The 72,089-nt window shown below is 38.9% G+C and overlaps 2 protein-coding genes across 3 annotated transcripts; both read left to right on the forward strand.

The window, feature by feature from the left end:
* The first annotated feature begins 3,342 nt into the window (after nucleotides 1-3,342).
* On the forward strand, nucleotides 3,343-47,040 carry POC1B (POC1 centriolar protein B). 2 transcript variants are annotated; one of them, XM_064655491.1, is made up of 12 exons: nucleotides 3,343-3,493; nucleotides 3,715-3,799; nucleotides 12,355-12,526; nucleotides 13,311-13,490; nucleotides 14,606-14,713; nucleotides 15,609-15,724; nucleotides 16,105-16,238; nucleotides 16,992-17,060; nucleotides 19,737-19,889; nucleotides 26,254-26,340; nucleotides 29,515-29,715; nucleotides 45,514-45,624. In XM_064655491.1, exons 1-11 carry the CDS (start codon nucleotides 3,479-3,481, stop codon nucleotides 29,674-29,676), a joined length of 1,281 nt encoding a protein of 426 aa, XP_064511561.1. In that variant the 5' UTR covers nucleotides 3,343-3,478; the 3' UTR covers nucleotides 29,677-29,715; nucleotides 45,514-45,624. The 2 variants fall into 2 exon arrangements, with proteins under 2 accessions (XP_064511561.1, XP_064511558.1); XM_064655488.1 differs by lacking the exon at nucleotides 29,515-29,715 and adding an exon at nucleotides 46,920-47,040 and having other exon boundaries at nucleotides 3,345-3,493; nucleotides 45,514-45,696.
* Nucleotides 3,827-7,230, forward strand: GALNT4 (polypeptide N-acetylgalactosaminyltransferase 4). The gene has a single exon (XM_064655487.1). It carries the CDS (start codon nucleotides 4,303-4,305, stop codon nucleotides 6,052-6,054), a length of 1,752 nt encoding a protein of 583 aa, XP_064511557.1. The 5' UTR covers nucleotides 3,827-4,302; the 3' UTR covers nucleotides 6,055-7,230.
* Nucleotides 47,041-72,089: the final 25,049 nt, after the last annotated feature.

Raw genomic sequence — 72,089 nt, forward strand, 5'->3', positions numbered from 1 at the left:
CTGATAATACTGGTATTCACACTGTGAATGGTAGTCACAGCTTGACTATCATGACTTTTCAAATATGGTGGAGGATGGTTTAGCAGCTATACCTGCCAATTCCCTCAGAACCCTGGGATGTTTCTTAGACAAAAAGTAACATCATATATATTCCAAATCATCCTTGCATGTCAAATCTTTATGCTTGATACTCATTTCTTTTCCATTTTCTTGCTGCTGTTGGTAAAGAGCCTTTAATGGGATTTTGATAAGAAAATTTAAAAAGAACAAAAAACCCAACACTACTCCACAAGTTATTTGTGGTTTAATATTTGTTTTATTTTCATAACCATTTTGATGGAGAAGGAAAAAAAATGTAGGATCAGAGGTTGGAAAGATCCAGAGGGCATATGGTATAATGGTTCTACAACAGTAAGACAGCCTGTAAATCTTTGTGCCCTGAGACTATATTCTTTTCCTGCCTGTAGGTGGACGAATAATCAACACAGTGCTGGCAAAGCATATCTCACACTCCCCTCTAGTGCCCATGGAGCACCACCACCTGCCAACAGCCCAAGGGCCAAAGGCCTCTTGGCGATCTGGACAGCTCTGTTGCTAACACAGCTGTTCCCAGTGTGATCCCACATAATTAAAGCTGAGGTTCTTAGTTTTATTGTAAAGTAGGATTAACATTAAGTTAAAAGCCCTCATTTTAGACAGGAGAGAATTTTTGAAGGACTAGTTTATTATTTTCCCCTTGTGCATATGCACTGTATTACATCACATATTTAATTATGAAATCATATGTGATCAGTGTTACTAATATGTGCATTGCAACATACATGCACCAAGGTTAACAAATTTGTCCATGTGTCCTTGAATTCTAAACATCCTTTTACTAGGTCCTTTCCTACAGTGGCCATGCAGCCTGCGTGAACTTGGAATTACAATCTTAAAGTGTTCTTCTGTAGACATAATTTCTGTCTGGACATGTACTACCTTAACACAGAGCCTGAGAGAAAAAACTCCATAGCTGCTGAAACAGCAGCCTAGTGAGACACAACACTTGAAACGTATTTTCTGAGGCACCATTTATCATTGTCATCACAGTGCCCAAAAACTTATTACAATAAACTGCACTTGCATATCACAGAAGAGTTATTCTCAACCTTAAAATAACAATACCAACTCATAATTGTATTAAGAGTCGCAATAATCTTAAAATAATTCTAAAAATAAAACCTATACATGCTAATGAGGAAACATAACCAGCATAAAAACTATTACCTGCCAGCTTTATAACTACAGTCATTATAGATAATTAAATGGCTGCAGCAAGGGAATACTTTGCTTTCTACAAGCATTTGGGAGTCTTCAAAGCACTCTCGGGTGAAGAGAAACAGCAAGGAAGAGACTAACTTTGTAAGTCCTACAATCTGAGAAACACTCTTCCATCAATTTGTAGAAAGAGGGATGCCGCACTCTCTCTTTCTGTAATTGCAGCCCTTCCTTTGCTTTATGTCTATCACCTGATATTTTATAACTCAGGACTTTCATGGGCAGGTAGAAACTCCAGTTTATTACTAGTACATCAAAATTAGTAAAATATACTGAGCTGCTGCAAGCATAGCAAATGTGAAGAAGGCAAAAGGAAAAGTATTCAGTGTGGCTGTGAATTGTCATTTAGTTCAATGTCTAAATAAAATAACATGTCGACTGGGTTTTAAGCAGCTTCCAGAACAGATCTGAACCTGAAAACATAAGGTACCAGAAATACTGAAATACCACAACACACAACTAAAGCAGCACAGAATGTAGTTTCTCTCATTCAGGAGACGACAAAGAGACAAGAAGACACAGAATAACTTAAGAGCACATGAAGTTTGGTATTAAACCTGTTTCCCTGGGTGACAAGATGTAAATGTAGCTTGGCTGTCTCCCTGACAAGATACATCATTCACAGCTGATAAAACCTGGGAGAAAGAGGATAGTTGGAAAAATGTTGAGAAAGGCTGGAAGACTTCAACAGTGGTGAAGAGGTCAAGTGAATCTATCTAGTTAACTTACTGTTCCTGCAATGGGGTAGACAGTGAAACATTTTAAGTCTTATCATTACCAACGTTTAAAATGCTATATCTTACTTTGTGATAACTAAAACAAAAGGATGGGAGGATGAGCTGTGTAGGAAAAAAAAAAAACCAAACCAACCAAACCTCTACCAACAAGCCAAACCAAGAACAAGTAATGGCATAAAACTGTAGCTTTTGCTTGTTCCAAGTTAAAGTCAATGTGTCCTGTCCCACACTTATGTTTTTAAAAAAACTTTCATGTTGAGAAGCTATAATGGCAAATTATCAGCCTGTATAATGTCAGTGTAAGGAGCGGCTAGTAGATTTTCACGGAAACCTCCTTATATACTGGTAGTGATAACCCTGCTCTTTTCACCACTTTTAAAATTATTATTTTAAATGTCCATTTCATGGTTAAACAAAATTGATTTGGAACTGTCCTATAAGTGACAATTCTTATACGTTGGCCTAATTACTGACCTGATTCTGTAGATGTAAGAGTTTAATGTCAGAAGAAACTATGAAATGCAGACTGGATTTAGAAAAGAAAACAGGGTAATTGCAGTATGAGTTACTTCTTCAGGAACACTTGTGTATCCAATGACAGCTTTGCTATCACAGTCCTCCGTTTTGCTAATTTACGTCATCCCTCTTTTTACTAGCATAGCTATTGGAGCAGTACTTTTCCAGTGAGGTTAGTTCCCTTATCTAGCTTACCATGAGGCTGCATAAAAAATCACAGCACTACTAACACCAACCAGACCTTTCGCTACTCTTGAAGATTTTGCTTCTTCAGGTTTGCTGGCAGCTGCCCCGACAGTCCCAGGGAGCGGCAGGTGGGAGCGGTTCCGCCCGGCACCCGGCCGGGACAGCGCCCCGCGCCCCGGGCTCAACACCGACGGCCACCACCTGGCTGGGGAACCACCAGCACTGGGGGTTCCCTCACAGGCTGGGAGGAAAAACCGTGGTTTAGGCAGACTTTTTTTGTTGTTGGTTGGTTGGTTGGTTGGTTTGGTTTTGGTTTGGTTGGGTAGCGCCCCAGGTAGAGTGCCCCACCCTATGGCTGCCGGCTCCAACAACCCGCCGAACCGCGCCCTTGGGCGAAAGCTCAGCCTCCCGCAACCACAAGCCGCTCTGTCCAGACCACCGGACAAACTTGGACTCTCTAATTCGCCCGGCCTGACCAGCGGAGCCGCTCCGCTCGTCGCCCGGGCCCCGCGGCCCGGCCGGGCGCGCGGGGGCGCTGCGGCTTTACGAGGGACCCGCGCACCGGCACCGCGCTGCGGCCCCGCCCCGCCCGCGCAGCGCAGCGCGGGGCGGCCGCGCAGGGGCGGGTCGGGAGCCGCGCTGGTGGCGCGGCGGATGAACCGGGGGCCCGGCCGCGCCCGGAGCGCGGGCGCTCTGACGGGCCGCAGGGCGCCGCTCCGCCCATGGCCTCCCTGCTGGTAAGGGCTCGGCCCCGGGCTCCGATCGCCGGCGAGGGCAGCCGAGCCGCGGCCGGCGGGTGTCGCCCGGCGCCGAGGGCTGCACGGCCGCGACCGCCGCCCCCGCCGGTGGGAGCGCTCAAGGCGCCGGGACCGCCGGGATCCCGCCGCGCGCGGGGCGTTAGCGGCCCCTTGGGGGACCGCCCCCGCCCGCAGCCTGACGGTGCGCACCCTCTCCCCAGGAGGACCCCGTCCTGATCCGGCCTTTCCGAGGCCACACGGCGGCGGTGACAGGCGTCGCCTTCAACGCGGACGGAGCAGGGCTGGGTGAGTGCGGGGCCGGGCGCCGTTTGCTTTCCGGGCGGGGCAGCCCGCTCCTTCCTCCCTCCCTCCCTCCCTCCCCGGCAGCTGGCGGAGCCGCCCGGCTGTTCCGGGCGCAGGTCCGGCCGCGGAGGCGGGGCGGGCTCCCGCGCCGGCCAGGCGGGCCGAAGAGTCTCTGCCCCTTCCTTAAGCGACAACTTTTTGAGCAAACCACAGGGCGGGAGGAGGGGTTTGTCCCGCGGAGAGAGAGGAGGAGGAGGAGGAGGAAGTAAGGGGAGCGCCGAGGCCGGAGGGGCAGGGGGCTGCTCCGTGCCTCCGCTGCTGCCCCGCTCCCCCCGCGGTCCCTGTGGAATCTGCTGGGCCCGCCGCGGCCGGACTGCTGCAAACTGCCGGCGGCCCGAGCCCACAGCTGGGAGTGCCTGCGGTCCCCTCCGCCCCGGGGGCGCGGAGGGAGCCGACAGGACTTCACGGAGCCCCTCTCTGTTACTAGCTGCTTTTAACCACCTACGATGAGGATCCGTCTGGCGAGAAGATGGACGTGGGTCCGTAAAAGCTGCATGTTCCTCGGCTTCTTGACGATCGCTTACTTTGTGGTCGAGCTGTCGGTTTCTTCCTTCGGTGCCTCCCTCGCCGGAGAGAGCATCACTAAAGGGAAATGGGAGAGGCGCTTTTCTGACAGAGCAGAAGAAGCTGTAGATTTGGCTCGTCCAGTTTATGACAAACCCCCGCCTGATCCTCATGCCCCAGGAGAATGGGGTAAACCCTCTCGCCCGCAGCTGAGTCCTGAGGAAAAGAAACAGGAAGAAGAGCTGATCGAGAAGTATGCAATTAATATTTATTTGAGTGATAAAATCTCTCTCCACCGGCACATTGAAGATAATCGACTGAGTGGTTGTAAGACTAAATCTTATGACTACAGAAGACTGCCCACTACATCTGTTGTAATTGCTTTTTACAATGAAGCCTGGTCAACATTGCTGCGGACGATACATAGTGTTCTTGAAACATCACCTTCAGTGCTTCTGAAAGAAATTATACTGGTGGATGACCTGAGCGATAAAACGTATTTGAAGGCTGAACTTGAAAAATACATAAGCGGTCTGAAAAGAGTTCGCTTGATAAGAACCAACAAACGAGAAGGATTAGTTCGTGCACGTTTAATTGGCGCTACCTTTGCTACTGGTGATGTCCTCACATTCCTAGATTGTCACTGTGAATGTGTCTCTGGCTGGCTGGAACCATTGCTCGAGAGGATTGCTGAGAATGAGACTGTTATTGTTTGTCCTGTCATTGACACCATTGACTGGAAAACATTTGAATACTACATGCAAACAGCAGAGCCCATGATTGGGGGCTTTGACTGGCGTCTGACATTCCAGTGGCACTCGGTGCCTAAACATGAACGTCTCAGGCGCAAATATGAAACCGACCCAATCAGATCCCCAACTATGGCTGGTGGCTTGTTTGCTGTCAGCAAGAAATATTTTGAATACCTGGGTACCTATGATACAGGAATGGATGTTTGGGGAGGGGAGAACTTAGAATTATCATTTAGGGTTTGGCAGTGTGGAGGCATGTTGGAAATTCATCCATGCTCCCATGTGGGTCATGTGTTTCCAAAGCGTGCACCCTATGCTAGACCAAATTTCCTTCAGAACACGGCACGTGCTGCTGAGGTGTGGATGGATGAGTTCAAAGATCACTTTTACAACAGAAATCCATCAGCAAGAAAAGAAAACTATGGAGATATTTCTGAGAGAAAGATACTTAGAGAACGTTTGAAATGCAAGAGTTTTAACTGGTATTTAAAAAATGTATTTGCTGAGTTGCATGTACCAGAAGATCGTCCTGGCTGGCATGGTGCTATCCGCAGCACAGGAATATCTTCAGAGTGCCTTGACTATGTCTTACAAGAACATAATCCTACTGGGTCTCACCTTTCTCTCTTTGGCTGTCATGGTCAGGGAGGCAACCAGTTTTTTGAATATACATCAAATCAGGAGATTAGATTTAACTCTGTAACTGAGCTGTGTGCTGAAGTTCCTGAACATGAAGACTTCATTGGTATGAGGAGCTGCCCAAAAGATGGTTCTCCTGTGCCAGAAATTATTATCTGGCATTTCAAAGAAGATGGGACTATTTATCATCCTCATTCAGGGAAGTGCCTTACTGCTTATCGTACAACTGGGGGGCGTGCAGATGTGCAGATGAGAACTTGTAATGCTGCAGATAAAAACCAGATGTGGAAATTTGAGAAATAATCACTGCTGGTAGTATGAATTGAATGGACTCTCCAGGGTTTTTGGAGTAATCTCCAAAGTTTTTACGTTCATGAACAGATAGCAACATTTGATTGAATACTTTGGAATGTTTTCAGATGTGTCTGTAGTGGTGTAGAAACTATCTCTTGTGATCAATTGTATAGAAAGCAAAAGTAAATCCTGGAGTTTGGTTTCTAAAACATGGAATACAGATCTAACTCCTTTTATTTTTGTAAAATTTTGATTCATTATTTTCTTACTTTGGCCTGTCTTGCCTATGGTAAAACAAAGCTTTTGAGTGGACTAAGACGGGGTTTTTTGGCTTAATAAAAAAGCCAATTATGCAATAATCCTGCAAGATCACGTTACATGAAAGTAACGAATCTTTACTTACAGAAGCAAAAGTTAGGGTTCTTGCAGTGGTATTAGCTGACCTGTGTTGCAGATATGTTGCAGACACATATGTGTCTAACACCATAAGTAAGGCATGTGATTGAATGGACATTGATGTGGAAAACTGAATCTAAGCCTTGTAATATTCTGCATTTTTCTAGGAATGTACATGCTGTTAAGGATAACAACTAGCTTATTACACAGAAGAACAGGAAGTTTATTTAGTAGATGGGCTTTGGCACTGCTTTGCGATGTCGTACCTGTTGTAAAAATCTTACCTCATGGGTGTTAGTCAGGAGCCCTCATGCATTTAGAGAAGAGCGTGGTGGCAGAGGAACCAAGAACATGCTAATGGTACCACAAATGGGAAAAAATAGGGATGGCAACAACTAAGAATTCTGTTTAAAGGTAGTGGAGAAGGAAAGAAAGCACAGAATTGCATTAGGTACTATGTTTTCTTAGCTGTACATTTAATATTTACATTGCCTCTGTGTAAGCTTTTCCATGTTCAGCCTCACATCCTAGGAACACAAAACTTGTGTTCTAGACCGTGTATCCCTTTTTTTTTTTTAATTTGATCTGTCAGTGGAGGAGAGGAAGGTAACAGAGGAAAACTCGGACTGTTTTGTGTTATTGCAACAGCTGGAATGGATCAGTCCTAGACAGAGTTTTGAAATAATGCAGCATAAGCTGCCTCTTTCTAGTTACAACAGTAGCACAGGAGACCTTGGATGAGGTTAAGAAGCTGGCATTGCTGACATGAGGGGAGTTGAAAAGGCAAAAGACAGCTTGGAGGAAAACAAGATTTGTGGGGAAGCTGTTTAAGCCACAGAATGGCTTATTCAGAATGTTTTGTCTATCCTGTTATGCTGAGTTCTGAAGAATACTGATTCTTGAATCGTGTCATTAATCTGTTTTGAACGTGATTATAGATGGTAGATGTGATAGACATATTGTGTGTTTGAAGAAAAATCTTGTGTTAGTATGTGTTTTTTAGATTTATGTGATTTATAGATTTAAGTTGAACACTTTTCTTAATATTTTGGGCATTCCAACTTTTTTGATTGCTTTCACTGAAGTGATAAATATTCTTCAGTAGCCACAGTGTAGTAATTCTTGACATGGGGCTGGTAGGTAGGAACTCAAGCTAGTGAGAAAGTAGGTGTGCATTTGCTGCAGGTGTTAGTAGGTAGAAAGGTTAAAAAGGGGTGAGACCTGATGTAGTTGAAGTTTTGCCAAGAATAAAGCAAGAGTAAATTAAGACGTATTTTTAAATCTTAGTGGTTTGAAAGCATTGAGAGGTTTGGGTGGAAGCAGGCGGAACGGAAGAAGAAAATGTGGAGCTTGGGATGTAGAATTGAATCATGCTAAAAATGCTTGCCACTGTGTGGCAGGGGTTCTTTTAAGTCCTTAACTTATTTTTAGGCAGTTACTTGCAGTTTAATATTTTTTTCTTTTTTTTCACTAAACTTTTTTTCTGTTTTTGTTTTTTTTTTTTTTTTTAAAGGAACTTTTTGCTACATAAGGGAAACATTCCTGAAAAATTCCATTCCACTCTGCAGTAAGGAATTCTTTTGTGAACCTGCAAGTTATGAATCATTTATCAAATTTTAAAAGGCAGCCAGTCATTATGTACTGGAGCAGTTAATTAAATAAAGTATGTGCTTTTCTGAAAAGCTTGCTGTAGATTGTTATAGTCAATAGAAATGACAGGAAAAAGGCCTAGGTTCTCCTGTATGGCAGGTCATGAGTTGTATATGCAATGCATGTTTCCTCAGATGAAAGCAATTAAATGGTGTGAATGTAGACTATGCAACTTTTATACAGTTAACTTTTTTAGCACTTGGCAAAAACTGCATTTCCTATGAACAACTACCTTCATGTTAAAACTGACATTCAAAGTGTTCCTTATCTATTTAAGCAATAATTTTAAGTGAATCTGCCTCTTAGTTTGAAAGTTATTCTCTCTGTATATATCTAACCCCTCCTTCCTCCCCATGACCTCCCATTCTATTTTTGGAGTTATTTATAAACTAATTGGAAAAAAAAAAGTGGAAGCCCTGAGAAAAAAAAAATCTTCCTGATGGGAGTAAAAAATATGGGAATAAAAGGAGGAGGGACTAGAGAAGGAGAGAAAAAAAAAGAAGAGAAAGAAAACCTACCTTGCCATTTCAAGTTCAACTAGTTTTGAATTGAGTTGCGGCAACTCTACAGAAATACTCCAGTTATATTTCAATATGTATAGATTTCTGGAAAATCTGAAACTCTGAATGGTTTTCTATTCTTTTAGACTTTGAAAATTTGGGAAACGCTTGTACATATTTTAAACTACTGATTCTAAGTGACTTAAATTGAATGTAAACTTAACACTGAATAAATGTGGAGGGCTTTGGGTTTCTATTAAAAAATAAAATCCAGAATGACAATTAAATGTTTACTAGTGTGCTGACTCTTCAGTTCTCTTTCTCTTGTGTAATGTATACAGTGTGTGATAAAAACTGTCATGAACTTGAACTTATGTGAGTTATTAGAAGTTCCTTGTGTTTTATCCACTGTGCTTAGAATTCCAGATTGGCTTTCTTGACTGAAGTTCAATTAATAATTGTTTTTTGCCAAGTAGGAAATCTTGCAATTCACAAACATGTTTGTATTGTGATGTTACACCTTATGACATTGAGAGTTGCAAAGTTTCTGTAAAGTGTGGGGGTTTGTTGGTAGTGGTGATATTTGAATGTTTGCACACCCATCATGTGCACAGCCCTGTATTCCATCTGCCCTGTAACTCTTGCATTGAGCAATTAATTATATTAGAGATGCTTACTTTGAGAGAGGTACATCTAGGTGTTAAAACCTGCTGAATTTGTCTCTTCTGATCTTTGCACAATTTTCTTTGTCACCACTGTGGTACTGTGTGAGTGAAATGGTAATTCTGTATTACAGTAACTTGTGTCTTCATATATATGTGGGTATATATGAAAATGTATACCATAGTATACAGTCACAATTTATAAATTGAACTTTGTTTCATTGCAAATACCACACAGTTTTTTTCGTGGCATACCTGAAGCTCAGATATCTGTTTAGAGATCTGCACCAAAGTGGTGTGTAAACTTGGCCTTTGCCTAAGGCCAAGTCATTTGTTCTTAGGTGTTCAATTCTGTTATGACTCATCAGCAGAAAATCAAATTACCCAGTGATTTATCAGCTATACTTGCATATGTACAGAAGCACTGATGTTTAAAAAAAAAAGGCACTCGGGCTAGAAACTGGACTAAGTTGCATATTGGATTCAGCTCAGTGTGAATGTTCAGCTTTCTACTTTTTAGTTGTATTTTGCAACTGATCAAATATTTTCATAGCAAGGACATGTCTCTAAACATGGTTCTGGTTGTGTCATGTGTTCTCTGAGGAGCAATAGACCTGTTTGTGCTATGGCACATCCTAAAAAATTCTTATGGACCTTCTGTATTTCTTTTGTTTCAGATCCAGTTCTTTAAATTAGCCTTTGAGATCTGTTCTGGACTATTTAGTGGTGATTTGGTGACTGAAAGTCACCAAAATAAAGGGTGCTGATATACTCAGTAAATGCTGTCAGAACGCATCATCTGTGCAGCCTTTAAGTACTGTGCTTGAGTAAATTGGAGAAGCAGCATTTTTATAAAGCAGGCGAAAGCCCTTAGAATGGAATAAAGAGAAATAGTGACGTTTACTTGATCAAAGTACATTTTCTTGGATAAAACTGGTTTTAAAATTAGTATTGCTGGCAGCATACTATGTACTCTTGTATTTTCTGCTTGTGGTTAGTTAAGGTAAAATGTTTACCATTACAGTGAAATGTTTCGGTGTTAGCCATATGCACCAAAATCTTTTTCAGCCCGCTTGAACAGGGAATAGTTTGGCTTGGCTGAGCCTCATTAATGTTAAAGGGACTGATTTCTGTGTCAGGATAGGGGCCAAAGTTCAATATAGGTGCAGAGTTTTGGTTTACAGTTTCTTTGTCTCTCCCATGGTGTTCAAATATAGAGTGACATCAACCCGTGTGCCTTAGGAAAATATTTCTGTAACGGGTCTGTCAGTTACTCACCCTTTTCTGTGCAAATCCTGAACCTTCTTCCCTCCATCACCTCTGGGGTGGTGTTGGCTGGGCTGGAACTGCTTATTAGAGATAGTAATAGTCTTTGTGTGTCATGGTAATGGGCAGGTGGTTTCAAGAGAGACATATACGTAAGGATGGAGAGAGGATGCTGTGCAAGCATAGGCAGCATAGTCCAGAGGGAAAACAAGGAAGATGATGGTGGATGTACCACGGAAAGAACTTCGGGTCACTGCTTTTGTCTCATTAACCTTGGGATAACCCATCTGTGAGCGAGCAAGCTACAAGAAACCAGGCTTTGAATGCATTGTACTGTCATCTTTCAAAGAATATTTTCTTCAGTTTTTAGAACTGAAAGCAGAAACAGCTGGTATTGCACAGCCTTCGTGCAGTTCATAAGGTACCATACGTATTTGGTAGTTCCTTAATTATTTGTTTTAGAAACCATCAGTCTTGTCTGTTTCACATTTCCAACTTGATGCCTTTGAATTCTATTTTAGCTTACATTTCACTTTTCCCTTTCAGATTTATGCCACTCTAGATTCCATTTTTCTGAATCAAAGTGCAAAAGAAATTCTTTCAATTAGAAAGAGCCTGCTGTAAAATAGAGTTCTGAAAAATTGAAGCAGGGGGAAAATATCCTGTATTTATTTGTCAAATATAGGCCTATTGATATGGGCATAGAGATAGTCTGGTCTCATGTCTTTTAGCAGAGGCTAGTCTTTGGGGAATAAAAATAATATTTCTGTATCAAATTCATAAAGAGAATTTAATATCTAATATTTTATATTTTAGCATTTTGTTTGAGGATTGCCTTGACACTCATGATAAGAAACTCAATTCCTTTGTGCTGCGTTGGTGCTTGAAAGAGGCTAGGAAGAGAAGAGCCATTCTCTTCATGTCCTCTTCAACTACTAGAAGGTCTTTCTTCCTCTCCCTCCTTTTCTCTACTAGGGGTAGGAATTTATAGATGAGGGATGGGTGTGTGAATACCTTGTTTATTTATGTCCTGCATACTAGCAGCAGAGATGAAGATAATAGGGACGTAAGAATATCACACATGCCAGTTTAATTCAGCTGCTTATTCCCTTTGCTGCATATAGTTTCCTGAAAATGATCAAACTCTGGTAGAAGTTATGCTTGCCTTTTCAAATGTAGATAGTATGATCCACCTGTAAAGTGACTGCAAAGAAAAAAAAGTTCTTTCTATTATCAGACTGACAACTTTACATTGTGTTTTGAACTAGGCAAATATTAGTATTATAAAATCAGTACTTAAATAGGATTATAGAATTATCATATATGGATATCTTTAGTGTAGATATCTGAAGTGTTAGAAATCATGTCTTGAGTTCAAGTTGGCTTGTTTTTTCAGAATTAAACACTTGATCCTTGAAACAAATTTCATCTCAGAGATCAAAATGACATTACTGAAGAGTTTGTCTATTCATCTTAGTATTTGGTAACACCAATCTGGATTCATACTTAATGATGTGCATGGTGTTTGGCTTTGGATTTTTTGTTCTGTATCTTCCAAGTACTTACTTGCAAGGTGGTTTGCTTAGTATGTGAGAGAGCTGCCTGTTAGGTATTATCCTTTACTCCTCCCAGTCTTGTGATAACCTTTGAAAAGTCTGATTTTGGCATTGTTTGCTGCCAGGCTTCTGCTCAGGTCAAGTATCCATTAAAACCCAACAACTCCTCCTTCCCCCTAAGACTCAGTAAATTCACTGTTGAATCCTAATCCATAGCCATTAGCTCTGATTTTTATAAGAACAGTGAAGAGACTCCTAATATCTTTTACTTCTTGCCAGCTACCTGCTCTTTGGATAGGTTTCTTATGGTGTGGAAGCTGAAGACACGATGCCGAGCTTACAGATTTGTAGGCCATGTGGAAGCAGTGACCAGTGTAGAGTTCTCACCAGATGGGCAGCTACTGGCTTCATCTTCTCAAGATCGTACTGTCAGACTATGGGTTCCTTGCATGTGAGTATAACCGGGCAATGTTGTGGTATGTGTTTCATTGAAGTGCAATGTGAATACTGGAGTCTGCTCAAGAGAAGTTTCTTTTTCCTTCCCACATGCCTGGGCTTTGACAGAAACAGAGATCAGGGAGCACAAATAGCACAGTTCTTTACTGTGTTACTTTGTTCTTTACTGAATATGCTGTAGTTTCAAAAGAAAAATGTAGCAATTCAAAGGTCACAATTTCATGTGTGTAGGACTATGCTTGGTAGTATTTGTCTGGATTAAAGATTATATTTTAGTAAGGATTGCATGGCTGCACTTCATTTTGGGGAGAGAAGTGATGAAGGAAGCAAAATGGCTTTTTGGAAAAAAACTGTTTTTAATCTACTTACCTTATTACACTGTTCTTAAATAGTAGTGATTATAAGCAATTCGAAATGATCTTAGAAAAACGGATGTTACTTTAACTTTTAAGCATTTTTTAGATTACTGTATAAAAAATTCTCTTTTAAATATTAATGCTAATGGTACTAAAGGTTAATGCTTCTAGTTATTTGCACAATTCTCTAAAATTGTGTCATATTAAATGCAATTTAAAGAATGTTATTCTAATAATTAATATTGGAATAAGTAAAAAAATAATGGTGATACTAAGATTTAGCCTCTATATGCTGCTTTTTCATTTGGGTGAGATTCTAAATATGTTAACATTGAGTTTTACGGGGTTTTAAACTCTTTAATATAATTGTGATTCATGACTTGGTGTTTGGGGTTTTGTTTCTTTTCCCCCCCACCCCCTTAGTCATGGAGAATCATCAGTATTGAAAGGTCATACAGCATCTGTTCGTAGTGTGAGTTTCTCCCATGATGGCTGCTCTCTAGTTTCAGCATCCAATGATAAATCAATAAAAATATGGAGTGTTTGCAGTCAGCGCCTTTTGTTTACCCTATTCCAACACACTCATTGGGTTCTCTGTGCCAAGTAAGTGTTATTTTTATTCTCTTGGTAAAGTAGAAGAACTCCTAACAAGGTGTTTTTATGTCCCAAGGTAGAACTAAGGGAAGAAAAATCTGTGAAAGACAAATGATTATCTATCAGTAATAATTAAATTTTAATCAAGCAATCTTATTTACACAAGTTTTGTATATATCTCCTAGTTGAAGTATGAAAGCTTGCTCTGTGTTAATGTGTACATATTAAATCTGTTGCTGTATATTAATTCTTTTACTTTAAAGGACCAACACGGTCTTCCATATCCCGTCTTTCCCCAGTCGTGTTTGTTTTCGTGCTGTATTAACTTATTTCACAGCATTCACTTGTTTTTAGATTTATTATGCATGGTAAGGGTTTTCTTAACTATTCTTGTTCTTTGCTGATTTTCCTTTTCCCTTTTGCCATATTGATGGGCAATTTGCAGCTAAGAGATGCCTGATTTAAACCTCTTGAGAAAAAAACTTAACCCTGGTGAAGTGCAGAGCCCTACAAAGTTTCAAAGTATCCGATTGTTGAAAAGAAAAGCTCTAGGAAATCGCATGTGGAAGTTCTTAAACAGTTTTCTAATGTCCTTGTGCAGTTGCTCAAGATGTGAAAAAATAATGCTTGAGGAAATTCTACACAAATCAGTTTTACTATTTAAAAACCTAGTCTACTAGTCTAGGATTAATTGTGAATGCTTTGCTAACAATTTGTAAGTCTAGGGGGAACTCAGAGGAGAACATATATGAAGGTTAAAATGGAACACAAGGTTCTACTGTGTCCTCTTTGTCTTTTACCTATAGTTTTCTATAGTAATATCCTCGGCATCTAAAGTGACATCCTTAGGCTGCTGCTACCTTCCTCCCCTACCCCTCTCTTTCTCTTGTTTATGGCTCTGTTTTTAATTGTAGTTGATTGTGAAATGAAGGGGGAAGAGTAAGGGGAGAAGCTTTTCAGTTTTATTACTCCCTGAGAAATATGAGACATTCAAATGTCCTTTAAATGTTACACATCTTTATTTCAAATGGGCTTTCTTGGCTCTGGTATTTTGCGACTTATGTCTCTAATGCTCATCTAGGTAGTATCAGCTGTTTAATAATGTATTCACTTGCATGTTCCAGATTTTCACCTGATGGAAGAATAATAGCATCTTGCAGTGAGGATAAATCTGTTAAGATCTGGGATACAAGAAATAAAACTTGTATTAATAGCTTCTCAGATTATGAAGGGTAAGTGTTACTAGAAAAAAAGGAGGAATGTAAATGTGTCATTTTAATGAGATTAAATGCATCTTCTGTGGTATTAACATCTGTATATGTTAAATCTGAAAATAGATCAAACTTCTACCATCCACGTGAAGTAAAATAATTCGTATAGAGTTCTTCTAAAGAGGTTAACTGGCTGCACTTATCCAGCTGTTTTCCAGCAATCAAGAAATAGTCCGGGCAGAAGTGGGGTTATTCTTGAATTTTTGGAATGTTTTCATGTTTTCCCTCCATTTTAATAATGCTATTTGATATTGGATGCTTCAACAAGAAGAAAAGTTGGAGAATTTTCCATTTGTTGATGAAAACAATATTCTATTAGCTTCAGTGATCTGCCTTCTTTAAATATAAAAAATACTTGCTTTTATTTATATGCAGTTTTCTTAAACATCTTAGAAACAGAGCTTTAATTAACAAGTCAGTGGAATATATATCTTGTATATGTACTTTGCTGGTTTCATGGCTGCCTTCATCCTTTTTACTAATTTAAAATATTGTTATAGCTAGATATTCAGTTTTTAGACATAATTATTTTACTTGTTGCTTACAAACTCTTTGCAGCACTATCTTCTAGGGACTTTAAACTCCAGCACAAACTCTGAAGATTTGAGTTGGGTCAATTATACTATATTTTCAACAAAAGCCACATTATACAGTCTGATTTATCAAGCACATCTTGTTTTCTTATGCTTATTTCAGTTAATTGAAATACCTTGAGTTTCCATACATGTGGATTTCACACAAGTTTTTGGCGACTTAATGTTAATATTGTGGGGTTTTTATATGTATATATATATATATATGCCTAAATATTTCTATGGAAACACATAATCAATCTGTTTTCATTAATTATATTTAGATTTGTAAATTTTGTGGATTTCAACCCAAGTGGAACATGTATAGTTTCTGCAGGTTCCAATCATACAGTGAAACTGTGGGATATTCGAATAAATAAGCTACTGCAGCATTTCAAAGGTAAAAGCAATGTAGTTAGTTTCATTTTCTTTACAAGGGAGCTCTTTGCAATGAAATGTGATTTATTAAGAGTATATTATTTCATTCCTTACTGGGGAAAGTGGACAAACAAGTCATATTGGCATATTGTAAGTATCTTCTTGTAGTCTCGCAACCCTAAAAATCCAATCTGAATCCTTTTTATTTCTTTGCATCTCTTAATTTTTCGAACAGAACTAAGCAAATACTTTGGAGAGTCTGCTATGCCCCAGCACTTTGGTTGTTTTTCCCTTAAATGAAGAGGGCTGTTCTTCGGGAAGTAGAAAAGAGCAAAGAAATAAAGTGTACATTTCTTCTTAGTAGATATCTACAGCCTTTGAATATTGTCTTCTGTAAATTAGTTCACAGAGCAGGGGTTAACTGTGTATCATTCCATCCTTCTGGTAACTACCTCATCACTGCTTCTACTGATGGTACCCTTAAGATTCTGGACCTCTTAGAAGAAAGACTTATTTACACTCTCCATGGACACAAGGTATACACAATAATCGCCTTTAAGTGGAGATCTTAACAGATTGTTCAGTATCTTTTCAAAGAGAAAGTAACGTTTATGCTGTTGTGTCTGGTATCTTACAACATGTGGATGAACTTTAGTGGACAGCAAGATGTTGTATTAATGCACCTTATTACAGGTGGTTAAGGATATGCATCGGTTTTACCTGTGGCCGTGCTTTTTATCTGTCAATGTTACATGCTTAATGTTAAGTAATAGTTCATGTTCTGAATTAATTAAAAATCCACTCTTGATTTTCATAATCATGTTATTTGGCACTTAGTCTTTTTGTCTGTTGAAAAACAGTGCTTTCTAAGGAGGGAGAAGCTTACAGAAGACAACTTTGGTGAAGAATGGCAGGCATTTCCTCCCTTTCCTCTTATGCAAAACAAACCGTATTTTTGATAATGAATCAAACACATAGCCTTGAGTAATATAATATATATTTTGTAATTTTTTGTTGCAGAGTTGAAGTATAAAATCTAATGAAAATGCCACTATTTTCCTAGTATTGATTATAGTAATTGTAATGCAGCATCTAACTAAAAAGTGCAATATTAACTCTTCAATGAAATTGTTTGGCAAAAATTTCACTTCAGTAAAATTGTTCCTTATTTTATTAAAATTGAAAAGTATGTTATAGTAGGTAATGGCATCAATGTTTTTCTCTTTGCATTAAAGTACCATGATTACAGTAATAATGTAATTTTACTGTATGCTTTTTTTTTTCCCCAGGGACCTGTACTTTCTGTGGCTTTTTCAAAAGGTGGTGAAAAATTTGCCTCAGGTGGAGCAGATGCTCAGGTTTGTGATATTGTCTCTTTAAATTGAATATCTTAATGTTTGTTGCAGTGGATGGGAGTTATATATAGTATGTCACAGTAACATGCTAATTACAGTGTGCTCACATGCATTCTGTCTACTAGTGTGTTATATAGACTTTCCACTGGATGTTATGATGAGGAGCAGACCACAATTTGGCCACTTCTATTTTGAATATTAAAATAAAGGAACGATTTTTAAATAAAAATACTTTAAGCGTTGCATTTCAGTGTCAACAAAGTAGTTGTGTTGCAGTTAGTATTAAGGCCTAGCTGCTACGTTAGGTTTTGGCTTCTTTTAAAGTCCGTACTCTGTAATTGTAAGAATTAAGTTGTATTACTGGGAAAACTTTGACTAGAATTGGGGAAAAATAGTCCTGTGTTAGCTTTGCTAATTTGCTTCAGTGAAACAGTGAAGTAATGGATTTTACATAGGGAAGAGTTGTTTGAGCATTTAAAATAAAAAAGATAAATTAAACAGCAAGTCAGATAATGAATCTTCATCTGCTGTGATGAATCTCACAATTAAAAAAATATTATCAAGCTTGGAATCATCTCTATCAGGTCTTTACATTTTCCAAATGAAAGAACTTTTGTAGCACTAGGCTTAAATTTTCAGTGTGAAATGTTCCCTAATATTAGTTGTCTTTTCCATTGTTTCCTGTTACAAAAAGCTAAAAGCTCAATGTAGATACAGAAAGCCATGATGTAGAAATTAAGAACTTTTGAATTTACCATGATTCATGCTTATATTCTGTTTCGTGGAGTTTGAAATAAATTTCAGCTATTGAAATAATAAATATTTTCAATTAAAAACTTCCGTAACATTAGAAAAAATGCAGTCTGTTTCTTGTTTTTACTTATTGCTTCCAGTAGCACACTTTTCTGGAATGACTTGAAAGTACTCAAAGAAAAAGAAAAAAAAATTTGCTTTCTGTCACAAGGTGTTTATTAAGAAGCACTGCCAAGATTTGCAGTTACTGGAAAAGTGAAAATGTTGTCAAACTTCTAACAGTAATTTTACAAGCGGAAAAAAAACCCAAACAAAACAGAAAATCCCAAACAGCTAAAAACTGCCCAAACAACCAAAAAAAAAAAACCAAAACACCAAGAACCAGGGAAAGAGATTTATTTCTTCACTCACTAATAGAATCTTTTCTTTTCCGTACTAAAGTTTTTAGTAAGATTTTTTTTTTAAATTACAAAATGCAACTTAGATTCCCAAGTAATTCCGAATTGTTGACCTTACCTTTCATGAGTTTTATGATGATTTGTATATTATACGTAACTTGAAAGGAAACAAAGTGCACGTATTAAACTCGGTCACATAACTGAAGAGTTATCTGGAAGCTCTGATGATGGAAAGGACCTATTGCTTTAAGCCTAGCACAGCCTCCCAGTTGAATGCCAGCATGCCCTGGGAATGCCTGTCTTATTTCAAACTTCCTTTGAATTTGGGGCACCCTGAATGAACAGGCATGTTCAGTGCAGTCATGTCATTGCCTTTCTCCTGCCCTGGTTCCATGCTGTAGATCTGGTGGTGCACGGAATCATGGAGAGAGTAGGTAAAAATTTGTAAGATGGCTCATGTTTCTCAGCAGTTTGATGTAGTGGTTTCATGCTGAATGCAAGAGAAGGAAGATCCAGTTTCATCAGGAAGCACTTTCTTAGTTAAATGTTGAATTAAAAAAGTAGTCTTAGTAGTCTGATAATGAATCCTGGGTTTAGTTACCTTAAAAAGAGGCGTTCCTGCATTTGTTGAAGTTTTTCCCTTTGTTTTATGCAAGGTTTGGTGGGAGAGGGCTACTTATTTTGGTGTAGTTTTTACTTTTCTAAGTTTAAAATCTTCATTGCTAACCACTGTTAGGTAACTACCAGTGCATATATCTTTATCTATAATAAACATAAGAACTTTATTCTATTGTGTTCATTTTCTGTTGGTGTATATGCACATGTATTCCACAAACATCCTATTTTACTGATCTGTCCACAACCCTTTTCCAGGTCTGCCAGGAGAATAGTTGTGGGACTTCTTGACTCACTCTGTTGGTTTACTGTAAATATAGGATGTGTTATGGTTTGGTTTCCTGGAATATCTATAAGACTGAATGGATAGAACATCTTTGGACTACCTCTCCATTCTGTGACCTCACTTCTGCATTCGGCCATTGTGTGACTGTTGTATATTGTTTCTACCTAGAGTATAATTGGACAAGGTTCAGAAAACAGATTCCTGATGCTAAAACACTGGAACCAGGTGTTTTAGTGTTCTGTGGAACTCTGTCATTTCTCTTATGCCGTCAAACTTTCTTTTTAGACCTGCAAGCCTTTATATGGGGCAGAAACTTAACGGTGTATGACCACTTGATTTGTCAGAAAAATAACTTGGTCCAGTGGGACAGAAGTTTCCTTTGTTTTATGATTATGGACGTATTTTAGAATTGTTTGGTTTTTTTTTTTAATAGACTGAACCACATCTTTTAGACTTGAAGTACAAGATACTCTGGGGAAGTGCCTGTGTTGTAGAGATCAGACTAAGTGATCACTGCAGGCTTATTCTGATGTAGTGCTCTATTAGTAATAACAGACTTCACTCAATAGTTATGTTTTGAGCACTGAATAGGCTTCTAGTAGTTACTGATATGATGGCTTCTTACAGGTATTACTATGGAAAACCAACTTTGATTCTTTTGATTATAAAGAAGTTCTTAAACACAATTTTAGAAGAACACATATTGATGAACCTCCTCATCTTCTTGATATTTACCCGAGATCACCTCATCTCCATGATGAAAAACTTCAGTCAGTTGAGGTGAGTGCAATAAGTTATCTAATATAGGAAGCCAGAAGCTTTTGTTCAGACTGTCTGGCATTTATAGTTAAATGTGTTCTATGTATACCAGAGAGCTTTTTATTGTTATGTATAATACTTTGGGAGCAACCATAATTTATGAATTCACATTAAGTTTACTAGATTAGCTGATGCTGTCAGATTTATGCTGAAATTCCTTTCATGCTTCTAATATAAGTCTGTACATCTGATTTAGAAAAAACATAGATGATGATCTGGTTTGTGAAGTAACTTGGCAAGTGGTGCAGAAGGTATCTAAATCTGCATTGAGCTTTAGAATACTAATCAAAATACATCATTATAAGCAGGACAAAGTGACATTATTACTGAAAGTCAAATATTTGATTGTAACAAGTTGTTCCTCTTTCCAAGACCATTAGGTATCATGAGAAGATCTTGATATCTATCTAAAAGTTTAGAAAGACTTTATAGGTTAGTAGTGTGTTTAATGTCACTATGTAGTCTGATTTCATGATAACTTCATTCTTGAACTACATTACTGTCAAAGCATCTACTGGCATCCCTTGGAAGTATTGGAAATTTGGGAACCAAAGTGAAATATCAAATATTCTGTTTCATTATCTGGAAAAATCCTGTTTGTCACATTGTCTAAAAGCAGATTGGTAAAAAGTACTATGCCTTCAATGAGGCCATTGTTTATGCTATACTTGTGACTGTCCTTGATAGAGCTGGCTAGCTTCTGCATGGTGATTACCTGTACTTTTATCTCTTTTTTGATTTTGTCCGGGTGCCTCTAGTGTGGAAGAAGTGTCTCACAGATAAATCTTGGGACTTTTTGGTTGCTGTCATATACTATCAAAGGACTATAGAAATTCACCATTACCTGGTTGTGTTCATATAAAATGTAGATACTGCTGCCATGGCATTTGTTTCTTGCTCAGAGTTTTAAAACATTGACATTTGGGGATACTGAGCTTTTTTTTTGGTGGGCGGGTACGTATGCAATATAAATATATGCAATATAAATAGTATAAAGATGGCAAACACTTTGGTGGAGGAGGGGAACTCTGATAGAATTCATCACTGAGATTTCTCATGTGCCTGGTTCTATTGTCATGTTGGATGTGGAGCTTTCTAATGCTTAGCATTTTGGTCAGAACAAGAACAGGATGACTGCATGTATGACAAGCTTCATAAACAAGCTTCTGTGCTGGACTTTGATATTCATTGAAAGGTCAGTGGATGAAGTTAAGTTTGCTGGTACCAGCCTTCAGTATAGTTGGTCAGTGCCAGAACAAACTCTATCACAGCATTTGCCAGCAGATTTAAGCCACTCTTGCTGTATCAACAGTTTGCTTCAAGACCCATTCAAATTGCACCCAGTTATAACATGTGCTAAGTAAACAGTAGCTTATAGCTGCAGGGTTCGGTTGCTTTCTGTTCAGGTCAATGTTTCCAGACCTCTGCTGCTCAGATACCTGGCAAAGATGTGAATGTACTCTAAAGCAATTTTTCAGGTTTTTTTTCCTATTCCTGATCCCAGGTAATTGAGAAGCTCTGAAAAAGCTTTTATGAGTTCAGACTAAAGTTAAACTAAGGCTAGGAAGCACCTCTTTGTCAATACTGAAAGGGCACATCGGGGAAATTTGATAGTTGAATGTCAAGAAATTATTTATCAGTTAGTTTTGACAGATTCACTTAACCTAATGTCTGCATTTATTCATAGGTGCTCCATAGTAGTGAAAGGGCTCTATGGCTTTGACATTTGTCATAGCAAAGTTTTGGGCTCTTTGTGGTTTATTTTCTGGCCTGATTTCAGGATTTTAGGAATAGGGTTGTTGTGTTTAGTTTTCTATTAACATCACTGTCAGTGATGTTAATAGAAAACATCACAGTCAGTAGAATATCTTTCTCTTAAATAAACATGAAGTATATTATATTCTTTGAGACAAAACAGTGTCTGATAGTTCCACAAAACTCATATTATTGTAATGTACTATATTTTTATATATGTAAATTAAATATTATAGTAGTAGTGATTAGGATCTCTCTTACAGCTAATTTTCAGAATTAATGTAATAATACAGTAATTTAGACAAAGTTAAGGTGAAGTTACTAAGTTCTGTTTCTCCGTATGTCTTTTCCTGTTTTTTTTAATTGCCTCTCCTGTCTACGAAGGGGATATTTGTTATGGTGAGGAAGAATAGACCTTACCAACTGGACAGAAACATAATTTATCTGGACAAAACTAGCATCAGGTTACTACCAGCAGTAATATGCTTTAGTGGCACTAACTGTGCTTGAAATTTTTCGGTGTTCCATCGTCTTAAATATTTCCTCTTGTAAATGAGAAAAAGCATCATGTCTAGCCCCACTGTGCTATGCTGTACTCTGGATAAGAAAAAAAAAAATTGTCCTTCTTTGGTTAAAACTTGTTAGTTTTTTAATACCTCAACCTCTTTCTAAGGTTGAGGCAATAGACAGAATTTTGACATTAGGCAGTTCCACCACAATATCACCCTCATCTTTGAGTGGCTCATCATGTTTCTCATATATAAGGGAAAGGAGGGATTGAATCACAGATGTGTCAGAGTGAGCTTTTGGAGGTCATCTGTTCTTCTTGTTAATGGTACATAAAGTCAGCTGTGTCTAGTTAGAAGGCCTTGAAGAAAGATGGAGATTCCCCAGTCTTTTTGGGTGATCTATTCCACTACAGTACAGCAATTGTAATGACACAGTTTTTCCTAGTATCTACACCTCAGATAATATGCAGAACTGTTTCCTTTCTCTTTATTTTCTTCCTTTCTCTTCATATTTCTGTGAATGGGGTAAGATAATCGATCTTAACTAAATGGAAGTAACAGTTTTCTAAGAGACTTGGTAACATATGCAAGAATTACAGGCAGGCAGAAGAGGCAGTTCAGATATGGGATATTTAAAAGCATAGATGACCATTTAAGGTTTGCTACAAGACACTATGATGTTATCTAGACATTTGAGATGTGTTATAATGCATTGCCCTGAGTTATGCTTTGATGGTTTCTTTGGCTGGCATCAGAGACACAGTGCAGTGTTTTCCCACATCACCTGTTGGAAATGCTGTTTTGAATAAAGCAGCTTGCACAAGGGCGTTAAGAATTACAGGTATCACCTGGTGTCTTGCCTTTCAGGATAGTGACAGAAACGTGGAGCTAGTGTGTACTTTCACCTTTTCTGAACTTTTATTCACTCTTCCAAGCTATACATGGAACCATTAGTATTTGAGTCACCTTCCCTAGTTTGTTTTTTTTTGTTTGTTTTTTTTTCTCTCTCTACATACCTGTTTTTTCTGACACATAATTAACTTTTACAAGAACTGCTCCTCCTCAGACCAGCAGTAGCCTGAATTTTAATGAAGTGTTGAATTTCCTGTTCTTGACTTATAAATCTTTACAACTCTTCTCCAACTGCACTGATCAATGTGATTTCTTGAATATTTGAGTAAGTAGAGATTTAATGCTTATAATCATTACAATTATTCAGACTATTTGGAAATGTAAGTAAATTACTTGTTCTCTGAAGGCACCTACTTTTTTTTTCTGTTGGCCTCAGAGGTAATCTTGGGTGACCAGCTCAAATATAGATGTCCAGCAGTATGTCTAAATTTAGCTGAGATAAATCCCAGTCATTGTGTCTCTTTGACATAAGGATTTTTTGGAGTTATTTGAAAACAGTATGTTTAAACAGTAATGCAGTTTTAGTGAAAAATACTAAAAAATGCATTCCACTAGGTGACAGTTCTATTTATGAATTTGTCATATTTGTACATAATTTACCTCTTATAATCTAGAAACCTCTTTAAAATAAATGGAAGGTAGAAAAAAAAAAGTTTCCTTTCAAAACTTTGAGATTTGAACAATAGCTTTGAGATTTGAACAATATTAAGGTACACGGAGTTTATATCTTGAGCATAAATAGCTTCTGTTGATATAGTTGTTTTTTTTTATCTTAAAATCTTCAGTTAGAGCCTTCCCAAATCTTCATTCGCGAAGCCTAGCCATGAAAAATCTTCAGTGTAATTTCAGTTGTAAATATTTTCCTAGATGAAGGAAATCCAAATATACACTAGGTGGCAGTAGAAAAAAGAATATGTGGCTCGCTTGGCTTGAGGGCTCCAGTCTAGAACAAAACCGGTGTTTAATGAAATTGAATGCTAATTTTCTCTTGGTATGTTTGGAGAGACTATTTCACATCACTTTCCTAGGAAATATTTTGTGTGAGAACTTCCTCTTTTAATTTTTTTGACTTCATTTTTCTAATGCATGGAAGGATTTATAGAAACCTTCCTTCAAATATATTTTCTTGTGCTATGGATCAAAATGTGATAATTGTATTATCATATTAAAAGATGATAATGAAAATACTTATATATCAGTCTACCAATGAATGTCAGAAGCAAATGACCCTAGGCACTGAATAAATGTAAGCTCTTTGGGACAGTTGCCTGTTTAATCTCAATAGGCATGTCACATATGGAGGGGAAAAAAGTAAAATTTGTGGTTCCTCTCTTCTTTGCTTTAGCACTGATAAAGTGGTAATCAATACCATATTCAGAGGAGACTATGTTTGATCATATTTCTGTTGAGAAGATGCTTTCATTCTCCTTTATCCCTTTATTTCTTCCAAATCTATTTGAGAAAATTGGAAGAAAGCAGGACTTGATCCTAATATCTGTATATGAGGGAGAAGATCCTAATATCTACAAATGAGGGAGAATTTTAAGTATGCAGCTTGTGATGGCCCTGTAGCAGTATGGGTTTTCTTGATTGTCCCTGAGTCCCTGCTCATTCTTGATTGATGCAAATATAATCTGAAGACAGAAAAAAAGAGTTCATGAATGAAGAATGGCTTGTTGAAACTGAATGAAAGAAAAAGCTAGTCAGAAAAGTGAACAAGCTTAAAAACAGAATTAAGATCTCCCCTTAAGGAAGGCTTGTCATCTCTGATTTGTAAGTGCTGCAAAGCGTGAGAATCTCTCTCACCTTGAATAATCTGATAATATCTGTATTTAAATATTTCTTTACCTTCTAGCTTGCTAGTAAACTTTGTTTGTCTTCTTCCTCCACTTACACTTACTGAGAAATATCTTGCTTCTATTAATTTTAAGCTAAATTTCTGCGTGTAACTTATGGAAATCCAAATGAACTGAATGAAAGGTCTTCAGGCACTACAAGATGTTATTGCCCTCCTTCCCTGGCTACTAATTCTGGATTTAAGATTGCATCCTTGCTACTTAACAAACATGTCTCTGACCTAAAGGTCTGTATGCCAACGTGTGGACCCTAGCATCAGGGATTCTAACTTGTGGAAATAGCGCTGAAGCAGTTACTGAGGGAGCAGCTCTGGCTGAGACAGAATTTTGACCATCTTCAGGTGAAATGGTAGGATCTCCCTCTTGAAAAGGCAAAATAAAATGACCCTTGTATCTAAGAAACTTTCAGTGACTAAAATACAACCCTGTCACTAGGCCAGTGTGAGTTTTGAGGGGTTTGTTTATTTTTTCCACTTTCAGTAGGTTGTTTGGAATTAATGCTCTTTCTGATAAGGCTGCTGTTGGATAGCTGATAAAAAGTTGAAAAGAAAAAAGTTCATTTCTCATTATTACATTAGGCTTCTTGACAATTTGAAAGTCATCTAGTCTTTCTGTGAAATTTGACAGTTTATAAAATAATGAGAATAGTACTTCTATAAGTCATACTGTGAAGGCAAACGTCTTAGGCTGTGACACACCTAGATAATATAATGGTAGGGAAAATATGCACAAATTTTTATAGGGAGGTTATTCTGATCCTTAGGTGAAACCGTAAGATAAATGAAAGCAGCAGCTTTCTCAAACTTTATATTATCTGATATTTTGTCAATGCTTCTCTTTCAGGAAAGGACATCAGTAAAATATTGCTAAAGCTACAGAGTAAGTTCTATAACCAACAATAAGCAAGTAGTCCAACTGTGATATTAAAAGCAAAATTGCAGATGTTGTGATGAGATGTCTGATCAATCAGCCTCTGACATTGTCTCAGTATAAAGCAGTTTTTCCTGTATTTTCAGTAAGAGTGTGATTTGTATTTGGGTAGTTAACTTATCAGAGATTTCAGTGTGATCTCCTACCTGGTTTCCACAACAGTGTTTTTCAAGTTATTTTGGCAATCAAAGTTGGGACACAACAAGTAAGCATGTCAACAGTCCGTTTGTTGCAGATGACTTGAGGAACCTGAATGTGAGAACTGACTGACCTGGATTGTTAACTGTGTGCTCACTTTTTATTTCATTCTTATTTCCCTTTCTCTGCTGATGCTGAAATAATAGCATAATTCATTTTCAACAGGTTGACCCTACATATGATGTAACTGATATGCAAACACCTGATCCACCTGTCATAGAGATTAGAACCTCTTCATCTTTCAGTACTCTGGTAAGTTGCTTTAAAAAAATTAAGATATGATACAACTGTTATCAGAAATGTGCTCTTTCTGTCCATATGAATAAAATATTTCTTTTAACAATTGTCGAGTGCTCAGAGCTCAGTATCCTAAAGTCTCAACTTAAGCTTTCTGTCACAGTTCCCAAGCCTAACCAGAAGATGGTGTAATAGCAAAGCTTTCATGTTATACTGTAATTTTACCCCATATAGACAGAAATTCTATTTATAAGCCCATGCTAATTACATCTAAATATTACTGTTAAAATTTGTGGTTTATTCTCAAACACTTTTTGTAACTCTGTTTTTATCTGCAAATAACGGGAAATCTAAAGAATAACTGTCTCACTGATACAATTCCAGAAGTGCTGCTTTAATTTTTTTCCTTTTAAGGCATTTAATAGTTCTCTAGGAGGAAAAAAAGTAAGACATTTTAAGACAGAATGATATGATTAGAGCCTTCTAGTGTTAGCTGTACGTATGACATTGGTATGGCACGTGGGAGGAAAGGAAGGCAATGTTTTAGCGGTGGTTTCGTAGGAGGACAAATATGCTCTCCTGGTATGAAATCTGAAAGACATGCTGTTCTAGAATTAGGTTAAAATGAGAATTTTTCTTTTAGCTCTGAATCTGGACCTGTGAAGGTATAAACTGTATCTTAAGCAATTTTAGTTACCATAAAAAGAGTTTGTGTGGTTGAAGGGTTAATACATATGAATAGGCAGCAGGTGTGGTTTCTGCTGTTCTGTTTTGTCATGAATGCTTTGTGAAAGGTATGTTGTGAAGGTACTATATAAAATTCTTTAAGTTCATGATACAGAGGTTGATGACAAACCTTTACTTCAAAACAACTAATCATATAATAATTTATATTTGAGAAGTGATAATGTATTTTAATTAGCATTTGTTTTGTTGTGTTTTCACAATGGACATGAGGTTCTTTAAGATAACGTATGTCAAAAGTAATTTGTAGACTTACAGACATCTAGTAGGCTTGACTGGTAGTGGATTGTGGTGCGTATAATTTATTGACTACCTATCACTTTTAAATACTCTGTTCATTACTTACTGCTCATCACAGAATTCATATGTATAGTTATACTGTAATTCTTTATTACATAAATATAAAATCTGTCAATTACTTAGTCTCCATCAATTCTTTTAATATGAAAGCAATTTACAAAACTTTGCCCAGAACTCATTGTAGGAATATGTTGACCAAATAGATACATTGTTTTGACTGCTGTCTATCTGGCTTTACAATCTTCATTATAAAAATGTTGCTTCTAAATGCTTTTGACTGTGTCAATAATCATTACCTTTTTTTTTTCCCAATATTGGGAAACAATGATGAATCTACTGTTCATCATTGATTCTCACCTTTCTTCATTTCAACATCACCGTCTGCATCTTTTTCCATCTAGAAATATTTCTGTATCTTTGTTACAGGGACTGCAGCCTTAAAGACAACTGTCCTGTTTCACACCACTATTGACACAAATTCAGGAATCATTTGCATGTTTTCCTTGCCACTAGTATCCTTCCTCTCCCATAGTCATTAACACTTTCTCCATCTTTGCCAACCTACCTGGTCCTCCCTGCTTTCTAATGCCAACTCATCTTTTAGTGTCATCTTTCTGTCCAATGTCTGTCTGCTGCATTACCAGTGTCTGCTGTTTGTGGAATAATCACCTGTTTCTTAATCAGACCAGCCATCTAGACCTCTGTGTCTTGTTTCTAAAGGGTTCCGGATCTCAGTGACTTGGACCTTTTCATCTGAAGCTGGTTCAATTTTCCTAATGTATGGAGGCCCCATCTATAGAGGCTTGATGTGTTCTTCATAAGAAACAAGGGGGAAGGACACATGCTGGATTTCGTCCAATCACACCTTCACTGCCAGATTTCCTCTTGATACAGTTTGTCCTCACTTGAATGATATTGCTTTTGTGCATTATTTGTGTATTTTTTTTAATCCTTCTCTAACTTGAGGTTGCCAGATGGTAGTCTAATTCACCATCTTCCCTAATTCATGCCTCTCTCTGATTCCAACCCCAGTGGGTTGCTCTTTTTCTACTGATTATCAAAGGCAATCATTCTGCAGGTTTTTTTTTTCCCAGCAAACATGCCAAGACCCATTTTAAAGCTGTTTATGGCTTTTTGGTCCTACTTCTACTGAAAGAACACTGTTCAAATGACTGAAAGCCTTTGATCAGGTTGACAGGTTAATTTATAAATGTTCTGTCTATACCTACTTATTCTTTTTGAAGTGTTTTGCTCTGGCTTAAGGAGTTCTTCTGCCCTTCTAATATTTGCAGTGAGAAAAATGCACTCTGCCCTTAGATATCTTTAGGAGTTCTTGTTCAATGTATTTATCATGCATGTAATGCAGCAGGGTCTTAAAAATACATTGGCAAGTCTCTAGACCACTGGAAATAGCTAATCAACATATTTAATTTTTCTACTGAAGAAGAGAGAGACAGCCTTTATTAGATCATAGTCTCAAAGTATTTAAAGACTCCCAGTTTCTCTGGAATAAGTAACAACACTGAAGCTTTTGTAGGTTCTTTGTTGAGCTCCCTGAGATGTCTTCAGGAAGATTGGAAGCCTATACAAAACCTTGCAATGTTTCATTGAATAGCTATCAAAATTTCTGCCAGTAAGCGGGCAAATGTCCATACGTCTCAATCTAGTCTCAATCCCGGAAATAAGAGAAAGTGCTCTTCTTATTGAGAATCTTTTCTTCAGCTGGAATTATGTTCTGTCCTACCGCTTTATGGGAAATATGCTGCTATTGCCCCTAAGATGACTTGTGACAGAGCAAAAAGGTATTACTTTTCTTCCCTTCAGTAAAGATTTGTTAATGAAAATGATAGAGTAGTATAGATTGAGAGGTATGCCTGGAGTCCTTTCATCTAACCTTTCCCTTGAAGCAAGGCCAACTTGGATCAGGTTCTTGAAAGCCTCGTCCAGTTCATATGTTAATAATGTGCAAGAATGGAGATTCCACCATCTTTCTGGGCAGCTTGCTCTAGTGTTTGATTGATGACAATATTTTTTTTTCATAATATGTAGATAGAATATCCTATTTTCCAACATGTCTGTTACCTGTAATTCACAGTGGTCCTCTAATAAGTACCTATATCTGTCTTCTTTCTATCCACCCATTAGATATTTGGGATGGCAGCAAGATCTCCATGTATCCTTTCTTCCTTGAGGCTGAACAAACCTGGTTATCTGCCTCTGCTTGTATATCATGTGTTCCAGCCCCTTCACCATCTTCTTCACCCTCCACTGGACTTGCTCCAGGATGACAATGTCTATCTGGGATGAAGAAGACCAAAACAGGACGCACAACTCCATACGTTTAAGGTGCAGTGAAGTATCACTGTCATCTATTCTTTACAATAGTCTGCCTGGAGAAGACTTGTAAAACAAGTATTTAAAAATTTAATACTCTTGATTCTTTATCATGAATTTAAAACATATGTTTAGATATTTTCTTAGCAGTCCATTTATATTTTTGAGCTGTAGCTGTATGAAAAAATTACTGGTATTATCTCTTCCTCCCACTCCTCCTCCTCTTTTTAAGGAATTTTAATTTCTTGCTTCATCAAAACCAACAATTCATCACAGCTTCCCCACTTGAAATGCCTGCTTACATGTTTTTTTAAATTTAGTTGTATTTTCTTGCTTCAAAGATTAAGCTAAGATATGCAGATACGAATGTTCTCATAGAGATTTTGCTAGAAAACAATTAAATTATTGAACTACCTGCATTGTAAACAGCTTATCTTTTCAGCTTGTGTTCTAGCTTAGTTCTAAGGCCAAATCTTTCTGAACATGATGAAAAAACCTTTTCACTTCTCCTGTGTATTCCTGAAACCAGTGTAAAAATGAGCCATGGATGCTTAGGTAACTAGTATTTGTGCAATGCCCTGACTTCTCCTGTGGTAAGACTCTTAATATGTTGCAGTTACTAGAAATCATGCGTATTCTAGCCTTTTGCACTCTGAAAATGTTCACTGAATTGGAGTCAAGGTTTGGGGTCTGGGGGTGGTGTTTCTTTCTCCTTTTTGTTTCATTGAAGACTGAAAGCATTACTGCCTCTCTCCCACCCCTTCTTCTTTGTGTTTCAAGCAACTTAAGCTTAATTTCGGAACTATTGAAAAGGAAAAATTGGAAGTTTTGTTTCCCTTTGGGACTGTTTCCTCCTGTTTCATCCTCCAATTTTGGTTTTAGTCTTGAGGGAGCTTGGGTTTTTTCAATTCTGTAAGGCAATACATTGGTAACCTCCAGTCCCTGATAAGCTGTTGGGAACAAGGGAAAGTTGATGATGTCTGTAGTTTTTACTGACAGCAGCAGGAAATCACTGTAGAGGCTCTTTAATGTTCCATCCCCTGACCTTGCTCATGTAAACAGGATTTGGAGGAAGCAAAGCAATGTACTGTAATCTGGAAGTCAGAATGTCTGTGCTGGCTGGGAGATGTTTGCTGTTCTTTCTCTTCCAGTGCTGTTTAACACTGAAAACATGACATGCTTATTTTTTGTTTACAGTACAACTTCTACAAAGTTAAGACTGGATTAATTACTGAGTGAAGAAAGATAAGGATTGTTTCTGTTTGGATCAAAAAGAACATACTAAATTTTAGAATAAAAGGTTTATCTGTACTGTATTTATAGTAGGTGTCTTGATGCAAAAAGTAGAAGTATCTGTACTCTCCATTTGTCCTATACATGTTGCTTTTGCAGTATGTATTTCAGGGTTTAGGGTTTTTTTGACACACTGTTCTCTGTGTTTATTTTAAATACAGAAAAACCCAAACCCCACAACCTAAAAGATACCCTCTATATTTGGAAAGACAGCAATTATTAATGCAAAATTTGCATCTATTCTTCCATGTATACAGTGAAGGCTTAGTTAACTGTTCTGCCTCATGGAAACTTACTTTGAAAAGATCTTGGAGTAATGTCTCTTCCTTGCATGGCTTATTACAACTCCAGAATCCTGTAGGAGAGGATGACAATAGAAATTATATCTTAAATGCTATTTTTAAAAGCTAAAAATGCTGAATATTCTCCTTATTATGCAATGTCAAATTTATTCTGATTTACATCCTTTCCTGGCTTCAGACTTACATGGAAATAAACACCAACTGTCTTCAGTGAGGTTAAGAGGAGGAGAAAAGGAAGAAAGGAAATAATAGCAATTTTATACGTAAATCATCTCCTCCCAAATCCAGTTCAGAAGGGAACAACCAGTAGAACAAAACCCATATGTCACTTCACAGTGCAGAGTAGATGCCTTTACTGCTTGTTATAGTTCATCCGAAAGCCCAACAACTTTCTGTAGTCCGTGGATATCAAGTTTTCTTGGGACCTCAGACATTTAGCCTTTCACTTAAACTCTGATCATTGCATGATATTCGTACATTTTTCTCTACATAAGAAAAATTCCAGCACTATTCCCTTTGAAAGGGTGACTGGAATCATTGCCATTGAAGAAAAAGAGAAATGTCCTGATTTTGTTCCTTATCCAGAACTCAATTGCCAATTAGAATGAGCTCTGCATTGAGGATTGATCCCAGCGGCAAAGGGGCTTTGATAAAAATTGACAGTTCCCAGCCTCTTCCATCACCTTACGTTCCTTGCTCCCAGAGAGAGAAATAAGAAAGGCCACTCCCTTAATAGCTGTGGATTTTTTCATATGCTGCCATTCTTCTGGTTACCGGTAAATCTATATTTGAACAAACTGTCAACTCCCTGAACTCCCAATTACAAACCAGAATGAAATTTGGAGAAACAGGATCTTTTCACACTGTTTCCTAAGTTTTGAAGTCAAGTAGTCTGCACCTTCTCCATAGATGAGCATACCAGAAAACTCTCAAACCAGCTCTGAATCTTTCATGTGAAGTCTTATACAAACATAGAATAAATACTGTAAATAGAGGAACTCAGAAGTGTTTGGTGCAGCAGAATAAAAATAAGAATTGTGCTTTTGTGTCTTTGCAAATGAATCTTTCTCTCTGTCCCATCTTGCTTTTAGACAGGCAATTTTTAGTGTTATCTTGGCTTACAGCACACTCTAGACAGACCTTTCTACTCTTTGCATGCTACACAGGTACAGTATGTGGGACTGGTGGGGGAGGATAGGCTGCCTGCTCCCCACAACTGTGCAGCTGAACATGTTCAGCTGCTCTCAGGGAAGTCTCCCAAAGGCTGCACCTAATCCATCTGGAACAACCATGAGGCAGTAGAGACAGCTCAGCTTTTTCTGTTGCCCAGCGAAGAGCCTTCCAAAGAAGGTATGGTGTATGTGAACAAAATGACTCATCTTCGGTCATAAGTGCCAAAAAGACAAAGTGTTTTGTATATTGAACAGTGAACTTCTAAACTTGCATTTTGAGCCGCTGTAGAGGCACAGGCATTTTTAAAAAGATTTGTTTACTTAATCTTAAAAGCAATCTTTGATACCACTAACATCAAATAAAGCTTAAAGATCAGATACTTGAAGGTGAACTCAACATACGTAATAAAAGAGGAGTATGATCCAAATGGTCCTTGCATTTTGCAGTGTTGCTATTCCAACACAGCATGTAATTGCTGGTTTACAAGGAGAGAGCAGGAAATATGTTGTGCCTCTGCATAATTAACTAATAATACATATCCTGATGTTCCTTAATAGGCTTCATTATATTCTCTGAGTGAACTGGAGCTTGAGAGAAAGTCAAGTTTTCGTTGGAGACTGAATTCTGAATTTGGGCACTAGAGAGTGCAAGAATATTTCCTATACTATTTTTAGCCTGCTTTCCTGAGGAAATGTACCTTATGAGATTGTACTGGTTTTTTGTATGTCACTGTTCCGTCTCCCTAATAATTTTAGAATCAAATAGTTGGTGGATTGGTTTTTTAATGAACTTTGGAAATAAGCAGTTAGAATAATATATTATCACTGTAACTTAAGAAAAAGCCAGTGGAATGTGACCCTGAATTCGGTGATACTGGAATAGGCATGGACTAGCTACTGGTGACCCGCCCTGTAAAAATGTCACAGCACATACGGAGACAGCTTAAGTTGCTATAGAACAGGAAGTGGAGGAGAGGGACCTAACAGGAAGATATTACACACACACACACACAGAGTTTTTGTGAGGTAACTGCCTTTTCAGAGCTTGCAAAATTTTACTTTGTATAGGATCTTACTCATGGCAACAGTGCAGTACTTCAGGAATGCTTTTCAGATTGATCCATGTCTGTATAATTGTTCTTTTAGTAAATTAGCACATTTCTGGGAACTAAAGAGATGGAAGTTTCAGATATTATTTCTCTTTCAGTTTCCTGAGATACATTATGTGTACATTCTGACCTTGTCTGCTCAAGCAGTGTTCTCCTCTGCTCTGACTGGAAATCTAAGCTGTATTCGTGGTTCTCACAGCTGATTCTGCAGCATGCAGAAAATGCCCGACAGCTATCAGCCCACACATCCAATAACAACTGGTTCCTTCCTCTTCCTGGGGAAGAGTAACATCCTCTGAGAAGAAGTGTCCCCTGAGGAATGCAGGAACAGCAACAAGCCTTTCACACAGGAAATTACTTGTAGCACTTGTAAAAAAGTGTTTCTGTCACTTGGATTGTCAGTCTGTAACAAGTTTCCTGCTGACCAAGATGATGATTTAGTACTGATCTAAATGCCATTTTTGAGTCATTTAGCATAATGGAAGTTAATGAAATCATTCAGTAGCTCTGTTACCCTGTAAGCACCTGTTTTAATTTTTTTTCATGCAGTAACACAAGTTAAGTTTTGAACTTCTTAGTGTTCATGGGACTTTAATAATTCCAAGATTGCACATTTTGTATTACTAAGAAACAAGGTAATGCTTAGTTTAGTTCATAATGCATGACTTTTTTTAGAGAAGGTTCAAGGTTTTATTTTTCTTTATAATAAAGAAATAAAGCATAATAAAGCTGAGCTACAGATGAAGTATGTCAGAAAACAAGATATTAAAGCTAAACTACTGCCCTTGAATTATCCTTTGTTCTTAAATGCTGCTGGAGTCTAAGTTCAGCGCAGCATGCTTACAACTGTGTGGTAGAAACTTGACTATAAAATGAAATTTATATATATATATAAAACCAATGTGTTATTCAAAATTGTTAATGCAAGTTTTTTACAAAAGCAAGCACTTTAATACTAGTTAAATATTTTCTTATTTTTTCCTAAATGACAATGCTTGAACAAGTGCTAGCAGATTCTGTTTATCACTTAGAGTACAGTAATATCTAAACCCAGAGGGTGCTTTCTGCCTAAAAGCTTGTTTGAGTGTTTTCCAAATATATCAGTTGTTCCAATACAACACATCTCTCTTTGAAGCCATGCTGCATTACTATCTAGTTTGCAGTAAGAAAGGTAGTTACTTGCTTGATGTGAGATAATGGAAACACTGAGTCAGATTCAAAAATTACATAGGACTGAGAGACTGAGACTTTTCAAATAAAATTCAGCAACAAGAGCAAAAATGTTCCTTCATCAGATAGGTGTTTGATATAGAAAAACTCTAGAAGTATCTTGGCTTGCATCTTCCATCAAAACACTTTTGGGGTCAGAAATTAAGTAGGACAATGCTAAAGTCATTTTAACTTAACAACTGTTTTTATTTGGTTAATTCCATCCAAGTCAATTCCCTGGTCTGCTCAGCTATCTGAACACAAATATTGCACACAAAGGAAATAATGAGAAAAAATTATTTAGAGATTAAGGAGAAGATTAGTGCTGGCTGTAACCCGACTGAATTGGATGATGTCCATGGAGCCACGTATCCAGCGTGGTTGTGCAGTAACACATACTGGTGTGTTACAGGCTTGACACAGCTGAACATCATCTTTCTTAAGATGCAATGGAAAAAATACGAATGGTATTTTTGAGGTGGTAGTAATGACTTCCTTTTGTTCAGGCAGTAGATGTGTTGTATTCAGTTCTGAGTTTTTTCAGCCTAAGAGGATTCAGCTTGCTTTCTTCTGTCTGCATGGCTGTAACCTTAACAGCAGGTATCAGAGGCAGAGGCTGAATGGAGGCAGCTCCATTCTTTTGCTTGAATTAGAAGCATTGTAAAGTAAAAATTGAAAGTATATGACATCAGAGGAAAGCAAATGAGAAACAGCCTATGGTTAGTGATTAGGGTCTTCTGGAAGAGACACTGGATTCTATTGCCCTTATGCATTTTGCAATAAATAGTATTTGGGGAAAAAGAAAGAAGAGGAGCTCTATGAGTGACACCACCAGTGAAGATACATGGCATTACTGTTCTGAAAAGCTGGTTGGTTGATTTGGATTTTGTTCTTTTTTTCTCTGTATACCCTCACAGTATGGTACTCTGGTTGTAGCAGTTTGGATTGGTGCAAAGAAGGGAGGTAGGGATAGAGAGATGCTATCTTCTGGCATGTTCTAGCTGCATGAAGATTGTACTTTCTGAGCGCCAAGATGCAAGTTCCACACTGCATGTCAGATACTTCACCCAAAGGCATAGCAGCACAACTCCAAGTTAACTATTGCGTATTATTTGTGAAGAAATACAAATCTTGCCATGGAGATTTAAAAGAATTACTTTATCCTTAACCAATTCTAAGATAAACCAATATCAAATGTTCCTCACTGAAAAGATTACTCTTCCAAGACATGTTTCATTCTTATAGGTGTTTCCTCATTTCTTACATAACTCATAGGACAGGAATTCGGTGTCCATACTTGCAATTTTTACTAGTGTAGTGGAACAGTTCAGTACTATTTGCTTGGTAGTTTCAGCTAGTTGCATGTAAGAAGATACTGTAATTCTTCACTCAATAACCTGATCACATCAAAGTTTTATCATTTTGCTCAGTTATATGTTATGTAATTGCAGATATTTTCAACACCTCTGCTTTTTATAGCGCATTACTCTGGAGTGTCTTCTTCTCTGATGTCTTGTATGAGTACATCAGGTTGCATTTTGACAGCTGAATGAAGTCAGATTGCCAAGTAACCCTGACTGTGTCGGTGGTTTCCAGGATGCCTTTTTGTGTTGCCTGTAAACTTGATTTTCCAGATTGCTGATATGTTTTCTATGGCACTAAAACAAGACGAGATATCAGTGGAATCACTAAAGCCAGCATAATTCTGCAGTTAGTTTCTGATTTAACTATTTTTAAAGAAACTAGCTAGATAATTGACTTCATACTACATTAAAACCTAAAATGTGTTAACAGAATTATAGTGTGCATATTATGGATTTAAAAAAAAAAAGGTACTTTTTCAGGAACAGTTTGACTAAATATTTCACTAGAGCGGTCTTCAGTTTGACAGACAATTTCTTTTTATTTTTTTTTCTTCGAACCATACTGACTTGTTTGACATTAGGCCTTAAATACTTGCTATATGTGTCCCAAATCAACTTTTCAGGTTTTTTTCCCTGACACAGTTCTCAAGGTGACTGTGACCTGTGACCACACAATTATCCTGTTTATCCTTTCTGATTACTGATGGAATTTCAGCTTTCCCACTCCCCTGGTATTTTCTCCATTTTTACAGGATATATTAAAAATCAGTATCATTACCTGACTTGTTATTTCAAAGCCATTGAGTTCAAACTGCATAATCCAGGATATAAAAGTATTTACCTACAGTGTAAATTGCTTAATAGTATTTTTTCTACAGTTGGAATAGAAAGTACTTTGCCAGAAATACAATTACAGCATTTATTATCTTCTGAAATGGAAGATAAAAATACTTCATTAACCACTGTAAAAAAATTATGCATATTTCTTCAATGCCTCTAGCTAATAAGTATGCCATTGTTGGGGCTTCTTTTGTTTCTGATATTTGTAAAGTACAAAAAATCCTTGAGTTATAGAAATTGTGTTTACCTTGCTTCCTATAAATCTGTTTCATAGCTGACTGTAAGGTTTTATTTGAAACTTTTCTCTGACTTTGAAGTAATTATAAGTTCTATTTCTCTCATGCCATCTCTGGTCTCCAATAGCGTGCAAACTGATGCCAGAGCCTTTCTCCCCATGGCATTACTTACTGATTTCTCTCCTTTAGCCAGCAGTCTGTTCTCGAGGACCTTATGTGAAATCAGCTCCCTCTAGGATTTCTCTTCCTCCACCAGACCCTCTTACATCTGCAACAAGTTCAAAACCTGTAAGTGAGGTCTGGGGACAAGCAGACAGAAATGATAGCCTCAACATTGTTTCCTTAGGAAAGCGAGCTAAAATGTCCTTTTTATTTCTCCTAATTCTAAGGACTGTAGAGTTTTTGCTAAGACCTTCAATTATCCAAACCAGCTGTGTTTCATCACTTCTAATTTATGGTCATTTGTATTATTCTGCCTTTTACAGTTGAAAAAGCAACAGTATATTTTATCTGTGAAGTCTCTAAATCCCCAACAGGAATTTGACATTTAGGACTGGAATGCCAGCTGTTGATCTGGGATTATAGTGCCAACTGCTTCCATTTTACTGTCATTTTCACGTCAAGTACGGAGTGCAGCACACCGTCAGGTTGTATATTCTTCCTTTTCCCACTGAGTGTGGCATCTCCACATCTTGACTAGACCACTGCCTCTCACGACTGATACTGTACAGTTGATCATTTGTCATTTAGCTCTTCTATCCTGTTGCAAGCACAGTCAGCCTTAGTCAAATGAATTGACAAAGGGGACGTAACAGTATGATATTCTGTTTTATAGGTCTTTTAGCATAGTTGGGTTTATATTTCTTACCTGTACCCTAGCAGATAGTACTTAATGCAGTGTTTCGTTAATGACTTCATTAAACTTTAGTGAAGTATTTATATCCATACATATCTTTCTTTCAATTTAGTTATATCCCTTATCCAACCCTAACCCATGCAACCAAGCTCTTTAGAGAAACGTGCTTTTCTTTCCAACAAAGTGCCCTGTGGGAATGAGCACAGGGGAGCACAAGCATATTTTGAAATCTGAGGTGCAGTTCTTAGCAGGAGTATCTTATCTGTAAGCGTTACACGCTTAGCTTGATTGATCTCTAGAAAATACTTACATTAGTGTTGTCCATTATTATTATCAATTATTTTCCTTAAGATGCAGGGACGTAGAAGACTGAGAGAACCTTCTCTAGAGAGTTTTCACTAGAGTATGGGAAATAATACATCCTCTTGTATCTTGCATGGACACACAGTTCCATGGATTCTTGCTACCACCAGGCTGCTACAATAAAATACCAAAGTAATCTTCCTTTCAGAAGTTTAAAAAGATCATAATATTAACAGGAATAAGGGAGTTTTTTCTAAGAACATAAAAGATGTAGAGAGACTGCAACTTTAAGAGGACTTCAGTTTGAAATTCATGGTGCATTTCAAGAATCTTAAAATTTCTGTTCTGTTGCTCAATAAAGCATCAGACCTCAGTGCCGAAGAAATGGCAAGCAAAAGCCTTGGTCAAATGCTGAGTGTTTCCTGTATTACATAGAGTACTCTATTACATACTATTATGTAGTAAAATATTTTATTCATGGCTATAGTCACGGGATTTCAGTTCCAAGCTATGAAATATTGGGCTTCCTTTTATTGTTTCCCTAATAGTAGCATCTGTCTCTTTGGCAAAGTCTTCAAGCAACTGTGCTGGTGTTGGATTTAACTTTGGACTCCAATATGCTGGATTGCTAACTTAATTTCTAATACTTTTTATTCTTTGGTATTTTCTTGTAAATAATTTGAATTGGAGGAGATTGTTTGCTCCATAGAAGCAAAAGGAGTAAAAAGCCAATGGTATTGTTACCAGGATAGCCACCTGGTCAAGTGGTATACTTGCCTGTTGTTAGCCCGGCTCTGAAGGGAAGTCAAAGCTGCCAGATCACAGCTCACAGCATCCCCTAACAGGAGGCAATCTAGGTTTGTCTATGCAGTAAACTTTTGTTATGTTGTTAGGAAGTCCAAAAAAAAGAAAATTCATACTATAGCACTGAGGTTGTTATCCTGGCAGAAACCATTGGTACAGGCGCAGCTGTGCTGGCAGAAGGGAGTTTCTGTTAGCTTTGCCTATAACTTTGAAAGTAAATTGTGTGGAGGTACGTATATGAGTATATAGTTATGGGTGGTTTGGCAAACAGCTCCCATGTGCTCCTTCTACAGCAGAGGGCTCTGCTAATGTAGGACCTGTCAGTGCATGGAGGGAGGCTCTGCAGCACAGGCAGCTCTGGGCTGGGCCTACCAGGCATCAGCCTCCCAGCTTTGTGAAGCACCAGACCCCTGCTCTGTGCAGACTGGAGTGCAGGGACTGCAGCCCTTCTCAGCTCTCTGCACAGCTTGGGAGAACATTACTCACATTGTTCAGTTCTTCTTGTCCTGGCAAGTGTCTTGTCTCTTCAGGATTTTGTCCTCAGTAGTTTTTTGTTCATCCTTCTTGAGAGGTGGGATTTAAGACAGAAGTATGTTCCTTTAACTCTTATAATTTACATACAGCATAAGTTTTTCAAGGTTAGTTTTGCCCCAACAGATTAACTATGAGACACTTATCTAGGAGAAATCAATTGCATATTATAAAGTATGTGATTTTGTTCTATTTTTTTCTTAGGAGTAAACATACCTTCAAGAATGAGAATTTCCTCCGGGTTTGTTGAACTTCATTGTAAATTCATTTGGAGTATGGATATACTAGGTGACTTTGCCAGGCATTTGAATGAGATAGATGAAGAGCTGTCCCTTATATATAATTGAAGACTCTGTACAATAAATTGTGTTGTTACCAGGTATTGTTTCTTTGCAAAGTTCAGTTAGATCTATTTAGCTAGCAATTGGTCTAAAGACTTTAAATCAGTTTCTTAAGTGGGGGAAAGAGGACAGAAAAGAGTTATGAGCAAGCAATCCAGAGGAATGGCTGTCATTCCTCTGAGTAGATATGTTCCTGCTGAGGATGCTGTACCCTCCTTCACACTCTGAAGTAAACCCTGCCTCCTTCCTCCCATGTAGTTGATGCCCTCTGTGAACCTCCACAATCTGCTACTTGAAGTATAGGGAGTTTGCCAACATGCTGGAAAAGTCTGGTGTTTTTGTTGTTGTTGTTTGTTTTTACTTCTGTTTTTATTTATTAACATTTGTAATATAAAATATAGCAAAATATTCTATTTGTAGTAGTAGAAAGGAGGCCTTGTCTGAATAGAGTTTTTAATTTTCTATTGTTACTTCATTTCTAGTAAGTGTTTCATTCTGTTTCCAGCTTCTGTTACAAGTAGTCCTCCTGCCCTCCTTTAGCTTTTCCCTGTCCTAGAATGAGTAAGAAGTTCAAGAAGAGTGTGTAACATAATTTTTTATTAGGACTCTATATGGGTAAAAAGAAGCCATCACTTGAAACTTTTGCATTGATTTCAGCTATAAGATGTTCCCTTGGGTGTGTACACATGCAGTCCAAAGTAATTTGCCTAAATTAAAACTGGCTACTTTATTTTGTAATTGTAAGTAGTGGAAATGCTTCTATAGTTTCATGTTATTTGTCCTTTGCTTTGCAAAGCTTCTTGCTGAGGCTGAAGATATACTGAAAGCAATTTATTACCTTACTTTGCTTTTTTTCCATAGGCTATATTGCTATTTTTTAGTACCTGTGGTGCAAGAAATTTTATAATTTATGAAACTGTTTGAATATGGCCTTCCTGAACTGTTAATTTAGAATTGACTTCCTGGCAGGGGATTCTTACCTTTGGCAATTGAACCGCCAATGACTTCTGTCTAGTTTGTGTCGTATGTTCATGACATGCTTTGGGTTGGGTCTTTTGTTTGTTTGTTTTTTTGGGTTTTGTTTTGAATTATCAATTATTAATTTTTTGGTAGTATTGCTTGTTTTGTGGGGGGAAATCTTTGGTTTTTTCTAAAAGCTTAAACTGAGGCAAGGAAGTATTATTGGTAGAAATTAACATCAATGAGCAAACTAAAAAGAGAAAATTACCTAGTTTTAAGTAAAGCTTATTACTGATGATCTGAGAGTTTAGAAAAAAAATTCAGAAATATTATTTATTTCTAACTGGATGCACTCAAATATTTGTGCACTTCTATGAGTTTTCATTAGGGAAATAGAAATATTTTCCATATTACTTGGAGCAAACAAGGGTTATTTTTGGTTCTTTTTCTGTGTTTTCTTGAAATGAATGGAATATGGAGAAAATATTTTTGTTCTGTACTAGATTCTTTATATGTGGAATTGCAAAATAATAAGTGCATTGAATGTACTCTGTTTTACAGTGTTTTCTCAGACCATGAGCAGCACTCTGGGAAAAAACTGACATAAGAAAACCATGTAGCCAGTTTCTCATTATATGTGTGAAAGAGGTGTTGTAAAGTATGATATAATTTCTTTGCATAAAACTATCTGTTCAGGATATCTTGAGATATGCCTGTGGACAGAAGAGTTTATTATTTCATGCCATCACAGCAATGCTAAATCTAGTATAGAAATCCTGATAGAAATAAATAAATGAATCTGATTAATCAGACCATAACTGTAAGTGTATCAGGATTTCAGTCAATTTTGTACAGATAATAATATAAAAAACCCCACCAAAGTTAGCAACTAGTTTTCATTGTACTGCACTGGCCTTGTGGCCTCTATATAAAGTCAGTTAACGTCAGGTTGAATTTGTTGTTTTCAAGACTTGAAGTGCTATTCCCTTTTAGGTGAAAATGCCTGTTTTGCTAAAGATTACAGTCTGATAGTCTGGCTTGGTTTGTTGGCTGTGAGTTTGTATCCTGATACCGCTCCTGGTGGTCAGGTTCTAAACTGAAGGGTGTGCTGCCTTCAGTGGTGCCTCATGGTATTTCCAAGTCAGATTGGATGTGATGCGCTTACATTAAGTGCTTTAAATTTTTGAGTTTAGCTTAGGCATTCTTTTAAGAGCTGGAGAAGACTCAGGTGCATAAGATGACACGAAAGACTTTTAACTAAGTGCAAAATTCCGTGTTACAAGTTCTGAAGGAGGACTGCTCAAGCTAGAAATGCTTAGTAGAACTTTGTTTTACATGCACCAAGTAGTTTATCTGTATTTTACTGCTTGAATGCAAAACTTCAACTAAAGTTTGCAAATAAATGATACCAGAATTACCTCATCAGATAGCAGGAGCAGAAAACCACAGTTGGCACATGGCAGGTTGTTGCTGTGCTGATTAATATGCGTGCAAGAGGAGAAGAAATGAAGAGTGCTGTCATCAGCTGAAACTACAGGGAAGTTTTCTTCAGTAGGGAAAACAAATAGTGGTTTAACATATTTACTGTTAACCTAATAGACCAAAGACTGTTTTATGTGAGCCACTCATTGACTGAAAAAAATAATTTCAAAGCAATAGACGTGATCTGTGAATAATTATGGCCTACAAAAACAATAAAACAAACAAACAAGCAAAAACAGAGAAAAAGCCAAATCCCGAACAGTTAAATTTAGCATATCCACAGTGAACCATTTTTGCTCGAGGGGAGGTTCACAAGAGGAGGAAAAAAGCAGTGATGATGATAGTACTATTACTTCTGAGAAACTTCTCATGATTTCTAATAACCAAAAGACACAGGAAATCAAGGTCTGATAAGGTGGGAGGCTACTCTGTTATGCCTTTGCTCTTTGGTCTGTTTGAGCTTCATGCCCTACTTATGACTAATTGTTTGTGGTTGTTTTAATCACAGTATCAGAAATGTTTCAGTATTGGTAGACAAATGTACCATGTGTTCACAATTTAAAAGATTATTTTTAAAAAGTAGACCACGCCAGTTTTTGTGATTCATTTGGAAGCTTACCAATGTCACTTTTTCATATAAGCCGATCTTAATTATGAGATCATTTAGATATGCATTTGGAAGCTGTTGTCTGTATTTTCCAAATTTGTAGCTCTTACAGGATTGAAGACTGTTGATATCCAATTGAGTGACAGAGGCTTGTATTTTTTTTTTCACTTGAGGGAATTTTTTATCTCTATAAATAAAACTGCTCAGGCATCTTTATGTAAATGGATGCAATTTACTCAGATTCTATTCTTAACCATCATGAAGCAAAGGGAGACTGGGATGCAGTGTTTATTTCTATCTGCTCTGTGAATGTTTCATGGGAAAACATTTGGGAACAGGCAGAGGTGATAAGGTTATGTGTAAGGATTTTTCACAAATTGATCAAGTACCACCCACAGAGTTTTGGCTATTTTGCTTGACAGAAAACAAAGATGAGCAATTATGACTTGCTGTTTGTGACATCATTTATAAGCTAAATTTAATTTTCTGCTGAACATCCGCTGGTAATGTCATGGTAATGACTTCCTATTGATTTATTAAATCTGTTCCTTCTCCTTATTTGTAACTTGCATGAAGTTGCCCAAATGTGATTTCATGTTATTACTAACGGGCTGTGAATGGAAACACTGGGCACATTTTAATTTTCTTCTTAGCTTTGCTCAGAAGTAACAGTTTAAAATTGATTGCCTTATAAAAATTTATTCTCTCAAAATAAGCTATAGCTCTGATGTTTCTCAGAATAGTTTATTTTTTTGAATTATGAGACTTTTTACTACATTGCTGGCAACATATAGAATTGTTGTTTATAAATTGTATTCAGAGTATTTAAAGTACTTTAGAAAGGGGGTATTTGAAGGAAAGGCAAAAAATCTAGTTCTTGAAACACTTCATGTGAATAGGCTGTGGGTAGAAAAAACTTTCTATAAATAGAACTTTTTAAAAATAAAATATTATGCTGAATGAAAGTGTTGGACGTGAACTGATTGGTATCCAAAAGTAAAGGAAATCTGTTTGGACACAAGTTAGATAAGTTGAAAATTTGAAGTGGTCTCATTTCATTTCCCTCTTACAAATTTTGAAAGTTTAGAATTCAGTTCATTATTTGCTTGTCTGTGTTTGATACTTTGAGTTTTAACAAAATCAAGGTCTTTACCTTACTTCTGTAAGCATTTTCATGTTGCCTACTGCTCAGAAGTCTTTGAGAATGTAACAGAAGAATCTCAAGAAGACTTTTACAAGAAGACTTGCAATGTTAGTGGCAGTTTACCAAGATACAAAGCATTCTTTCACAGCCTATTTGTCCAATACATTGAATTTTTGATCAATTTTACTGTAAGAAAAAAGTGTTTGGTGAGATTTTTACTAGCTTAGCATTTACTCTGTTTACTGAATTGACAGCTTTCCTCCTTGTCAAAGTGATGGTTGCAGTTTGGATCTGTTGAGGGAAGCCCAAAGTGATGAGGGAAGAAACATTTAAAAGATTTATTTTGTAAATGTGGATATTTGTAATATAATTAGAAATAAATATTAACTACCTCAATTTACTTTAGTGTAAAAATAAACTAAAATTATCTGAAGGTAGAAGAAGTTTTAAAAGAAGTTTCAGAAAGTCATTAATAAATCAAGTAAAGTTGTTGTGAGGGAACTTCTAATGAATTAGCGATGATTTAATCTTTTATGACTCAAAAATGCCGTTAAGAACTTCAAGGCACAGACAAAACCAAAGTGATTGGAAAGTTCATGCTCTGTCACCCTGGAGTAATGTTTATACATCAAAGTTATTTCTCTCAACTTTGCATTGTGTAGGTCTTTTCTGTTGTTTCCTTCTCCCATTTTCTGAAGGAATCAGTTTCTCAACAAGTAATGTCACTGAATAAACAACTAAAAACTACCTTTTATGCTGAAGTAAGGGGTTAATTCATACTAAACAAAGGTTTCATACCATGAAGTTGGAAGGAACCCTTGTGATCTTCTAATCACATACGAATTTTTCATCCATATGACTGCTCTGAGTGAATTCCTTTGTCAACCTGAGCTATCTTTTTGAAGAAGACACCCCTCAGCAATTATATTAATTTGAGCTTTAATTCAAACTCTAGTGGTATAGCATGTAGTTCTTCAATCATATGTACCTGAAATATGTACCTAAAGACTGCTGAAATTACCCTTATTGCCTCATCCATCGCAGCTGGAATTCTCTCTTAGAGCAAATTGAAGTGCTATGAATTGGACCTCGTACAAAAAGCAAATCTGAAGGCCTTTGTGTGTGTGCATATATGTGTAAATAGATGTTTGGTTTTTTTAAATTAAAAGCCAGACTTTTCTACCTATCTTATTGGATGATTCTACTTAAATGAGGATAAAGCCAGCTGAATCTTCAAATGGTGTTTCTGTATTAAAGGGTGATGGCAAAACTGAAGCGCTGCACCAGCCCCCTGCTTCAGTCTTGGCAAGAAGTTCAAAAAGGAAATCAGAGAATGAGAGCAGATCAGCTGTGCATAATGAAGACAAGCAAACAGGCATCTCCCCCTCTCTGGACAGTGCTTTGGAGCACATTGTGGGACAGCTGGATGTGTTAACTCTAGTAAGTATGCAATAATGGATAACATTGCAGTGGAAAATGACAATGCTGTCAATGGGCAAAAAGCCCCAGGAACTATGTTAATAAATCAGAACAGTAAAGACTGTGAGGTTATTTTGAACAGTTGTATAGTCAAGTGACTGTTTTGGTGTTTTCCTTTCAGCAAATATCGATCGCATGTATTGTGTTTGCTAAAGTGAAAGCTTCCTGATACAGAACCATAAAGATTGTTGCACTTTTAACTCTGGAGGGACAGAATCACTATTTTTCAGTAGTGAAATCTAGCACAGATTTGTCAGAAGCCAGTTGTTTAGCAGACATTGTCGGATTCCAACCTGAACAATCGTGTACTAGCAGGGGATGAGCAAAGTAAATTACCAATGTACCATTAAATCCCTTTTCAAATGTAGTGCTCAAGGTGTTGGCTTAGGTAGGAATCTAAGCAGTGGAATAATTCCTAGTGTCAGTGAAACTGCACAACTACTAGTCTCAGTGACTCTGAGTCACTTGTTTGCAAATGCTCAATACTTTTTAGTAATGACAGATTTAGTCAGCCCATGTTTTAAGATACTACTCTGTAGTCTGTAATATATTAACATTAAGCCAACTAAAAAGGGAGCAGCTGAGTTTTTTTTTTGTTCTGTGTTCTTTTGCAATACATATGTTAATTGAAAAAATAGGTTTTTGGAAGTATGGAGTCAAGTCATCAGTTGAAAATTATTTGTGTGCTAAATTGGATTAAAAAGAAACTACCAGCCTGCGTCCAAAAAACTACCTTTTCTGATGAAGATAGTCTCTTAGAGAATGCCTTTTAATAGTATATTTTTTTCTCACTTCCTTTTTTTGGGGATGCCTTAAAAGTTTCTTTTAGGTTTTTGGAAAAAATCATTTGAGGTCATCAGTGATGACTGTTTTTCTACTGAAATATGGATGCAACTTTTACATAGTATTTCAGAGTAATTTATATTATTCATGTATGTGTTTCTCTCTCTCAGAGAAAATATTTTGTGAAAACAATTAGAAACCTTTAGACAATCTCCGTGGATACCAAGCCATAATTTTTAAATACAGTTATAAATAGTGGAATAGCTAAGGAGAAGCCATTTTATGATTTTTTTTTCCCCTACTGAGTTAAAGTTACTTTTCTTATGTTATTATGTTGCACACTTTTATATTACTGTGTGAGTAATAGAAAACCAGTTGAAATTACTGTCCTCTTCATGCAGACAGTTTCAGCCTTGGAACACCGTCTGACTTCAGCTGAAGATAAATTGAAAGAATGCTTAGAAGATCAGCAAGTGTTACTTCAGGGAAGACAGGACAAATAAAAGCTGAAAATTAACTATATTGGTGAATATGTTTCTGTATTGGATTTTGCTATAAGCAAAAACATCAAATCAATGTAATAAAAACTGAAGAAATTAAAAAAAAGAAAATTTTAAACAGTCGTGGCAAGCAGATATTCTGCTTATATATTTAATGAAGTGTAGCACAATCAAAATGTAATATTTTCTAAAATCATTTCCATTGACTGTTACAGGACTCTTATTTCAACCTAACAAGATCTTTGAATATAACTAAGCCACTAACTACATTTTCTTAGATGAATAGCAGTTGTTATGGAAGTCCACTATGCAGGTTTTTAAACTTGGGCAAGGGTTGTGAAAATAATGTTCTTTGTGCTAAGGCAACATTACTCAAACACCTAAATTAAATAAGACCTAACTCAAAAAATGCCAGAGGTTTTCTTTGTCCTGTTACATACTCTCAAGTATTTTACAAAAAAATAGCGAGTTATTCTATATCTTCTAAACATTTTAGTAATGATTGCAAGAAGAGGTAGTGTGAAAACTTCTAGTCACAAATATGAAAATTCAGTCACTTAAAATCTGAAGCATCTGTGTGAATTCAGCTGCAAAACTGATGCATTCTGCTTATCTCATTCCCATCAAAAGTAATTTTTCATATTTAGAAAAATCAAAATCAACTTCATACTTCTGAAGAATCTATTTGAATCATACACAAAATCATAAAAAATCTAGATCATAACTACAATACATTCTTGCCCTACAAGAAAGTCCACATATGCTCAAGCTTTGCATGCTATGAGTGTCCCCCATCAGGTAATGCATTATGAACGCAGATATAAGTCAGGAAAGACTTCTCAGTGTACGTTGATTTGGGTTTTATTTTTAATAAAAATGCAAATCTTAGATGATTCTAGGTTTATTTTTTAATGGAAAAATCTAATTTTCTCATGTCTATGTATTATTTTTTTAAATGGCAATTGCAGAACACGTGTTGTAAATCCGTAGTCAAAACTAGGTAGTCATCCAATTTCTGCACCTTCACATGTATGTTGAAAAATGGGACAGTTTAAATGGGGGGAATATTTTAATCCAATTCTGCAACTGACTGTATATAGATAAAGCTCATTTCCCAGGCTGAACCTCATTAACATCAATGGAGTTCAGCTTAGGTACAGAAGCTCCCTGTGCAAATACTATTGCAGTTCACGCCACAGAAATGTGCAGTCAATTTTTCTTGTATAACTTTTCATTTTTTTTCTTAGTAACCACCTTCAGATAGCCGGACATCACCTCACTTTCTTGGTAAACTCTGAATTTTACCAACAGGTGCTACATATTTTCAGCTCAGTCATAAGTACTACTGTTTATGGCAAACAAGCAGTTTCTTATAAAAATTTTGGGTGCAATTATTTTTATGCAGCATTCTAGCCACAGATTATTTGTGAAAGAATGATCTTATATATTTCAGCCTGACCTTTGATTATGCAATTGTTTATAATACTGTATAACACACAGTTATGTAAATGCTGTCTTTTAGATCAAATGTACTTTGCATTTTGCATTTGCAAATACTCTTGTAGTCTTTTCCTGTTCTTGTCTCCATTAGAAGACACAAAACCATGTAGCTATTAAATTCTTTTGCTTGTTTCTTTTTCTTTCTTAGTGGACTATGTATATGTTTTAAATCTGTAGAGGGTTTTTTTTAAGGTTTTTCAGGATTATTTATCAACCAGATTTGGATATTTGTTTTACTTCTGTATTTTTTAATAAAATCTCTGCTGAAATTTTCTTTTCTGCCTTAGCTCCTATCACTGTTCTTTCTTCCTTTTCAGTACCTGAATGTTCTCTGGAGCATTCACTACTTAATCCAGTTTATTCCTCTGCTGTTTGTGAATCTGGTGAACTAACATAACAGTTCGAAATTAAGACATATTCTTGTCATTCTATCGGACAGTCTGTTGATTTTGGAACTCAACATGCATGACACTTGTGATTTGTGATAACTAATCATGGTTGGTTGAGAACAGGACAGATATATTTTCCTCAAGCTATGATGGCTCTCCTAAAACACAGCCACAAACAGCAAACATGACGTTTCTTTTAAAGAAACACTGATGTGGGCTAGTTACCTTGTTCTCTTGATCCATATAATTTCAAATAAAGTTACAGAATAGAAAAGCTTCCTTTAAAAGCACCTGAAGAGGCTGGTTGAACTCTCAGAAGCATTTACTGTGGGGTTTGTACTCTGTCAAATAACTGGTGACTTGACTAATTTGAATTATAAAACCAGAAGAAAATGACTGCTATTTAGCCTTGGTTGTTCTTTTGCCCCATGGGGAAAAATAATTTCATGGGTCTATAAATTATGAAATGATATATGTATATTGTATACAGTATGTATATATGTCTGCAGTGAAGTACTGAGAACCCATGTGTATTCTAAACAAGCTGAACCATGTACCTGATGTAGTACAGCTTTCCTGAAACTTAAATTATGCCTCTGATAGTAAATGTAAATAGGCCACACTTGGAGAAAGACTGCTTCCAGCATTCAGGCCAGCTACTGCAGAAATGGCTCAATTACTTATTAAAAAGAATAACCACCCGTGTGTGAATGATCCCCAAGGTTTGTGTGGTGAGAGAGAGAAGGTGGCAGCAGGAATAACCTCTCCTGCCGTCGTTGCTGGGAGACTGTCTCTGGAGGAACCCAACTTCAAATTCCTTTAGTGTCAAAGCACTATGCAGTAACTCAGCAACTCTTTGCAATGCACTTCTGCAGACATTTTGAACCAAAAATGCTCTTCCAAATTGAAAGAAATTGTGCCAGTTATTACGGTGTCTTAAATTTTATTTGTAATTCCCATCAAAGTTTAGTGGAGTTTAATGGAATTTTTTCTTGGCTATTGCATAAATTATGATGTTGAGGCAATAAAGGTATTTTTCTCAGTTTTTCATTTTGGATGGCAGTAGGTGAGCACATTTGTGAGCACATTTAGAGGTTCCTAAGTATAACTGGGGGGGTGAAAACCAAATGGCAAAATGTTGCAATGCTATACCTTAAGGCATTTCACTTTTTCTTTTGATCTGAATATAGTTTCTCAAATACCAGGGGAAAATCAGACAGAGACATCAGTTATGCCAATAATCCATTGTGCTTTATGGACCAAGCTGACAACTCAAACTGTATTCTGGGTTTTCTTTATTATTATTTTTTTGGAGGTTGTTTAATTTCTTAATTGACTTTTTTTTTTTAAACACACCACTACATTCTCCACAAATCTTCACTATTCAGTATTCACTTTTTACTATTGTTGACATATTTTTTATAAACTTAGGGTTTTGGAAAACCAGTTCCTGGACGTGAATGTATCTGAACAACTCCCTTGTCTTTGGGGGATTGTTGTTTCTTGCTTTTACAGGAGTAATATAATAGCTCATTGTTTCATTATCACCTTTATGGTGAGAAACTTAACCTGTAGTTTTGAATTTTGATTAAATTAATTTCAGGGAGGAAAAATTGTGGTAGAATAGGTTCTCACTGCCATTTTTTGATGTCCTGAGCAGATCTGTGTAGCATGAGGAATTTGAAACATACCACTTCCCATCTTTATTTATATTTATTTAAATAAATAAATATGCGGTCATATTTTTAGGGTAAACAATGTTCTTTTTTCTTTCTAGAAGTCTTATTACAGTGTTGCTGAATTATTTTCATTGCCATTTCATAGCATATAGTCACTCTTGATTTTTCTATTGAATACGCAGCTGGGATGTGATTATTTCCTGGGACATAGCTTTATGTAACCTGTTTACCTTGTAAGACTTGTAAGAATCAGAAATTCTATACTGATTGCCCCAAACAATTAATGAATATGTATGTTCACATTGGATCCAGGAACAGAGTGTTTTTGTCAGAGTACCCCCTCAGGGACTTTTGCACGCTTCGGGTGGATAATACAATTGAAGCTGTTTCTTTGTGAGAAAATAGGTTAATGACTTGCCAAAAGGCAGATGTTAATTGGAAAAAGTGCATACAAGTCCTTTCCTTTACAATGTATATGGGTTGCATCCAAGAACAGGTGCAAATTCAATTGACTCAGCTAGCAGAATGTGCTGAGTACACTCCTCACCGATTTCACCAAAAATTTTAAATCTTGCAGAAAAAAAAAGAGTTTCTTAACTAATCAGCGAGTGACAAGCTGCACTTATTATCTGTTACAGAGCATATTTATAACTTAATATTGTACCTATAGTTAAACATCTTAATAATATGATAGTAAGATCTTTGATTGTTTATTGGTGTTGTCAAATTTTACTAATGAGCACCGAGGAACCTTATATTAGACAAAATGTGTTATCCCTTCCAAATTATTTCCTTTTAAGACAGTCAGCAGTGCTAGACAAGGTACCACCAGTGTATTTGTAAACACAACTTAAAGCAGAAAAACTGTCTTTTTCACTAACACATTTTCTGCCATAAAGCTGCACAATCCGGCTAAGGTCTTTGCTTTGCCTCGCTTCATTTTCTCTCTGTTCAGAAACAAAAATTAACGAGACAGGTGGAAAAAACCCATGTGGGTATGTCAGGGTCAGAAGAGCTGCTGTTTGATAGTTTAATAGTTTTATTCAAGAATCCCTGGGAATTTCTAGGCTACTCGTACAAGTCCACTGCAATAGGAACTTTGGTGTGGATCCATGTGCCTAGCCTAACCTTGTCCTTCAAAAGTCACTCACCTGAGGAGGGCTGAATGTAAAATTCCTCTCTTTAGGATGCAGCAATGATCTACCCAGTGCAGGAATCCCCTGTTCAAGAATCCCCTGGGAGCATTGGCATTAATGGGGGTACCAAGACTGCTGGTGACTGGGGTCATATGATTTTCCCATGCCTGTAGCAAAGACCTGAGCATCAGAGCGCTCAGTGCACTTGCAGAAGCAGGAGTGGACTGAGGAGAAATACTGAGAGTCTCAATGCCATCTAAATATAGAATTCTGCAGCTCCAAGTAGTAGGTTTGTAAGTCCCTTTATGGCCTGTGCCCTTACAGACGCGGCTAAAACAGAGGGACAGCTTTTCTTCAGGGCTGCTGAAGAGGAAGCAGTTGCCAGAAAAGAAGACCATTCTTGGTTATCTTTTTCATCCATTTGTGCTTTTTACTGTAATGAAATAGTATCTCTGTCTTGAGTTTTTTTCTTCCTCCTAATTCACAGAGGAAATCCCTGCTCCTTTGAGAGAGATAAAACCTTAGGACCCAGAGAAAGTAGCAAGAGCTGGGAGTCTCTGTGCTAAAGGGTGTCACTGAACCCTCTTCTGGCCACAGTGGTGGAACCCAGAGGCTTACAGTGTTTATTCCAACACCTGTATCAAATGTTAATTCTCTCAGAAGATTCAGAAAAAGATTCATAACATTCATAAGCAAAGCATATTTGTGTAAGTCTGCTGTTTATTGGGACTTCATGAACAAGTGTCAGAGAAACAGAAGTCTGGGAAGGTCAAAGCAGTAAAATCTTTTCTCTGATTTCTTCTAAGAAAGATTCAGGTGAGCCATATGCAAAGGGTCCTGTTGCTTTGTGCTACCTGCATCTTGCACATCTCAAATAGAAAAATTTAAGATGCAATGGACTTGGATGCTAAAAAGAACATGAGTACACTCGTCAAACATTTTTTTAATCATCCTTTAATTAATATTTTTGCCCTATGATACATGCTGGGACCACAAGACCCAAAATGTTTGCTAAAGCCTAAAAAGAGCAATTTAAAAAAGAAAGATTAGATGATTAATGATGATTTCTATGTCCAAGTTCTGTACTCATTACTGGGGGTATTCTGTTAAACCTCAGTGATGCTACACGTAGAATTTGAGGTTGTGAGCAAGAGCAGGGCTTAGCCCTTGGTAAGACTTGAAAATTCATGTACTTCACAAAAACAGCTTTCACTTCTAAGAAAATTTTGTAAATGTAATAAGATGTGATTAACTTTTCAGTTAAGCAGGGAATCTAATCATGCAAAACATAGCAGATTATAATTGATTGTGTGTAACCATACTAAGTAGTTTTGGTCTGCTGTGATGTCTCTCTACAGCTTCATTGCTGAAACACTGCGAGCTTTTGTGCAGCTTCTGCAATCTATTCAGTATAGACCTAGCCTATAAATAGCTGCATTATTGAAAGACTGAGAGGTTCATTAGAGAAGTTGTGAAAGTCTCATTCAAGCCAGGCTGATACAGTACCACTCCAAGTTACCAAAGAGTTTCAGCATGTGGGTAACACTAGGCATGAAGCTGGGCTTTTGGCCATGCAGCACCATCGATACCCCCCCCAGTCATCCCCTCAATCGGCCCGGCTGCAGTCTGTCACAAAGTACACTGCAGTTCTTACTGGCTCTGGGCACAGGAATGAAAGCACAGCATGTGGGAACTCGTGGTCACACCAGTCTTGTCCCATACCAGAGCCCGACATAGCCAGGGCATATGCTGGAGGCCAGGGCCACAGGACATCCTGCCTGATGTACCTACCTGCCAGTGCGGGCACAGCCAGGGAGAGTAGTCATCTTAAAACCACACCCAGGCATAAGTGCTTTGCTGACTCAATAGGAAGCCACTGGCTAAAATCAGTGGGACTTCTCACATGATTGAATTTCCATGCTGGAAATGTCTTAATCTTATGCTCTGTGTTCACATAACTCGGGGGCAAAGAAAGAAAATTTGAATAGCAGCTGATGTCTGTTTTCTTTCAAAGGTACATGAAAAACAAATACAGCCATTATAAACTTCTGGTTAATTTAAATGGGTACTTTGCAATTTATTTCACAGCTATCTGAATCAGAGCCTCCCATGTCTGGCTCTGGTGCTCAGATAAATGAGGAGTATGCAGGACTAGGTCCCCAGTTTGTATGCAGACCTTATCCTACAGCCTTTTGGGTACTCCTTTGGAAGAGATGCTAGAACAAAAGAGGTTTTCAGTATCATTCAAACCCATAAAAGAAGAAATATCCCTCATGTTGTCTTTTTTTTTCATTTTATAAAGTAAAATGCTCTCAGCTATTCAAGTATTCCAAGTTGTGTATATGTTTTCTACATTTCTCTTTCTCTAAATGCTTAACTTAGTAATTTCAAAGTGAGAGAGTTATGCCCTTGTTATGTAAGCTGAGTACTGCAGAGAAATTATCCATATTTTTCTGTTTAATGGATTCAGTAGGAACAAGGAGGAATTCAAAACTAACAGCCCGTAATATCTGAAAAATGCTATCCAGAATGAAGAGATGATGGATACAATAAAATTGCTCTGTCTTCGCCCAAAATCTCACCATTACTTTTATGTTCATGTACATTGTAGGGTAAAAAATCTGAGCCTTCAGCACTTGTGAAAAATCAGACTGAAATGCCTGAGGTCTCATTTTTAAGATTTGCTCCTTTAAGGAGTAACTTACAAAACTCTATATAATGTAGCCCATTATTATTAGCAATGACATAGCCAGGGATTTTTTTGTCTTGTTTTTTGGAGGGGGGGAGTTTGTTTGGCTTTTTTTGGATTTTTTTGGTTGGTTGGTTGGTTGGTGTGGGGTTTTTTTGGTTATTATTACGTAAGGAATGATTATGCCGTAAGGAACACTGGCTTGGAGGGTTCCAACAGCACAGGTTTTTGTCAGAGAATGCCGATTTGTCATAAGCAAAACGTTTCGCAGAAGCATCTCTGTTTGAATGAACTTCCGATGAAACACAGGGCAAGTTTCCATCACAAGCCCGCCTGACTTCCTGCCAGCTTGCCTGGCAACTCTCCAGGCTCCATGGCTCCGGGATGGCTTTGGACTGAACCTATGATTCTTCCTGACTTCTTTTTTGATTTTTTTTTTTTTTTTTTAGATTAGAGGGAAAAGGTCTTAACATAAATAAAGGTCTTAACATAAAGCCAAGCTCTGCTTGGCTTTTTCTGATTGTTCTGAATTAAGTATTTTGATAGTAAGGATCTTGCATAGCTCAGCCTCATGTTTTGTTATGTGGAAGACCCAGAGCAGCTTTCCTCCCTTCCAAAGGAGCTGCTCCGGTTAAACTGCCCTGGAAGTGAAATATTTTTCATACCATGTTGAGCTTCATTTCTGAGCATTTTCAGGAGACCTCCTGGGGCCAGTATTGTCTCCTCTGTTTTCTAAAATGCCTGGTTGCATTGCAGTTTCTCAGTACTAGCAGTGCCCTTCAACACTGTCACCTTCACTCAGTTCTCCCAAGCCAATTTCTGGGACAGAGGCTGCATCAACCTCTCTGCTGTCTTCTGGTCTCTCATGGCTGCTAGAATTGTGGAAGTGAGGTGGTTTCTTGGGACCCTAGACACAGAGATATGTTCCAGAAAGCCACCTTGGTGGCTGGTTGCTGGTGCTTTGGCTGCTGCTCCCTGGTTCATCTGCTCCATTTTCCCTTGGAATCAGAGATGTTTCTCTGCACTTCAGTCTGAATCACCTGGGGGGTGCTGGTTGTTTCATTTCTTCTCTTTAATGTGGGGTTATCTGAGGGCTGGGCCTTGTGCAGGCGTGTGTCGGGATCCTGGGGGCTCAGTAGGTGAAGCAAGCTGAGGAAGACAGTTTCTCCTTCTCCTCAGGGCTCACGCTGTAAGCAGTCATCTTTATCTGCCTTTGTACTCCAAACTCTTAACCTCTAACAACCTTCTATACATTTTTTTTTAACTTCAGCCCATGAGCATCAGTATGTTAATTGTGTCTGTGCACTTGGGTTAACCTGGCTTTGAAAATATCTGACTGAGAAGAAGCATTTGGCTAACATCAAGAAGATCTGATGATTTAAACTGTGGAGTTGATTTGGTCTTGTTGTTACCAAACAACATAATCCAGCTGTAAGCATGATTTTATACTCTCTTTAAGCATTAGAGTATGTCATTTTTTCCAGACCTCTCAGTATTAGTATTTTCTCAATCAGGGACCCGTTACATCTGAAAATGATTGCTCAAGAGGCTAGCACAGCCAACAAGATCAGCCTATATTGCCTGTCACAGCATAACCCGGAGCTATAGAAAGAATTGGGAAAGTGATGTGCCCCAGTGTAATTTTCTTGGCAATGTTGTAAGTCCTGCAAGACCCTGAAACCTCCAAGGAGAAGAGGCTTTAAGTCTTAGAGGTGTGAGAGGAAGAGACAACGCCAGCGGAAGCTGAATGCAGGCAGAGAGAGAGGTAGGGAGAGGACAAACATGAACCCCATTCAGCTGAAGTACAGCCTCTAATAATTAGGTTGTTCAGTCTTCACAAATGTACCCACAATCGCTGCCTCCTTCTGCACAAATACTTTGTCCTGCCTATATTGTCCGTCCCACTGTAGCCCATCAGTTCTTCGCTTCTCTCTTCTGCTCTGTGTTTTCACCCTCTCTTCTCTCCCATCATTTTCCTCTGAAAAATTATTTTGGAACCTACGATTAGTGCACTTGGCTGAAGTCTTGTTGGGCATATCAGGAAGTTTTCTGGATCACTCATAGGTGGAGTTTCCCAAAAGCATCAATTTGGTGTTAATGCTGTGCAAACAATGGGCCTGCCAAACCCTGAATAGTGAGGCAACCTCAAAATGTGCCTCCTCACAGATTTTTCTCATGGTTGCTTCACATGACAGAGACACAATGGTCTCCACAGTCAGACAGCAAAAAATTACCGTCAGCATATGCCAGGAGAAATCTGCCTCATGTTCACATGTTTCTTTCAATTTGCCTGAAGCATCAGTACCAATCCTGTTTGGTAGAAGCCTGTCCAAGTGGCCATTAAAAAGTCATGGTGGGTGACAGGGTTAGAAGTGTAGGTGCATTTTTGAAGTTGCATGTGAATTACAAAGCTCATTTCTACCAGCTGTCATGGGATAACAAACTATATAATAATGACATTGTTTGCAACAGCTATGAGATCCAGTTTAAATCAGGACATTGTCTGTAAGAGGATTTTAAGTAAATATTACAGTTCATACAGCACTAATGTGGCTTGATATAGAGAATTACTTAGCTCGTTTGGGAGCTCTTACTCCTGGTTAGGAGTGGGCAAGAGGTCCTATAGTTATTTCAGTCACAGACTTGGGGTGCCACAATTAGCCCTCCTTTTCCCACATTTCTTTTTGTAAGAGGCTGTTCGCACAATTCCCCAACATTTGAATGAAATTTTCCATGCTAGATATCCTTTTCAGGATGAAGTTTTCTAGAAATTTTTTGCCTTTTTGAAGAATGAGATAATATATGACCTCCCCCTTTGGACCTTTGCTGGAGACCTTCTGGCATCAGAATGCATACAAACAGCTGATGGGAACTAACTGGTGCAGGTGACATTTCTTCTGAGGACAGTCAGGCAGCTCACTGAAAGCTATCACAGCAAATGACTCAGGCCAGATCAAATGGGAATACAGTGTGACTGAGACTAGCTCAGCATGGAGATTGAGCCTGGGGTAAGGAGACAAAAGAGAATATCTGAAAAATGCAGAGTAGCTGGGGTCTGTAGAAGATGCTGAGAAGTTTGGAGAAGGACTGAGGAGCTTTGTAGTATTGGGAGAAGTCAAGCTTGGGGCAAAAGGAAGAAATCACCCTGGTCCATTAGATCCTGTTTCCTACCAGTTTGCAGAGCAGCCTCTAGCTCAACTAAACATCTATGGAGCTTGGTATTTTGCCCAGCTGTTCACTTGCCCTGTGGCACGAGTGAGCATGGAGGTTAACACCCTGTTTCTGCTATTGGTTGCTTCACCTGTTCAAGAGGCAAAGGTTGATGTGGTGAACCTAAAAGCATAAAGAAAATGCATACAAAAGAAACTATCTGAAACTACATGTTAAAATCCTTTTACTGAGGCAGCTCTTGAGAATTGAATTTTGTCTCTGCATCTGTATCATCAGCCTGGCAGCTGTACTCTGTGTAGGAAGCAGTGGGATGGAGATCTGAAAAGACTGGTAAGGAGGGGGATGTAGAACCCAAAACCTGGAGACTGCAAAGTTATAAGCAAGTGGTTTGAATTCTTGATTGACATCTGAGAGACCCTGCAAGAGAGAAAGCAACAGAGTTTAAATTAAGAGACAGTGAAAAGCAATGTTGTGGTTATAGGTCCAGTCAATAGCTTTTATGTCAATAGGAAGATGAGGAGGACAGGGAAGGACCTTTAGAGGGAAGTAATTACTTCTGCATTAAAACTGTGAAAAGTGGAAATGTGAAAAGCTGCAGAGGAAGTTGCCTGTTCTACCTGAGAAAAGGGTTCTGCTATCTATCTAACCAGAGTTTTATAAACCATAGACCATGTTTATTTGTTGCTCTTCCTATTTGATTTTATAATGGTGAGTGCATGCTTTTGAATTTCTTAAAATCAGTGTGGTGCTTGCACCACATCCTCTCCCTCTATTTATTCAGCCTCTAATAAACAGCCAATGCTGCCTTCCTCTCATGTGTTCATGACCTCATTGACTCCAAGGTATTTTCCAGTCTCCTAAGCACCCTGCAGCATTTTCCCCCTGCCCCCTTCTTGCCAGTGGCACTGAGAAGGTATCACTTTGGCTCCTGTGGCTGCTTCTGTACACCTGTTGAAGACAGAAGGTCCCACTCATCTGCTAGATGCTTCCCCTCAAGCACAGGAAGCTCCATGCCTGGGAAAGGTGCTGAGCTAATCACAGCATCCTCAGGGAGCTTAAAAGGTTTGGTTTCCTGCAAAGCCCACCACTGCCACTGAGAATGCTTTACCTCAAGCTGTGTCTGCTGCTTCCCATTTAGGAAGCTCCCTTGGAGTCCCTGGCGCGGTGTGCAACGCCTGGCTGTGTGGCGAGGGGAGACAGGGCTTGCTTTAAAATGCATGGCGAGGGTTTGGAGCAGCAGCCTCAGGTAGATGCAGGGGGAAAGAGAAAGGAAACCTGCTCAGTGAACTAGAAATTCCCACACTCTGTTGTCAAACATGCTTGTTCACTGGTGTGGAAAAGGGAAGCTGCGGAGAAGAGAAATGAATTTGAATGCATTTTAATTGGGATTATGGGCATATGGTGTGGTGCCATTTGTTTTTCTCTTCCTGCTCTGCACTGGGCCTCTAATACCTTCACACATTTGCCTTTATTTGCCATGTCAAAAGAGAAAACAGCAAGCGGCTTTTTTCTCCCCTCTCTTTGGGGCCACACTAAAAGCTCTCACTTTGCCCTGAACTTTGCCAAAGGAACAATCATGATTTTCAGAAAAAGTGCAGCCACATTGCAAAAACAGATTAAGCAGCTCTGACTTACTTTTATTAAACTTTTCAGCTGCTCCTTGGAGGACCTTTGCTATTTTCCAGCAGCAGAAAGGGATGGATTCAATGGGGGAGAGGAGACGTGATGTCCACAGGACCACATGTACATAATTCACCAGCAGCTGGATAGTTATGTTTTATTGTTATGATAGTATATTTAGTGTTTTGTAAAAAGCTACTTAGGGAGCTCTTTCCCTTGTTGTGCAGCAGTTTGTTAGCTCTAAGATTCAGACATAAGCCTTTAATTATGCGTAGCATCACCGCAAAAGCAATTTCAGTTCTCTCCCCTGCCTCATGCATCATCTTGGGATGCTCTGCATTTGAATGTGAACAAGCTATTGTTTAACATAGCTTTAAATCATTACAGAAATTTTCTGTAGCATCCACTGGGAAAGGCTCCTTCCATCTGCTCTGTTCATTTCTCAGAGTCATGTTGGGAACCAGGGCCAGTAATCACAGAAATTTTGTTTAAAGGTTAAGCACAGAGTAGCTTGATCTTCATACACTGTGCAGGCTAATAACAGGTGAAGGTGTTACTCAGAAACATTTAAAGAGGAATGCAAAGCTTAAGATTAAGCATCTTTTCCAACCTTCACATAAGTGTCTTTCCATTGATTTTTCAAAACTGTGTATGACACAGTATAGACCGTGCAGGGGACTTTAAAGCTAAAGCCCACTTAAAATAAGTCTCTAGCAGAGTTGTAGACAGTTGGCATCTCCTCCTGGCACTACTGACACAAACCCTCTGCAGCAGACTTTGGCCAGCTCAGTTCCATGGTATTGCGGCCTGATCCAAACTCTAAGTCTGTAGATCCTGAAAAGAAAGTCAAAACTGTTATTTTTCTTCTGAGAAATATATATTTTTTATTATGACTTAGATTTGCATAAAAAGTATAAAACACTGCCTAATGTTTTTCCATACGTCCTATATTTGATGCTCCTATTGTCCCATAGTTTCTGTTTCAAATAATGATGAAAAAAGTTGTATTAAATTTATATCAAAGGAAAGCTGGGGAAGCAGAAACGTGAATAACAAACACATGCATAATGTGATTCTGAACAAAGAAACCTATGCCAACAGTGCAGGGATGGGCCATGCGTGTACACATGTATGTCCTTTCAGTGTATTGCTAACAGATTTTGGGGTTCTGTCTGACCAACTTGATCTCCTTTTATGATCAGGTGACCCGCCTGGTGGATGAGGGGAAGATTGTGTATGTGGTCTATCTGGACTTCAGCAAAGCCTTTGACACTGTCTCCCACAGCATACTCCTGGAAAAGCTGCCAGCCCACAGCTTGGACAGGGGCACTCTGTGCTGGGTTAGGAACTGGCTGGAGGGCCGGGCCCAGAGAGTGGTGGTGAGTGGTGCTGCATCCAGTTGGTGGCCGGTCACTAGTGGTGTCCCCCAGGGATCAGTGTTGGGCCCAGTCCTGTTTAATATCTTTACTGATGATCTGAATGAGGGGATTGGGTCCACCATTAGCAAATTTGCAGATGACACCAAGTTCGAGAGTCGATCAGCTGGAAGGCAGGAGGGCTCTGCGGAGGGACCTGGACAGACTGGAGTGATGCTCTGATTCCAACAGGATGAGGTTCAACAAGGCCAAGTGCTGGGTCCTGCACTTTGGCCACAACAACCCCATACAGCACTACAGGCTGGGGACAGAGTGGCTGGAGAGCAGCCAGGCAGAGAGGGACCTGGGAGTTTGGATTGACAGGAAGCTGAACATGAGCCAGCAGTGTGCCCAGGTGGCCAAGAAGGCCAATGGCATCCTGGCCTGGATCAGGAACAGTGTGGCCAGCAGGGCCAGGGAAGTGATTCTTCCCCTGTACTCAGTGCTGGTGAGGCCACACCTGGAGTACTGTGTCCAGTTCTGAGTCCCTCAGTTCAGGAAGGACATTGAGGTGCTGGAGCAGGTCCAGAGAAGAGCAACAAGGCTGGTGAAGGGACTTGAACACAAGTTCTATGAGGAGAGGCTGAGGGAGCTGGGGTTGTTCAGCCTGGAGAAGAGGAGGCTCAGGAGAGACCTCCTCACTCTCTACAACTACCTGAAAGGAGGTTGTAGCCAGGTGGGCGTTGGTCTCTTCTCCCAGGCAACCAGCAGTAGGACACGACAGCACAGTCTTTAGCTGTGCCAGGGGATGTTTACGTTGGATATTAGGAAGAAATTCTTTACAGAGAGGGTAATCAAACATTGGAATGGGCTGCGCGGGGAGGTGGTAGATTCTCCATCCCTGGAGGTTTTTAAGATGAGACTGGATGTGGCATTTAGTGCCATGGTCTAGTAACCACAGTGGTGTTGGATCAAGGGTTGGACTTGATGATCTCAGAGGTCTTTTCAAACCAGTTGATTCTATGGTTCTATGATTCAATGATATAAAAAAAAAATTACGGGTGATAATCATATCAAATAATTTATAATCAAATTAAATTCTGAAAGTAGTTCCTACATATCTTTAAAATGAATGGAAAAAAAAATTAATTAAATTGTAATGAATTTCACCCACTCAGAGCTCCAGAGCAGTTCAGCAGCAGTTCAGGTTTTTTTTCTTCATCAGCTTGCAATATTACCAGCTTTTTCAGTGAAATTCAGGTCATGACCGAGGCACCCACCATGGAAGTGAGGGTGCATTTGCCCAGAGTAACTAGAAGGTTCTTGGTTCAGAGCTCTTCCACAGGAACCGAGGACATGCTAATCCTAAAGGTAATTCAGACTGTTTATTCTGGAAGTGATTTAGCACTTTATACTCGTTACACAGAATTAGGTGAGTTTGACATTTTTTAGTAATACTCCTGCTTTGGTTTGGTTTTGACAGGCATTTGGAATCTTGAACAAACACTGTCTGTTACTCTGAACACATTTCTTCTTTCCTTTACAAGCAGCTCTGGCCCTTGTTCTGCTGTCCTTCATGTCACCCTTAAACTGAGACAGCGTTCCACTGACTGGCTGGCCTTTAACTCTAGATTTTCCGAATGTTCGGCACCCGTAACATTGCAGATTTTCAGAAGTGGGCAGCCATCAGTCATGGTAACTACAGTTTAGGCCAGATTCTCAAAACTTGGCACAATGCCCCAGATCTGATCCCAGATGTGTACATAGTTCTTTCCTGCAGGAATCACAGCTCTGATTTTGGGAGTCACCTAATTCTGTGCTCCACAGAGCTGGGCAGTGTGCAGTCAGAATGAAGGTGGCAAGGAAGTGCCTGTCACATGTGATGATGCTGGTTTGTGATACTTATGGTGCCAGAGAAGGACAGAAAACAAATGAGAATCCATCTATTACAAAATTATTTTTATGAACAGGAGGAATCCATAAATTCTATGGTCATTTTCTGCTAATAAAATCAGGTGGCTAGTCCACGGCCTGCAGGGATTGAGATGAAAATAGCCACTTAAGTTTTGGCACATTACAGGTAAACATACTAGACCAGGTCTTTAAACCTTGGGCCCCTAAATTACTTTTAATGCATCTCCAAATGGTACCTAAGGAAACCAAGATTTATGTTCATTATTCTAGGATCTTAAATTTCCATCTAAATTATCATTTAGAGCTGATATGATTGCTTAGAGCTGCAAAAATTCAAAAGCTGAAAAAAATTAACCGGAATAAAATTATAATCAACCTTAAATTAGTAGTTTTCAAGACAGTAACCACTAAAGTCAATTGTAGAAGTACGTTTCTTGAATTTCTGCCTCACCAAAGGCAGAGCCAAGGGTAAAAAAAACTAGATGAAATCAGTGAATGTAGTATCAGGGTTATTCAAGGGCCAGTTGGCTCTTCTGATTGACCCTCAAATGCTATTCTACCTATTTTGGGAGCAGACTAAATGAGGGCAGTTCACCAACTTTAGATTAATCCAAACAAATGTTAAAAACACAAACAACAAAGGGGAAAAAAAAGAACCCAAAGAAAAAGTCCGCAAGCCAAACCCAAACAAGCAACCAAAGACCCCTGCCAGTCCCTTGAGGTGGGCAAGGTCACTCCCTGGCAATGCTCTCGTGAGTTGCAGGCAGGCAAAGCTGCTCCAGCCCAAATGTGAGGCAGAAAGCCGTGACAGCACAGCGATGCAGCATGAAGCTTGGCTTGGGGACAAGCCCTCACGCCCCAGCTGTATTTCAGTGCTCTGCCAGCATGGCCCAGGCTGCCCTCCCCAGTACTACAATGAGTAAATGTGCTCACAGTGTGCCTGAGTGCTTGCACAAGGTCCCAACAGGCACAGAGAGTTGCTGAAGCTCTGCTCTGCCAAAGGGAGTTTGTTCACCGACTTTGGTGCAGGCAGGATTTCCCCTCAGAGACACACACCTCCTCCGGGATGCATGTGCACGTGAGTGTTTGTGTATATACATACACTATACAGTACAGAGTACTCACAGGAAAGCATCTACTCTCTTTAAATATCTTTCTTCAACTTCATATTGCGTGAAGGCAGACCCTCACTGTCAGTTTCTCACAGCTTAATGGTGTTAAAGAGTCCTTCTTGCTCATGACTGCTGCAATAACAATCAGGCTGGAAGGAAGGGGAAATGAGCAGCGCAGCACACGCTGTACCTTCCAGCCACCAGCTATTGTTAAGAGCATGTTGCTCCAGACAGAGTGGCAGCAAGGCACGAGGTGGGAAGCAGGTGTAACCTGCCAGGAACAACCAGTCTAGCAAAAGTTTATTTTTAATTTAGATGAGTACCCCTACTTCTCAGATACCTCTTGTCACCAAACTGAAAGAGATTTTGCATTTCTGTTGCTCAGCACTTCAAAGCTTAACATATGCCTTTATGGCAAATCAAGAGCTCATTTTCTCATGTTGATGCTTTGGTCATTCATCTGCAAAGTCACCAATAATTTTTTCTTCAACTCCCTATCATAGCACAGCGCATTTCATGTGAAACAGTTTGTTCTCGTGAAGTACATTTCCAGGCACTTTGCTATAGTTTGGGTTCTTTACAGAATAGTCTTCAGTCTCTCCTCCTTGCTTGCCCTGCTTGTCCAACTTGGTATTTTTCTGCTCTCTTCAGAAAGTCCCACCAGTAAAGGCTGACCAGGCTGTGGTAGCCCCAGTGCAGGACTACATAGATCTGCACAGGTGTGTAGCCTGGCACAACTGACGGGATTTTGACTGCTGTTGGGTGGCCCAAGCCCAATTCAGGTGCCTCACCCCCTAAATTCAACTGCAGTGCGTTGGAGAACTAGGCAGCCCTTGCTGAATCCCCGTGCTATTCACAGACACCCTTCAAGATGGTTTATAAACATCAGTGTGAAGGTCCTTGCCAGAGTGCATGAAGCCAGCAACCCGCATGCTCAAAATGACTCTTTATTTGCTTTACTGCAGGAGTTACTGTCCTGCAATGCAATATTAAAGCCTACTTGCGATCACATTTAGGTCACTCTGCTCCTGATTTGCAGCCTTTACTAATACCTTGTTTTCAGATACCTGCCTGTGTTCACTGAGCACTGACACACCGTGCAGTGCAATGCAATACAAATGAACATGTTCAGCCCAGCTGCCACACTATAAAAAAGCATGATGAAAGAACATCACATCTATGCCTGCTATTACCCATCAGGACACTGTCTTTGCTTCCTTTCCTCCACCAAGTCCTGGACATGAAGTACTGGCATTGTATACATCCTGCTCTTGAAATGCCTTCTGAGGCTGGCTGTTCCTTGTCCAGGATTATCTGTCAGCAGCAGGACGCAGCTCCTTGGCAAGGGAATCAGTGGACCATAAGAAGGCCTGGCACTCTATGTCCCTTACTAAGCATTTTCTCCACTTGTCCCTTATATACCTTTTTTCCTCATAGTTATTGGTCCTCTTTTACCACAGGATCATTTTCGGGAAAGAGAATTCACCCCTGTCTCCTCCTTCCCTTCCTGTAGCAGCTCTCAACATTGGACATTGCTTGGTTTTCTTCAGGAGTTAGCTCAATAGCCCTGCCAAAAAGCCCCAGCAGCTGATTTCTGATTATCTTCCTCTCCTTCCCCAACTGCTTTTGCAACACTCAGGTGATATTGCCCTGTTTCTGTTTTTTCCAAGTAGCTTGGCTTACTTGGCTGGCTGAAAAACAATGGAAAAAAACCATCAGAAATGGTCTTTCCTCCAGGGAAAATCCTCCTCTTTAAAAAGTCCCCTTGCATTTGGGAGAAAAAATACAGTTTTAATCTCATGAACATATGGCTCTCCAGTCATCTGCACTTCTAAGCTCTATACCTAATTTATGTTCATTCCTAACACATATGATTTAACCTGGAGCTATGATATACAGATTCAGACTATGATAAAAGAACTGGAGATTCAGTGTTAGTAATCAATTCATCTTTATTTCACTCAGTTGTGACTCTGGACAACAAAGAATTACAAGCAATTTTGGACTAAACAAGATACATCTGTCCCTGCACTGCAGTGGAGATGCATCTGTCCGTGCCCCAAGACCTGTCGTTGTCTCCTCATATATCCCTTCCCACTTGTGGCATCACTTTATCTAGTCAATAGTAACTTGTCACCTGCACTGCCAAGAAACTTTGAAAATGTTCTGAATTTCATACCAGGAAAGACCATAACGTGCACTTTGTATGTCAAATGCCTCAGGAACTCTTTCTGTGCTACAGTAAACTCCTGTCCAAAATACGTGGGACTACAGTTCTATACTGTTTGTAGGGGGGGAGCTGCTGCATTGTTTTTAAGCACTGGTATAATATACTCTAATAAATCATTTTACATTTTGCCTTGCACCTTTCAGCATTGCATTGCTTGTGTCTGATTAAGAAATGAAGATGGGAAGGGGCAAGAAGACATCCCCATGTGGGACTGTGCAGGTATAGTACAGGCCACAGCATGTAAACACAGTGATGCAAAGTCCCATCTCCCCCAAATTGTAAGTGCTCCTGTAAGAATAACAAACTTGTCTAATCCTCACAGAGTTGTAGTGACGACAGCTGGTCTCAAATCTGTTTCTGTCCCAGTGTCCAGGCTGCTGAGCTATCTGAGGGACAAACAGTGCCATTGGGATGATGCCTCAAACCAGCCAGGATTCCTAGCTTGTGGGAAGCACCACGCCATGCCTGTACTGCTTCCAGAGTCAGATGAGGCAAAAAGTAGAATAACTGTGTTTCTCTACAGGGCTAAGCCCAAACCCATCAGCCCTACACAGAGCTGGCTGGGACACTCGTACACCACCTCCTGAGACAGAAGAGAGAGACCCAGAATGTCTCCAGTGTAGCTCCACTGGAGTATGAATCCCATGCCCAGGCCAGCTCTTCTTCAAGCCACTGAAGTGCCATCTCTTCAGAAACCAGAATGCTGGGAAGGTAACACAGTGATACCTAAGCCCTCTGTGAGAATTAGGAGCAGTTGTACCTATATTATTTCTATTATCAGGAGTAGCCAACCTTCAGCAAAGGAAATCCATATGTCATTTTATAACGTTAGGAAAACATGCACTTATCATAGTAACCCTTGCACTGGCTCCTCCATCATCACACCTCACAATTCAGGTATAACTGATCATAGAATCATAGAATCACTTAGGTTGGAAAAGACCTCTAAGATCATCCAACCATTAACCCACCATCACTGTATTCACCACTAAACCATATCACAGGTGATACATATCACTGGAGAGATGCTTACATACTGTGAAGATGAGAAGCTCTCATCTTCACAGTATTTCTTTTTTAAGTCTTGTGCTGAATAGCATCCTTCAATGGTGGATTTGCTAAAAGCATTCATGTTTTTATCATGTTCCGTTCCCAGAAGTCAATGAGGACTTCAGAGGGAGCAGCTATGCTGGCTCTTAGAGAGCTTTCTCACTGAATAGTTTAAGCATCTAAATGGCCAAAACCCTCAAATTTGACTTTTATAAATCAAAGTATCTAGAATGATAAAAGGAAGTTATCAATTAACATCTTACTTTGAAGCACTTTTTATAAAGATTAATAAAATATTTACATATTTTGCAAATCCATTTCTAATGAGATTTCTAATTTGTAAGAAACCTTGATACTACTGTAGCTTGCTGGATTGAAAAGAAAATTAATTTCAACCTGTTGAAAATTGTCCCTAAGTGGAAATTCCCAGTTTTAATCTACTCTGAAGATCACACAAACAACATTTCATATTTTTATGGCAGCAGATCAGAACGGAACCATTCCTTTCTTCCATATGGCAAGGATAATGCAAAACAATATCTGAAGCAAGAAGATAATAATATATGACTGGTTGAAATATAAAGAAAAGGAACTTCATCAAAATTATCTTTTCAGAGCATCACAGAATCACAGAATATGCTGAGTTGGAAGGGACCCATAAGGATCGTTGAGTCCAGCTCCTGGCCCTGCACAGGACCATCCCCAAGAGTAACACCCTGTGCCTGAGAGTATCATCCAAACACTTCTTGAACTGTGTCAGGCTTGGTGCTGTGAACACTTCCCTGGGGAGCCTGTTCCAGTGCCCAACCACCCTCTGGGTAAAGAACCTCTTTCTAATATCTAGCCTAAACCTCCCCTGACACAACTTCAGGCCATTCCCTTGGGTCCCATCACTGGTCACCACAGAGAAGAGATCAGTGCTTGCCCCTCCTCTTCCCCTCACGAGGAAGCTGTAGACTGCAATGAGGTCTCCCCTCAGTCTCCTGCAGGCTGAACAGACCAAGTGACCCCAGCCACTCTTCATATGGCTTCCCCTCAAAGCCCTTCACTGTCTTCATTGCCCTCCTTTGGACTCTCTCTAATAGCTTAATATCTTTCTTATTGGTGCCCAAAACTGCACACAATATCCAAGATGAGGCTGCACCAGTGCAGAGCAGAGCAGTACAATCACCCCCCTCAACTGGCATAATCCCACATAGCTCAGAACTTTCTCAGCACAGGTCTGGTATAAGCTGTGCTAATCCAAACTTCTGGCTTCAAGGCTTCCATCTTCAGACTTACAGCTAAAGGTGCAGAATCTGGCCCTGGGCATCCTGCTCTGGCTGATCCCGCTCTGAACAGGGGCCTTGGACTGGATGGTGCCCAGAGATCTGTTCCTGCCAGCCTTGTCCTATTGCTCAAATAGCCCCTTTGTCTCCAAACCTCAGTCATAGGCTGCCTCCCATTTGCTCTCTCCCCCGCTGTCTTCTTTCCAGAAGCCATCTCCCCACAGCCAGCTTAGGTGACAGTAGTAGTACCACTGTCCTCTGCTGCAGACGTCAGCATTGGGCTGCACCTCTCCATGACCAGCATGATCCTTCTACTGCCTGGCAGGCTCTTGCCAATGGCATTGTTCCCTGAGGGAAAGTGTGGTATTATGTCAAGGCTTTATTTTCACTACCCAAAACACTGAGCTTTTTTGCTGCAAAATGGCTGGTTTGAATGGCTTTTTTTTTCAGTGAAGAAGGTCTGTGCTTCCAAACATTTCTGGGGTGCAGGCATGGCAGCCACTGAGAGAGCAATACTGGACCAAGCCAAATACCCTGCTGGGCAGCACCAAAATAGCCAATTACTTCATAGCCCATTAAACAGTGAATAGCCTAAAAGTTATCCTGCAGTAATGGCATCAGTCATCCATGACTCCCTTCCAAGAGGGTGAGAAGAACCATTCATTCAAAAGAGTTAGAATGTCCTCAGATGCAAATAAAAAAAAAAAAGGGCCCATAAGATCCACTGTTCAAACAAAAAGTGACAAACAGAACCTACTACCTCTTAGGACTGAGCTATGGAAAAAAAATATGCAGACATCTAAGCAGCTGCCCTGAACTCATCATTTTTTAACAGAAATTAAACATCTTTGCCATTTTAGATGCTGCTTCTGCTGTTCTCCTTCAGCAATTTGTGATTTGAATTTGGGACCTGGGACATCCCAACCAATTTGGATTCATTTTAAGGCAGAGCTTAAAGTATCTCTTGCTTATGGAGAAGGAATGAATTTATTTTTTTCCCTAATGATGTATTTATGTATCTTGCACACTTATTTTACAATCTCTTGTAAATCAAGCTGTCACCACCTTGGCATGTCTACTTAGAATTATTTTTTCTTAGACCAGTATAATGATATTATGTCTTTGCTTGTCCAAGGAGGACAAAAACATCTTGTAAGAATAAAATTCTGAAAATCCTTCCACAGACATTCTTATCTACACCCTGCAAGTAGGTTTTTGTATTCTGTGTTCATTGTGAGTTTGGAAGTTAGAGTGACAAACCAAAGTGTGCTGCTATAGCTGTGTCCCTGTGATCATGTGTGTGAGTATCAAATAATTAGGTAACCAGGGGACTAAGCAGATGGTATTTCTATCCATCTTGATGAGATAAGATATTTATTTAGCTTTAATTTCATTTCTCAAAAATAGTTTCTACTATGTAACTCAGTCTCAGTGCTGAAAGGTGCAGGATAAGTGTTTGATCTGTGGGCAGCCACATACATTAACAGTAGCAAATCACCTTTCGTTTATACTAAATCAAACAACAAAACCCAAGTCCACTATGTAATAAAAAGGTGAATGGACAAAACCCCCTGCCCATGGTACTGGGCTGCCTGAGAAACCTGGTGCAAAACTAAAAGCTGCAGTTGAACTGACAGCAAATTCAAACCAAACAGATCCAGAGCAGGAAGTGTTTGGCATCAGATGCAGGGGATGAAGAAGTGTGCAGGGGTGGCTGTTACCCCTGTGACTGGCTGCAGAGCAGCCCCCAGTCCGAAATGCCCAGCTTCAGGGCAGCCCCTGCGCCAAGCACTTCCAGCACTTGTCCTCCTTCTGGGCAAGGAGAAGCTGTTCTTTGTCTGCCTTGAAGCAATACCCAGAAAAGGGTGGAGACTAGTGTATTTTCCATTATCAGAAGAGCTCACAAACAAGTCTTCATTCTTTGCTCCCCACCACTGAAAAATGCTGGAGGCTGTCTGGAAGGCAGCCTCCTTCAGAGGGGTACAGAGGCACTCCCAGGCCAGGCTGGTAAACACCTGCAGGGAGACGAAAGAGCACTGGGGCACCTGACATACATCACCAGGGATTTAGGGCTGCATCCAGGGTAGGTGATCCAAAAGCCTTTCTGTAGCTCCCATTAGTGCATGTAGGGCCACAGTCCTGACATTAGCTCAGTTGGTTAAACTTGATGCTCACAACACCAGGGTCATGGGTTCAAGCCCCTGTATGGGCCATTCACTTCACAGGTAGACTTGATGATCCTTGCGTGTCCTTTATCCCTCGATTAAGAAAATTCTGTGGTTTGTCTGAACTGCAGTGCTTTCCATAGGACCCATCAAAACAGAAAAGCTGTACTCTTTTGGCGAGGGCAGGAGCTTGTCTGTTCCAGCTGAACAAAGGGGAGCAACTTCCATCCCAACATGAAGCCAAACCATGGACACCAGCCCAAACCACTCGCCTGCATTTTGGTAGGGAGTGGGTCCTACCTTTGAGAGGAAAAATCTTTTACTGTCAGCAGATTTTATGTCCCCCTGAATCCACTTCTGACCACCAAGGTGTTATTTCAGTTCTGAGGAAGGGTTTGACTTCGAAGCAGCACCAGAGAGAAACCTGTTGCAAAGGATTTTGGCATTCATTGTGACCATCCAGTATAGGAGGCTTATAAAAAAGAGGGAGAGTGACTTTTTATATGGGCAGATAGTGATAGGACAAGGAGAAATAGTTTTAAACTAAAGGAGGAGAGATTTAGATTAGATATTAGGAAGAAAATCTTTACTCAATGGGTGGCGATGCACTGGAACAAGTTGCCCAGAGAAGTTGTGGATATCCCATCCCTGGAAATGCCCCAAGTTGAATGGGGCCCTGAGCAACCTGATCTAGTGGGTGGCATCCCTGCCCTTGGCAGGGGTATTGGAACTAGGTCATCTTTAAGGTCAATTCAAACCCAAACCATTCCATGATTCTATTATACCTGGGCCTGATGCTGCATACCTATCCCATCACCTTTATTGATACAGGTGTCTCACTGACGGTATGCAGGTTCCAATGGGAGCCTGCTTAGTATTGAGTCTGAAAATTCTGTCAACAAGCAGAAGTCATAGCATGATCAAACCCAAAAATATCAATATTCTAATTCCTCAAAATAGTATTTGATTTAATTTAAAAGTCACCATCCAAAACATATCAGTAATAGGGATTTTGTTCTACACATTATGCTCCACTGTCTTTACGATTTCAAGATTTTTCTTTCTTAGGCAGGAAGACTGGATTCAGATTCATGAAAACTGAGACCATCATGAAACTGCAAAACTTGAGGAGCTAGGGCTTAGTGGAAAATAATGTATATCATGAGATTCACACTAAAATTGGAAAAGTATTACTGCAGTATAACTGCACAGGTGTGCAAAGCTGTGGTAACTTCATTGTCAGGAAATACAGTTGTGCAGTAGAACTGTCTCTTAAGCCTGTATTTCAAGCGAGTCAGACCTGACACTTCTTTACAGTCATGGAATCCAGCCAACAAAGCCTGCAGGGCTTGTGCTACCCTCCCACACCCTCCATAGTATCAGAACAAAGGCATATAAGAACTGGTGGGCAGCTGCCACTCAAAGCTGCATTGAGGCTGTGTTTTTACAGGGAGTTTGTCCTGGAGAATGTTAAGAAATCTTTCCCTTTAGTTTCCATATCAGGTTTTCAGATCAGCGCTCTTCCCAGCCTCTCCTCCTCTGGGCTGCTCGCAGTGTGGAGTGCTCTTTTCCTGTTTACCCTCACATCCCTTTTTATTACTAGGCAGGATTTTTTTTTAAAAGCACACTCAGGCGCCTGCTTGTTTTTTCGAAAGCTCTACGGGGATTTGTCGGCGTCTTTTGCAGCAGGTCATCCTGTTTTCAGACAAAGTTCCTGTCTTGTTAAAAACAATAATTTCTGGATGTCTCTGTAGGGCTCCTGCTTTTAATCATCCTGAGTCCTTGAGCCATGC

The sequence above is a fragment of the Pseudopipra pipra genome, chromosome 5 (assembly GCF_036250125.1).
Source record: "Pseudopipra pipra isolate bDixPip1 chromosome 5, bDixPip1.hap1, whole genome shotgun sequence".
Lineage (NCBI taxonomy): Eukaryota > Metazoa > Chordata > Aves > Passeriformes > Pipridae > Pseudopipra > Pseudopipra pipra.

Coding starts and splice junctions, on each gene's coding strand:
- POC1B (XM_064655488.1), top strand. Junction 14,714..15,608: donor AGCTTCTCAGATTATGAAGG/GTAAGTGTTACT, acceptor AATTATATTTAG/ATTTGTAAATTTTGTGGATT. Junction 26,341..45,513: donor CTTCATCTTTCAGTACTCTG/GTAAGTTGCTTT, acceptor TCTGTATTAAAG/GGTGATGGCAAAACTGAAGC.
- GALNT4 (XM_064655487.1), top strand. CDS start 4,303: ATGAGGATCCGTCTGGCGAGAAGATGGACGTGGGTCCGTAAAAGCTGC.